This window comes from Onychomys torridus, chromosome 20 (genome assembly GCF_903995425.1).
Source record: "Onychomys torridus chromosome 20, mOncTor1.1, whole genome shotgun sequence".
Lineage (NCBI taxonomy): Eukaryota > Metazoa > Chordata > Mammalia > Rodentia > Cricetidae > Onychomys > Onychomys torridus.
In genome coordinates, this window is record NC_050462.1 from 48,365,124 (window position 1) to 48,437,212 (window position 72,089).

Consider the following 72,089-nt stretch of genomic DNA (forward strand, 5'->3'; position numbering starts at 1 on the left):
GGAAACAACCTGAGTCCATATTTCCAGCTGGTGGGCTCTAAAAGAAGCAAAGGAATGTGGAATGTGCCCTATTTGAAATTTTCAATCTTATTCACCAGAAAAAATTTCATAAGCTTCTCTGCCCTGAGAATGGAACTCCTAAGATATAATGGAACTGTTTTTTTTTTTTTGTTTTTTTTTTTTTATTATGAATTCTGAAGCTAGAGTTTTCTCCAGTCCCACATGGGCCTGTAGCTGCTGAGACCAAAATAAACACACAGAGGCTTATATTAATTAAAACTCCTAGGCCACTAGCTCAGGCCTACCACTGACTACCTCTTATACTTAAATTAACCCATAATTCTTATTTATGTTTACCCATGTGGCTTGATACCATTTTCCAGTTCTTCCTTCACATCTTTCTTCCTCTGTGTCTGGCTGTTGACCCCTGACTTAGCCTTCCTATTCCCAGAATTCTCCTCTCTGCTTGTCCTTCTATACTATACTTCCTGCCTGGGTACTGGCCAATCAGTGTTTTATTTTTCAACCAGATCAGAGCAACACATTCACAGCATACAGAGCGATATCCACAGCAGAATTGTTCCTAGCTAGCAAGTGTCCTTTTTATTTTTCTATAAAGGCATATTGGAAAGACAGAGTCTTTTAGAGCCTGAAGGTTGTTCATACTCTTACTCCAACTGAAGTAAATGATTCCTTCTTGTGGATTGGAAAACTGTTGAGACAAAGGAAGAAAAGTTGTTTACCACAAGAGCACAGAGGCCACACTGCTACAGAAGATCAGAGCAGATTCACTGAGAAGCATGGGAAACTGAAGTATGTAAATTTGAGACAGCTAAGGTAAGGCATACACTGCTAAGTGTGCTGTTCTTTTCCTATGAAAGTCCAGAAAGGTGAGACCAATGAATAATCACCAAAGACCCCAGATGGAGATGGGTAGCGTCACAGCGTGACTAGAGGGAAACAATTCATTGTGGTGCCCTCTAGGTGCTCATGGGTGCACACTAGACCAGTACTAGTGTTTAAAATTATTTTATATTACTGTATTAAAATACATAATTAAATTTGTGTAAATTGACATAACCTAAATTGATAATGACATTTATCTCCTTATTTTAGTTTAATACATAGAAATATCTTCAAACTAAGGTATGGATGAAGAAGACATAGAATGACTTTTTTGGGTTACCATCACCCTCAACATCTACAAGTCATAAACCAAGAAAATAATTAGTACAAAACTCAAAGTTTAATTATTTTAAGCAAAATATCATCAAATTAAGCTAAGAAAATAACACACTCTTAACATACTTTTTCAGGGAAGTTTTTGCAACAGATTTCTAAATCTTTGAGATATATTATGGCATTGATAATAGGCTGTATATTTTCCTTTTTTTTAAAGAGTTTGCAGGAGGTGATGTTTTCTCCTTTAGTTTATCTTTCAATTACTAAATTTTCTTTCTCTCTCTGTCTCTCTCTGTCTCTCTCTCTCTCTTTTAACACAGGGTTTGTGTGTGTAGCTTTGTGCCTTTCCTGGAACTCACTCTATACTCCAGGCTGGCCTAGAACTCACAGAGATCTGTCTGGCTCTACCTCCCAAGTGCTGAGATTAAAGGCATGTGCCACCATGACCTGGGTTAAATTATTAAATTTTCTATCTGCTAGGACAATCCCAAATATGTCACGTCATAACCATCATTCTATCTGTGTCTCTTACAATGTAAATGCATGCAAAAAAGCTTAACTTGTAAAATCTAGCAAGTTTCAGCTGAATCAACACTTAGTATATGTCCATGAAAGTTCATGAGAATTCCCCTATAAACATATAATTTAATATTCTGATTTTGAGAGAGCACTTTCATCCCTCTCAGTTAGCAAGCTATGCTAAAAAAAAAAATGCAGAAGCACTCAGAGAGGCTTAGGAAACAAATGACTAAAACACTCAACAGTGAATTGGCTTAGGTCACAACTAAAACATTTGCGAGTAGTTCATGTTTCAACAAGGTATTATTTATGTCTAAATCTTGTCTAATGGTTTTTAAAAGAACAAAATCTAAGAAAAACATGTTTGAAAGCTTCCTTCACCTGCTGGTTCCTTAGAGTGTAAATGAAAGGATTTAGCAAAGGGGCCACAGAAGTGTTGAGCACAGCTATACCTTTACTTAGAGTCACCCTTTCCTTGGCTGATGTTTTCATGTACATGAAGATACAACTCCCATAAGTAATGGAGACAACAACCATGTGTGAGGAGCAGGTGGAAAAGGCCTTTTTCCGCTGTTGAGCTGAAGGGAACTTGAGGATGGTTTTGATGATGAGTGTGTAGGAGAGGATCACTAAGATCAAGGTGATGACCAGTGTCATCAGAGCCAAGGCAAAAGACATCAACTCTATTAAACTTGTGTCTGTGCAAGACAGCTGGAGGACAGCACTGTCACATACAAAGTGATCAACAGTTTTGGAAGCACAGAAATCCAGCTTGAGTCCCAAGAGCAAAGGGGGGAAAATGACTAATAACCCAGTCACCCAGGAGCTGATGACCAGCAGATGACACACTTTGTTGTTTATGATGATGGGGTAATGCAGTGGTCTGCAGATGGCAACATAGCGGTCATAGGACATGGCAGCCAGGAGGTAGAACTCTGTGGTCCCTAGCAGAAAAAAGAAGAATAATTGAGCTGCACAAGCATTGTACAAAATCATTTTCTCTCCTGAGAGAATGCTCATCAGGAACCTGGGGATGCACACTGTGGTGAATGCAATTTCTAGGAAGGAGAAATTCCGGAGGAAGAAATACATTGGAGTCTTGAGGTGGGGATCCAGCAGGGTGAGGAGGATGATCACTAAGTTCCCCATCAGGCTCAAGATGTAATTGAAAAACAAAAACAGGAAAATCAGAATTTGTAGCTGAGGGTCATCCGTCAGTCCAAGCAAAATGAACACTATCTCCACAGTTTGGTTCTTCATTTTTCTTGTTTCTTAGCAAATCTATAGAAAATACAAAACTGTTATCACACCAGGAAAAATACTTTTTTCTTTTCATCCATTAAAAATTATGTATCCATATAGTTAATAAATGCACAGATACTTTCAGAAATCAACATTCAAGTCACTCTGAAATGTGCTCTAACACATTCCTGTGATTGTCAGAGCTCTAAGATTTTTGTGGAGGAGTCATGCACAGCCTACTTGCCCATTATTGGGTCATTTCAAATGCTTGTACACTTCAATTATATTCACCTGTTGCTCTCTGTTCAAATTTTCATTCTAAATCCATATTCAAAATTTAACTTTGTTAATATCTCACATTAATTGTCAACTCACAATTAATTGATTTAATATTCTACAGAAATTATTTGATTTGCATTGGCCACAGTCACTACCATTTTAGAAAGACCTGTACTAGAATAGGAAATTTCTAAGGAGGCATGATTATAAAAGAGATATTTCACATATTAATGTAAAACAAGCAAGCACCTTCTATGCTAAGTGTGAGGGTGATTAGGCTGAAGCATTGGCTAGCACAAGTCTCAAAGCTGTGTCATCAGCTAAACCCACAAGAAGCACTGTCTCTCCTGAATGGTTTCCCATTACAGTCTTCTGGCTTACATCAAGTTTGAATGGGAAAAAGAAGTCTATCTGAATAATAAGAGTGATAATTAGTGTGTGTTTGAGTTAGAAAAGTGATGTTTCAGATAAGTATTGCAGCCACCTCCTGTCTTACAGTTGCATGTATTTGGACAACACCTGATTTTATCTTTGGATGAATATAGATTTATTTTAAGCATTCTAAAAAGACTTATTTTTGAGCTGAGGATCGAACGCAGGGCCTTGCACTTGAATAGGCAAGCGCTCTACCACTGAGCTAAATCCACAACGCAAAAAGACTTTTTATCTCAGAAGAATAGTTCTAGTTCTTTAATTTTTTGACTAATTAGAAAACCCACAAAACTTGGCCTTTTAAAATTATGAAATAGAGATAAATCAGTCAGTAGGTGCGATCTAAATTTCATATTTAGAAGTACAAATAAAAAAACCACCTAGACTAAATCAATAATCAGAATGCTCAATATACCAGTTAATTGCTTTTTGTCTTGTGGTTCTAAATCCAGGGCCTTGCACATGCTGAACAATTCTAAGCAATTATTGGGTTAGAGTGCTCTTGTCCAAACTCATAATTTCCTTTGTGGTTTATGATGTAGTGTTTCAGATAGTTAATAGAAACACACAGAGAATTATTTTTAATATTATATCTTAAAAAATATTGTATCTTTGTGAATATTTCTTACCCTTTTCTTTGATGGTTTATGTCCCTTGGGTGCCACTTACTTCACAGTACATTTCATTAGTAATTACTTTAATGATGATACATGCACTAGAGATAGTTGATCTCCTTATTAATAAAACTTAAAAACCTGTACGATTTAACAAAGAGCCAAAATAAATATAGTGGAAGCAGAGAAATATAAAACTGCCTTTGTGTTATGATCAATGAAATGTAAAGAAAGATAAAAATAAAATAAAAAAGTTCAAAACTACATCTGTAAATGTGTAGATAATACTAAAATGAGGAAACATTATATAATATATTTTAAATGTTTCTATTACAAATGCCTACCTCTTTGCAAATTTTTTAAGTTATAAGAATGTAAATTTATTTTTTAGTCAGGAAAGAGAATCTCAAGAAAAAAGAGATTACATTAGAGATTTCATGCTGACAGTTGTTGGAGGTACTGCTAATGAGATGAATTCTGGATAAATGTATGTCCTTATCAAAAAAATAATATTGAAATATCAGGTCAACAACCAATTATCAACCACTAATAATCATGTGTGTAAAAATCAGTATTTTAATATTCTATAGAGGTGACAAAGGATTTAAATATAAAGACATATTTAAGTTTGTGTTTATTCTCATAGATCAAAATAAGAGTGACTATTTTCAGAAGTCATAGCTTTGAAAATTCAGTTACATGAAAGTTTTTGAATGAACTTTTAAATCATCTTACTAAAACCTAAGTTACAACTGTTTGTTCTAATAAGATCTCGTTTTCAGGGCTGATCCTTGTTTTAGGAACTCTTTCCCATCTGTCTTTATATAAAACGTTATTGCAGTGTAGTTACTTTCAAGCATAGTTGTTAAATGTTCATTAAATTTGTGCAAAAAGTCCCCCAGAGGTTTAGTAAAACATTCAAGGAAAACATCTTTCTTGGTTGCTTTTGCTATTACAATACAATAGTCAAATCAATTTAACACGGACACACTAAGATCATATCTTCAATCTTGAAGATATTAACAAAAATATTTCTAATCTTTCAACCTTTAATGAATAAATTAATTTTAAAAGCTGAACACATAAAAATACAAAGAACTAAATCAAATTGGAAAATGAGATACTTTCCCAAGGACAGTGGCAGAAATCTTTAGTCAATATCCTAGATAGATAGACCTGAGTAAATCAAAGAACAGTAATAGTTCCAACATGTTTTCTTTCAAAATAATACATGGATTTCCCTTCATGTGTTATATTTTTTTAAGTCATTAAACTGTTGGATGGAGAATAAAATGTTCCTGTTTACACAGGTCATGTCAATGACAACACTGAATCAAATGCACAATCTTGTAATGAATTCCATCACACCAAGCTACAGATTTGTCCTACCTCAACAGTCACATTACCACGTATACTTATGGTGAAAAAAAAAATAATGTATGAAACAAAATGACACAAGCTAAGGAATGCAATTATGTTCATTAGATGAAATGTCACAGAATATTTAAAAAAATAAAACTTTCATTTTAGATAGATTGTATTGATTACTAATATTTCACCACTATCTACAAGTCAAATGTGAATGGTAAAACCACTAACCCTTTGATTGTTCTGCAGCTTTGTTAGTAAGTTACATGTGCAGATTTGAGCAAGCTTTCTGCACATGACCCAAACCATCACCCTTGTGTTCAGAGAGCATTGATGATCCCTCCCTCTCCTTCCCTAGCACCTCATTCTACCTCAAAATGCACGACTGAGCAAATGCTCTTTTATATTTACTATTTTTAATCAATTTATCCAGTTTTGATATGGAAATAAAGCACATTGCCCTCTGTTCTACAGTTCAATGCAGTTCACCTGTGAGATGTTATAAACCTTACTTAATGTGACATACAGTACTATATAAAATTTTACTGTCTTAAGAGACCATGGTGGATTTACTTCCTAGTGTCCTACAGGAAAATCTCACAAGAATAAAGAGTCCTCAGGGTAACTGAGATCTAAGAACATCATTTCCTGAGGGATTTCAAATTGTATGATACAGTAGTACTTTTTATAAAAACAGACCTGTGTATGAGTGTGCATGTGTATATACTCCCCACTCTTCTTTTAATACTCTTAATATTGCTTCCAGAGTATTGCTAACAGATTGCAACAATACTTGAATGTTTATCATGAACCTATGTTTTAAAATCACTGTTACATAATTATGAGTTTATTTCAATATGATACAAAAGATGAAAATATAAGATGGAAAAAGATAAGCCTGTTTTAGACACATTGATCTTAAGAGAAATGTGTTATCCTACCAACATATGGTTTCCTCTTGGTTTATTTGCATTAACACTGTATCCTGTCAAACACACAACAGTTTAAGGAGTCATTTCAAATTTAGTTACAGCTGTGCCATGTAGTCCTTTGTTGCATGAAACTTAGAAGGTCTTATTAATAAAAACTAACCGGGAGCCAGGTATTGGGGTGAATGCTGGGGTTAAAGGCATGGTACAACATGCCTGGTTTTTATCCAGTGTAGCTTTGAACTCACAGAGATCCAGATGGATCTCTGGCTCTGGAATGTTAGGATTAAAGGCATGTGCTACCATTGCCTAACCTCTGTGTTTAATATTATGGCTGTTCTGTTCTCTGACCCCATATAAGTTTATTGAGGTGCACAATATATCAACCACAGTTCCTCTTTGTGAACATTTATTATAGTTCATTTAATCACTTCTATAAGACAATGGCTTTCCCTTAACTTAACAATTATGGCAATGTATAAAATTATTGGAACTTGCTTTTATAAATGTAATTTTCATAATATTGAATGTTATAAGTTTAGACTTTTAGAATAAGTTCCTTAAGCTGGGATTGCTCATTCAAAATAAACACTACATTTATTTGTTCATTACCTCAAATTTTTTTTCTACATGGATTATTCAGTTTCCAAGAACAATGCATTTTCATATTTCTCAACATCACAATAAGCAGAGTGGGCTTTTATCATTTAAAAATGTATGTATTGCAGTGATAATTGAGAGTCATTTTATCTTTTAAAGTTTAATTTTTTTTTTTGTTTTGTTTTTCAAGACAGGGTTTCTCTGTGTAGCTTTGTGCCTTCCCTGGATCTCACTCTGTAGACCAGGCTGGCCTCAAACTCACAAAGATCTGCCTGCCTCTGCCTCCCAAGTGCTAGGATTGAAGGCGTGCGCCACCACCGCCTGGCCTTTAAAGTTTAATTTTTGAGATTATAATATAGTTACATAGTTGCCCCATTTCCTTTCCTTTCATAAATTTATTCTTGATCTTTTCAAATTCATGGCCTCTTTCTTCATTGGTTGTTGTTACATGCATATTATGATGGGCATATATGTTATGTTTGTAAGTACAACCTGCTCTGTCTGTATGTTACTTGTATGCATGTTTTCATGGCTGACCATTTAGTAGTGTATAAATAATTGTGTGTTCCTCCTTGAGAAAGACTATTCCTCCTGCTTTCAGCATTCTTTAGTTGCTCATTGTTCTTTATCTAGGGTTGAGGCCTCTTGGGCATCCCCAGTCCACAATAGATTATCTATTATTGTTGTCCTTGCTCAGCTCATGTTTAGTCAGTCATGTTGGTGAGAGTGTCATCACAGAACTTTTCTCAGATGACTAATGGAAGCAGATGCAGAGATCCACAGCCAGTCACTAGACAGAGCTCCAGAAGTCCAGTTAAAGAGAGAGAACAGAGATTCTATGAGCAAGTGTATCAGGAACATGATGAGGAAACATGCAGGGACAACCAAACCAAACTAGAGGGAACTCATGAAAGTTGGATCAATGGCTGTGGAACCTGCATGGGATTGGACTAGGCCCTCTGCATGGTGAGACAGCTTTATAGCATGATCTGCTTGGGAGGCCCCCTGGTGGTAGGATCAGAATCCATCTGGTGCATGAGCCAGCTTTGTGGAACCTTGAGGTAGGGGGAAGGGCTTGGACTTGCCTCTACTGAATGTTCCCATGGAGGCCTTGTCTTTTTGTGGGTGGAGTGTAGGGTGAGTTGGGAGAGGAAGTTTGGGAGGAGAGGAGGAGTTAAGAGGAGGATCTGTGATTGGGGTGAAAAATGAATGAAAAAAATTTCTTAATAAAAACTATTCATTTTATATAGTCAAAACTATCATTGTCTTTCTGCTTGAATGTGAGTAGTTAGAAGTATTTTCCTTATATTTAACTATTGATGAAATTCGCTTGTATTGTTTCCTTTTTTTTTTTTTTTTAAGATGTAGTGTTATGTCTACACACAAGAGAATAGAGCATCAGAACTCACAGGACTATAGTTTTCCACCATGATGGTGCAGGAAATTGAACTCAAGACATCTGGAAGAGTAGCCAGCACTCTTAATTATAGAGCCATCATTTCTCCATTCCCACATTTTCTATTAATACTATTTAGTTCCTCCACACACTTGAGTTTCTCAACCTACAGTCAGTTCTAAAACAAGTAATTGAAGTACAATTTATTTCTTTTTAAAATTGCTGTTTCTCTTAATAGTTTTAGTTTAAAATCCATTTTTATTTCTCCAACTTTCAAACATGTCATTGTGTAGAATTCCATTTGTCCTAGACCCCACTTACAGAATTTCAGTTTTGTTTCCATTGGCTTGGCTATTCATGCTCTTTAGCCTGCTGTGCTCACTGTGGACATAATGCCATCCCTGACGATTACAGATCTTCTTTTCAGCTTTTCCCTATAATACTTATAAAATATCTTTCCAAAGGTGGTGAGATCTCAAAAAGGTCAATTACAGGAAAGAAGTATGACTTCAACCAAGATTTTAAAAAAGAAAATTGCCTTTGTATTGCAAATAATGGTTATTTGTCCCTTTATCATTTAGAGTACTTGAAATGTTTGTTCAAACATTTAAAGTTGCTTGCTTGACAAGAAGTTATAATGAACAAGAGCATATGTAATTTATCTAAAAGAGGAGAAATTTCAGATAAAAAATCAGATGTCAAAGATAAAAACTAATTTCAGAGTCCATATAACCAAAGGTTCAAAAGACTATACTAGGAAATTATATCTTTTAACGTCTTAACATTTGGAGTGAAAAATTTAATTACACACACATAAGCGACCAAGAGGGAATAAGTACTTTATTTTTCATTTTAATTTTAATACATTCTCTATGCATTTCATATATGTCTACAATGTATCTTGATCATATCCATCCCTCAATCCTCCATAACTTCCTGGATCCCCCATCACATCTCTATATGAGCTTCATGTCCTTCTATTTCTAATATTTATTTATTCATTTCTTGATTGTGTTTCATTTTTTCTTTTAATGAAAATAGATTTTTTTCTGACCTACTATATACTTATTATGTTTTCTTTCCCTTTATTCTTCCAAGTTATTACCAATCTCCCCTTCCATTCATAGGGATCCTACTCCATTATGCATCTCATTAGAAAACAAACAGCCTTCCAAATGATAATAATAAAATAAAATTATAAATAAGATAAAATTTAACACATAAGAAGAAAATAAATCCAACAGAAGGAAAAGACTCCAAGGGAAAAAGAAACCACAAGAAACATATGATGCAGTGACCCACTTGTTACCACGCTCAGGAACCTCATTTAAACATTAATTCAGAAGACAAAATATTCACACAAAGGACCTATCAGATAAAAAGAGAAAAGAAAAACAAACAAAAATAAAAAATAAATTTAAATTGAAAGAACATGCCCTGACAGGCCACTGTGAGACAAGGAAACTTCTAAGATGCCTTCAGTTCTTTTTCTGTTGGCCATGTACTACTGGGCATGCAACCTACTATTAAGAGTACTTTGTTTCCCCATTGAGACTCCCTTGGAGAAAATTAAGTAGTAATTTCCAAGTGATTACCAACCTGAGATTGCTTCTGGTTCACATCTTTTTTTTTCCAGCTCTAGGATGCCAACTGGTAGAGATCCCTACAGGTCCTGTACATACATGCTGTCTCAGTCTCTGTGAGTTCATCAGTTATGTTGACTGAGAGGTCACTGTTTTCTTGGTATCCCTTACACTCTTTCTGCATCAACTTCTTCAAGTTTTTCTGACCCCTGACTGGGGAGTTTTAATGGAGACATCCCATTTACATCTGAGTATTCCAAGATCTCTCACATTCTGCGTAATGTCCAGCTGTGACTCTCTGTATTTATTACGATCTACTGCAGTAGGAAGCTTCTCTGATGATAGCTGAATAAGGCACTCATTTTTGAGTATAGCAGAATATCATCAGGAGTCATTTTATTTCTATGTGCTTTTTGCCTGTTTTTGAAGAACAGTAGTATTTTGTTTCTCCTAAGTCTCTGGGATGCCTATTGTCAGGTTATTGGTAACACAAGAAGTCTCAGGCATGGGTTCCACTTCATGTACCGGATTCAGTCAGGTCAGACATCAATGGTTATCCCCACAAGTTGTTTGCCACCATTCCTCTAGCACTTCCTGCAGGCAGGACACCATTGTAGATAAAAGGGTTTGTGGCTGGGTGGTACATTCCTTCTTTGGCATCCTGCAGAGTACCTTCCTATACTAAAGACTCAAGCACATCATGGTGAAACTTTTATGTAGGCATGGGATGATTTCTCCACATTCAATGAGTTATGTAGGTGTTGTCTTCAGCAAAGGGCCTTGCAGTCAGTTTGTGGAGAGCCACCCATAGTCTTGTCAACAGTCTGGGTTTGTGGGTTTGTTATTTTCTTTCCCTTCTTTATTTTTCCTCTTTGGATTCCTATGGACTCATTTGGCCAACAACCCAAACAGATGTAATCCAGTTCCAGTACTGAAAGCTTCATTTGGAGGCAAGATATAGCCAATTGGGGCTCTCTGTCTTTCCCATTTTTGGATGATTTTGTTTAGATCACCTTCATATGGGTATATATTTTAAGAGGCTTCTGCTATATTAGGTGTACACAAGACTCCTCAAATAAGTTTTCATTTATACTATCTTCCAATATTGCCAACATTATCCCCCTCCTCCTTCTTTCTCCCCCTCTGCAGTTCACCCTTCCATTTCAGTGCTCTCTAACCCATACATAAATATCTATTCTATTTTTCCTTTTTGGGAATCTTTCTGTCCCTCCTAATTTTGTACTCTATATCTACCCTCTGTGTTTCTATGGATTGTAGCTTGGCAACATACAGCCACCATAATTTACCAACAAATAGAAAATACAACAGAAATCAAGGAAGCAAAACCCGTTCAACAAAGACAATACTAGATATAAGCAGCTAGAATTACAATCATCCCAAACCCAGATGCATAGACACTATTGTAAAAACACAATCAACAATGGCAGGACAGTAGGTCTTCACAAGAGCACAGCAACAGGAGGCCCTGAGATATGAAATAAAGTTGAAGCACAAGAAAAGGGTTAAAAAATAGCTATCAGGAATATGTTCATGGTCCTTAAAAAGAATTTCAATAATCCCTCAATGAAGACTGTGAAAACAAAAACAAAGAGTGGATTGAAATTATGAAAACAGCTCAGACATGAAAATGAAAATATCATCAATAGAGAAGACACAAACTTAGCAAATTCTAGAAATGAAAAATTTAGAAAATCCAACAGGAGCATCAGAGACAAGTCTACCAACAAGCTAAAAGATATAGAAGACAGAATCTCAGCCACTGAAGACAAACTAGAAGAAGTGGATAATTTCATGAAAGAAAATGTTAAATCTAAAAAAAATATATTCAGGCACAAATTAATCAGAAAATCTGGGACTCCTTAAGAGGTCTAAATCTATGAATAATAAGAATAGAGGAAAGAGAAAAAACTCAAGTCTAAGGCATAGGAAATATTTTCAACAAAATCATGAAAGAAAATTTCCCCAAACAGAGTTGTCTATCAAAATATAGGAAACATATATACAAGAAATAGACTGTACCAGAAAAGGAATTCTCCATGACACATGATCAAAACACTAATTGCACAGAAGAAAGAACGAACATTTAAGAGTACCCAGGGAAAATAACCAATAATATATAAGCAGACCTAATAGAGTAACACCTGACCTCTCAATGGAAACTGTAAAAGCAAGAAGGGCATGGAGAGATGATCTACAAACTCTAAGAAACCACAGATTCAAGCCCAGATTACTTATTATACCCAGTAAAACATTCAGTCACAATAGACGGAGAAAGACAATTCACAATAAAGCCAAATTTAAGCAATATTTATCAACAAATACAGACAGCACTGGAAGGAAATAATCAATCTTAAGAGGCATAAGTGAGACAGTTGTGTAGCTTGATCTGCTTAAGGCGCCCCCTGGCAGCAAGATCAGGATACATCCCTAGTATATGAGAAGGCTTTTTTTTGTAGCCAGCTACCCATGGTGGGATACCTTGTACAGCCTTGAGGCAGGAGGAGGGGCTTGGACTTGCCTCTACTGAATGTACATTGTTCTGCTGACTCCCCATGGGAGGCCTTACCTTCTTATAGGGGGGAATGGAGGGTAGTTTGCAGGGGGGAAGGCTAGAGAGAAGGAAGGGAGAGAGAGGAGGATCTGTGATTGGTATGTAAAATGAATGAAAAATTTCTTAATGAGAAAAAAGAGGTTAACCAAACCAAATAAAACACAAGGATAAATAATCTCAGGTAAGGAAATCAAAGTGATGGAAATAAAATACATACTTCAAAAAATAACAGGAACCAACAAATCTTCCTCATTGATATTTCTAAATACCAATGGTCTTAGTTTCCTGCTAAAAAGAAACAGATTTGAGATTGGATTTGAAAACAGGATCCATCCTGCTGTATCTAAGAGAGACATCTTAACCTCAAGAATAGACAACAGTTAAGGGTGAAAGGATTGAAAATGATATCCCCAAGCAAACAGACCCAAGAAACAAGTTGGCATAGCCATTTCAATATCTGACAAAAGAGACTTTCAACCAAAACTAATCCAAAGAGATAGGGAAGGATAGTACTGACGGATCCTGAACCAGCCATTTTCTGTAAACAGGAAAGACTTTCAGTAGAGGAATTAGAACCCCCAACCCAGTCACATAATCTTTGACCTACAATTTACTATGCCTGAAAAATATGTTGGGACAAAGGTGGCAAGGAATTATGGGAGTGGTCAATCAATCACTGGTCCAGTTTGAGAACCAAGCTATGAGAGGGTCAGGAAACTGCCTAGAAGGCCAGGACCCAGAGGCTGGACATCCCAGAGACCTAGCATAGAACCAAATATGACTGACAAAAGAAAGAATGTCAATAAAATGATTCCTCATGATATTCTGCTATACTCATAGAACATTGTCTAGCCTAATTGTCATCAGAGAGGGTTCATCCAGCAATTGATGGAAACAGATGCAGAGACCTGTAGGCAAACATTAGACAGACCATTGGGAATCCTGTGGAAGAGGGGGAGGAAGGATTGTGGGATCCAGAGGGGCCAAGGACACCACAAGAAAACCCACAGAATCAACTAACCTAGGCTCATAGGGGCTCATAGAGAACCAGAGAACTTGCATGGAACTGACCTGTCCTTTGCATACATGTTACAGTTGTGTAGCTTGTTCTTCTTGTGGGATTCCTAACAGAAGAAATATGGGTTGTCTCTGATTCTGTGACCTGCTTTTGGAACCCTTTCCTCCTACTGGGTTGACTCATCCAGCCTTTGTAGGAGAGAAGGTGCCTAGTCTTACTGCAACTTGATATGTCATAACATGGGAGTCCTGTACTTTTTTTGAAGAGTACATTGAAGGACTGGAGGTCAGGGGAAGTAGAGGTTGTGGGGAAGGACTCAAAGGAGAGAGGGGTAGGAGGGGAAACAGTGATCGGGCTGGGAAAAATAATTAATTAATTGATTAACAAAAAATCATCAAAGGAAAAATTCACCAAGAGGATATTCTAATTGTATTTTATGTATCAAGCAAGAGGGCACCCAAGTTTATAGAAAACATACTACATCTTAAATCACATATTGTCCTTCACACACCAAAAGTAAGAGATTTTAATTCCCCACTCTGGCCAAAGGTTATCCAGACAAAATCTAACAGAGAAATACTAGATCTAAATGATGTCATAAACAAAATGGACCTAGCAGATATTTCACTCAGACATAAAAGAATATAGCTTTTTCTCAGTAGCTCATGAAACTGTTCAAAATTATGTGCTTGGACACAAAGCAATCATCAAGACACAAGAAAAATTTAAAACACCCTGCATCCTATTGGCCAAGCATGAATTAAAAAACAGAATATCAATAACAACAAGAAGTGTACAAACTCATGGAGACTGAACAACTCATTACCGACTGAAAAAATGAGATTAGACAGAAATTAATAAATAAATTTAAAACTTTTAATAACTGAGGGAAAATGAAAAAGCAACATATCCAAACTTTAGGATACAATGAAGGTGATTCAAATAGGTTAGAGCACAGCATTAAGTGCCTACATAAAAATTTGGAGAGATTTCATGTTAGTAATTTAATGACATACCTGAAAGTTTTGAGAAAAAAGGAAAAAATGATGCCAAAAAGGAGTGATATCAAGAAATAATAAAACTCAGGCCTGAAATCAATAAAACACAAAAAGACAAAGAACAAATAAACACTAAAAGAATCAATGAACCAAAAAATTGGTTCTTAGAAAAAAATCATTAAGATTTTTTGACAAAACCTGTGTCAAATTACCCAAAAAGTATAGAGAGATGATCCAAATTAACAAAATTAGAGACAAGGAGGAAGTCCAGAGAATCATAAGGGCATACTTTAAACCTGACTTCATCAAAATGGAAAATCTAAAATAAAGGATAATTTTCTTTATATGTATCACCTACAAAATTTAAATCAAGATAAGGTGAGCAATTTAAGTAAGCCTATTACCCCTAGAGAAATAGAAATAGTTATCAAAAGTCTATTAACCCAAAAGACCCAGGACCAGAAGATTTAGTGCAAAATTTTACCAAATATTAATGATGAATGAATGCCAATACACCATAATTATTCCACAAAATAGTGGAAGATAAATTTCCCACTTCATTTTATGAGGTCACAGTTACCCTGATGCCAAATAAAGACTCAACAAAGAAGAGAATTACAGATGAATTTCCCTTTTGAACAAAGATAGAAAATATTCAATAAAGTACATGCAAACCTAATCCAAGAACATATCAAAAAGAGGCTCCATCCCAGAGATGCAAGAATATGTCAACATAAGCAAATTTATTCACATACTCCACCAAATAAACAAACTGAAAAACAAATATGACATTATCACTTCATTAGAAACAGAAAAGGTCTTTGACAAACTACAATACCTCTTCATGATAAAATTCCTAGAGAGACTAGGGATACAAAGGACATAACTCAATATAAAAAAGGCAGTTTATGACAATCCCATAGCCAATATCAACTTAAATGGAGAGAAAAATCAAAGAATTATTAATGAAATTGGGAAAAATAATAGGTTGCCCATCTTTCCATTCCTTTTCTTTATAATCCTTCAAGTCTTAGCTAGAACAATAAGACAACTGAAGAAGATCAAAGGGATAATACAGACACTAAGAACAAAACATTAATAAATGGGACTCCATGAAACTGAAAAGCTTCTGCATGGCAAAGGATGCCATCATTTGGATGAAACAACAGGCTACAGAATGCAAAATATTTTTATTAACTCCATGTCTTATAGCTAATATCTAAAATGGATAAGAACTAAAAAACTGGAAATCATTAAAACAAACAATCTAATTAAAAATGGGGTACAAAACAAAAAAGGTCTCAAGAGAGAGAACTCACATGACTGAGAAGCACCTAGAGAATTCTTCAACATCCTTAGTCATCTGGGAACTGCAAATCAAAGCTACTTTGATATTTCATCTTAGACCAGTCAAAATGGCTCAGTTCAATGAAGCAAATGATAGTTCATGCTGGTGAGCATGTTAAAAGGAGGAACACTCATCCATTGTTAGTGGGAGTGCAAACTTCTACAACCACTATGGAATATCAGCATGGCAGTTCCTAAGGAAGCTGGGAAAGGATCTACCTTAAGATTTAGCTATACTTCTTTTGGGCATAAAACCAAAGGAATCTTCATCCTACTGTAGAGACACCCACCTAACTGTTCATTGTCGCTTGATTTCTTTTTTGCCAGAAATTGAAAACAGCCCATATATTTTCAATGGATGAACAGATCAAAACAATGTGATACTTTTTATACAATGGTGTATAAATCACCCATCAAAAAATGAAATCATGAAATTTGCAGGTAAATTGATGGAGTTAGAAAAACAAATCCGCCTGGGTGTGGTAACTCAGACCCAGAAAGCCAAATATGGTATGTATTCACTGATATGTGGATGTTATCTGTTAAGTCTTCAATAATTAAGCCACAATCTGTGTAAACACCATGGTTAGGTATAGTGTGAGGGACTAAGAGAGAGGGACGGCTCTCCCTAGGAATGGGAAATATAATAGGTTGCTATGGATGGAACTGGGGGGTGTGGAACAGGAGAAAAAATGCCGAGAGGAGGAAGGGGGGATTGAACTAGGAAATGAGGGGAAGGATAGCTAATACTAAGGGCCATTCGAGAGGTTGTGTGGAGACCCCATACCGTATAAGCTTCCCAACATAGAGGAAGGCAACATAAAATAAATCATCAAATAATGGGGACAATGGAGTCTCACCTGTACATCTTTCATCACCATACGAAGCTTTCAGTCCTGGAATGGATTACATTTAATTGAGTTGTTGACCAAAGGGGCCCCGTGGGAACCCTGAAAAACCCATGCTCTTGCAAGGGTGTCTTAGGGTTTCTATTGCTGCAACCAAACCCCATGACCAAAGAGGAAGTTGGGGCGGAAAGGGTTTATTAGGTTTTTACTTCAACATTGCTGTTCATCACTGTAGGAAGTCAGGACAGGAACTCAAAATAGGGCAGGATCCTGGAAGCAGGATCTGATACAGAGGCCATGGAGGGGAGCTGCTAACTGTCTTGCTTACCCTGGCTTGCTCAGCCCTCCATTTTATAGAACCCAGGACCAGCAGCCCAGGGATGGCACCACACACCATGAGATGCTGCCCCTCATTGATCACTAAATGAGAAAATGTGTTACAGCTGGATCTCAAGGAGGCATTTCCTCAGCCGGAGCTCTTTCCTCTGATGACTCTAGCTTGTGTCAGGGTGACACCCCAAACCACCCAGTACAAATGCTACTGATTGTTTTTCACAACTGATTGTAAGGCCCTATTGCTGAAGAAAACATCTATACAAATCACTGAATATGGAGTGGAGCTAGTGCCTACTAGAGTCTATCCCTACTGATTAGTGTACGTGGTACCTGGAGCTATTTTGCAAAACCAAAGGAGACTCTTTGTTTTGTCCTATTCTGATTTGTTTGTTTGTTATTGCTTCATTTTGTTATTATTTTTATATGCCCATTTGTTTTCTAAAGAGAAACAGAAAGCAGGTGGCTTCAGATGAGTGTGAGGTGGGGAGGATCTGAGAGCAACAGAACGAGGAAAACCTATAATCAAATATATTGCAGAGAAAAAAATCTGTTTTCTATAAAAGAAAATAGAGACAAAACCAAAAATAATCACTGAAATGTGAAAAGAATATCGAAATATTAACATAGATTTTCAAAATGCTTTATGAAAGAAGGTACATAGATGAAAAAGTATTAGTGTCTATTATGGTTACTTTTTTAAATTCTGATAGCAAAACAAAAAATAACTTTGAGGTCCCTAGTGAGTTTTGATCCAACTAAAATTTCCCATTAAGAGAAGGACTTGATTATTAAACTATTTTTTGTTTCACTAGTGAATACACTCACACACACACACACACACACACACACACACACACACACACACACACACATCCTTCTTTGCTCACCTGTTTATGTTCACCACACACTTATTTCTGAAACAAACAGGTAAGCAAGTTTGAAAATAATAAATTCATGGATAACATTTTTATTTAGTAATCATTCCCAATCATCTTTCATCAGCTCAAACCAAAAAAGCTAATCACAAATTATCTCTCATTAGCTCAAATTCTACAAGCTAACCAAAGATTTTAAAGCATCAATTACCTATTGTGTTACTAATTTTCAAAATTAACTGTACTAACATTGTCAAGGGAATGACATATTGTGAGCAATGCCTTGTGGGAGTGTGAGGAGGCTCCAGAGGGAAAAAAAGGCAGAGGGTGTTTTACCTCAGGTGCATTTTGTTCCCTGGATTATTCTTGGATGTGATTTCATGCGTTCTGTGACAAATATTTACATTCAATTTACAGGATATTTTTATTCTTGTTGGATATCAGATCATAGCTATAGAATCCAATCTGGCCAATATACAATGAATAGGGCCTTCTGCCTTGCTTTCATAGTTTCCCAGATACATGTTTCAATTGCTTTGTCCTGAGCATATTTTGATAAATTGTAGCTCTGTTAATATTAATAAGTGCCTAGTGATATTTATTTACATGTTTCTCTGATCATTCTTTTTCACCCTGTGAACTCAAACAACCTTCCTCGGATCATTGCATTCTTTGTTTCATTCATGTATAAAAGTACTCTGAAACTAAAATAGGGTTGTCTGCAGCATTAGACTGTAGCCCGCCCCATTCTTGCAGATCTTCAGATCCAACAGACAAGATCTGCACAGGTTGGCTGAAAAGTTGACAATTAATCAGTAAGCCTAACACATTTTCTTTTAGATATGGCTAGAACTTGTAAATTATAACTGAAACTTTAGACTTATAAATAAATACTTTCCATAAAATATTTACAACTATGATTATGTATATATCATGTTCAATGATGGATATATGCATTCATAGATGAAAAACTACAAAAGTGGATAAACTCTGCTATAATTTTCTTTTAATTAAAAATACTACATTTTAAAGAATTTATTCTGTCCATGAGCTATGTGTGTATGAAAAATCACAGCAACATCTCTGATGGAGATCCAAGGAAAACTTCAGGAGTTGTTTTCTTCTTCTACCTTGTGAATCTGGGACCAAACCAAATGTAGTCAGGATCTAGTATGAAAAGTAATGATATATATGTATTAGGAAAACTTCTTATCTGGAATCTTCATCATCAGACATGAAGATTCTTACATTATAGGGTTGACATCCTATAACAATTCTTTTTGCCTTAAGGATATTACAGTAATTATTTTTTATTAAGAAAATTTTTATTCATTTTGCATACCAATCACAGACCCTCCTCCTCCCACCCCTTCAGCCTCCCCTCCCATTCCCTCCTACAAGATGGTAAGGCCTCCCATAGAGAGTCAGCAGACCCAGTAATTACTAACAACCTCTAATGTATATATCATTTCTAAGAGAGGTCACAAGTAATTAAAATGGGATATCCAAGTACAAAGTAAACTTACTTAAGATAATATCAAGAACTGTTTACAGGAAACATTTGGATTCTATAACAGGTGTTAGAATGAGAAACAGAAACGGGGCAAAATATTCCTCAAATAGTGAGGAGAACTGAGGCAAAGTGCTGGTAAACCCATAATCTACTCAGAAGCCACGAGGAGCATTCTGCTGTCAGAACTTTGTATATTGACACAGTCAACTATATGGGTAAAGAAGACCATCATTTATTGGACATTCTCTCACATTCAGAGAGTCATGAAGGCATCTCTTAAAAGCTTTCCTTATGTACACAGATTACCTCCATGGCAAAAATGTAGGAATTCATGTATCCAAACCACAGAAATAACAGTGTTATTACTTAATATCATTCATTTATTCTACTTCAATCATACATACCAATGATTCTGCAAAATGTTCTGGAAAATGTAGAATTCACATTAATGTTAAATCTGTGATTAAACTTTCAAAGTGCTATATCACTCATCATGAGTACCAGGTTAATTTTAAATGAAAGGAATTTAGTTCTAAATTATCAATACCGTAAAAATTTTTATCCTATTTTCTTTTTTTGTTTGTTTGTTTTTGTTTTTGGAGACAGAGTTTCTCGGTATAGCTTCGCGCCTTTCCTGGAACTCACTTTGTAGACCAGGCTGGCCTTGAACTCACAGAGATCCACCTGCCTCCCGAGTGCCACCACCTGGCCCTATTTTCTTTGAATGAAAATTTAAAAGTGATTAATACATCAGTGTTTTAATGGGAAAAATTATCAAAAATGCATACCTAGCTGGAAACAATTTTTAACTGTTTCTTTTTTTAATTAAGACATTTTTTATTCATTTTACATACCAACCACAGATCCCCCTCTCCTCCCTCCTCCCACCCTCCCAGCCTTTGCTCACAGCCCACCTCCCATCCCCATCTCCTCCAAGGCAAGACCTCCCATGGGGAGTCAGCAGAGCCTGGTACATTCAGCTGAGGCAGGTCCAAGGCCCTCCCCCTGCACCAAGGCTATGTAAGGTGTCCCACCATAGGCACTGGGCTTCTAAAAGCCTGCTCATGCACCAGGGATGCTCCTTAAGCAGGTCAAGCTACACAACTGTTTCACTTATGCAGAGGGCTTAGTCCAGTCTTGTGGAGGCTCCACAGCTGTTGGTCCACAGTTCATGAGTTCCCTCTAGTTTGGTTTGGTTGTCTCTGTAGGTTTCCCCATCATGATCTTCATGCCCCTTGCTCATAGAATCCCTCTTCTCTCTCTTCTACTGGACTCCTGGAGCTTGGCCTGGTGCTTGGCTGTGGATCCCTGCATCTGCTTCCATCAGTTACTGGATGGAGGCTCTATGATGACAGTTAGGGTACTCATCAATCTGATTTCCGGAGTAGGCCAGTTCAGGCACCCTCTCCACTACTGCTAGTAGTCTAAAGTGGGATCATCCTTATGGGTTCCTGGAAACTTCCCTAGCACCCTGTTTCTCTCTATCCCCATGATGTCTCCCTCTATCATGGTATCTTTTTCCTTGCTCTCCCATTCTGTGCATGTTCCAGCTCGACCATCCCATTCCCTTATGTTCTCATCCCCCACCCCTACCCTCTACTGCCCCTCCTCACCCCCAGCATGCTCATGGAGATCTCATCTATTTCCCCTTCCCAGGGCGTCCATGTGTCCCTCTTAGTCTTCTCCTTGTTAGCTGGCTTCTCTGGAGCTGTGGGTTGTGGTCTGGTTATCCTCTGCTTTACCTTTTAGAATCCCAATTATGTGTGTTAAAAAAAATCCAAAAATATAGACATTTATCTGAAATACCCATATTCAAATACCATAAAGATGCAGAGATATAGGCACAGTTGTACTTGGACCAGACTTTCCATATTTAACATATTGACCAAGCTACTGATATGAATACAGACACTGCACTCCTCTCTGAATGTATCTGAATGTATGATGTGCTTTTCTCACCTAGTAAGACAATCTTGTAGATGATTTCATTAGCAAATGTTTTGCAGGTATATTTGTATTTTTTGTGTTTAAATCTTCTCTTTACTCTATTGATGTGGTCCATGCATTGAATCATTTTCTATGTATTGCTCACACTGACATATAAAATGAATCAATCCTAATCTTAGGTAATTTTCTTTTTTTTCCATTTATTTATTATGTATACAGTGTTCTGTCTGAATGCATGCCTGCGGGCCAGAAGAGGGCACCAGATCTCACTACAGATGGTCCTGAGCTATCATGTGGTTGCTGGGAATTGAACTCAGGACCTCTGGAAGAACAGCCAGTGCTCTTAACCATTGAGATGTCTCTCCAGCCCAGTTTTCATGTACTCACTTCTTGAATCAAAACCTAAAGAGATGATGAAAATTCTCAGGAGAATTTGAGATTTATAACACATTTCCCAAAGAAATAACACTTTTTCATGTTATCCAAATGTACTCCCCAGACAATCTGTATTTTTAAAAACAAAATGTACTTTAAGAAACTATACTGTCTCTAGAGACTTGAATGTAGATTGCTCTAAGAAGTGTCTGCTATATCATTTAAGAAAGCAGTTATTAGGGAGACTTCTGAATTAATGTAATTATTCATGTGTCTATATTAGGCTTATGTAGTTTCTCACAGCTCTTATACTCACTATTAAATCTCGGGCTCCCAATTCAGTTATATGTTTTTAATAATATTGACAATACAGTTAATCTAATCTAATCTAATTTATTTAGACCATAGGTTATGTATCATATATAGTCTCGTTCTGTGAATAGAATAGGCTGGTGAAAGTCTTGGGAGGTGTTTTGCTTGAAAAATTCATGGAGGAATGTGTAAATGGGAAGGAATTGGAGTAGTCCATATCATCCCTGTTATCTTGACAAGGTCTTCTAGTGAAGGCTATCATATCCATCAGTCAGCTAAAGATAACTCTTGAAGCCATGTAGGCATGCACAGGAAGTATATTTCTTGTCTTAGTCAGTGTTGTTGCAAACACCATGACCAAAGCAACTTGGGGAAGAAAGAGTTTATTTGATTTTCATACCTTGAATCACAGTCTATTGAGAGAAGCCAAGGCAGGAACTCAAACCTGAAAGTAACATGGAGGCAGCAGCTGATGAAGAAGCCCTGGTGGAATGCAGCTTACTGGCTTGTTCATCATGGCTTGCTCAGTCTGCTTTCTTATAGATCCCAGGACCACCACACACAATCAGCTGGTCCCTCTCACATTAAACACTAATTATGAAAGTGCTCAATAGGCTTGCTTACAGCTGTCTTATTCTGTAGATATCACTCTGTATAAATAAAATGCTGTTTGGCCAGTGGCCAGGCAGGAAGTATAGGCAGGACAAGAGAGAAGAGAATTCTGGGAGGTGGAAGGCTGGAGGGGGAGAGAGACTGCTAGCCGTGGCCATGACAAGGAAGATGTAAGGTAATGGTAAGCCACAAGCCACATGGCAAAGTATAGATTAATAGAAATGGGTTAATTTAAGATAGAAGAAGTAGATAACAAGAAGCCTGCCACAGCCATACAGTTTATAAATAATATAAGTTTCTGTGTGTTTACTTGGTTGGTTCTGAGTGGCTTCCAGCCTGGCGGGTGAGAGAGATTGGTCGTGACTGTGGGCCAGGCAGGAAAACTCTAACTACAGTCTTATGAGGCCATTTTCTTAATTGAGGTTCCATCCTCTCCAATGATTGTAGCTTGTGGTAAGTTGACATACATTAGGCAGCATACTTCTCCAATTCTCCAGAGAGCCCTTAAAGACAAAAACATACAAATTTCTTTCCACACCTTTAATGCAAAGATATTCTTTACCTGTAATTTTACCTACTAATCAAGAGAGTCCTTGAAGCTACAGCTTCATTCCTTTCCTCCATCACTCTCACGACACAGGACTCTCACCTGGAATGTTTAGGCAAATGAGGGACAATTTTTTGTTTGTTTGTTTTTTAGCTTTTTTTTTTTTTGCAGAATTTAATTGAAGTTGGGTCCTTTAACTTCTTTTCTTTATCTGTTTTCTGTTTCTTTACCAGAATACTCAAGATTTTGTTGTTTGTTTAGTGGATATACTGACAACATGACTATATGATAAAAGGTATATGTGGTAAATTTCAAATTCAGAGTGTTTTTAAAGAGAATGGTTTTATTTTGGTTAATCTTTTGGAAGGCTCTAAGATCTAAGATCAGAAGGCTGTACCCTTTAACTCACTACAGAAAGCAGTAGAAAGGTGAGCCTATGTGGAAGAGAGAAAACATCCATGGTTACTAACCCATTCCTGTGAGCCAGGTATTGATTTGCTTGTGAAGCTCCACCTCTGTGATCCAAATACCATCTCTAGACCTCACCTTCCAGCAATACGCACTGAGGAACTAAGGGGGACAAGATCAAGTATGAGAGCTCTTATTTCCAGCTTGGATACTATGCCAGCCAGTGTGATATGGGTTTTCAGTTAGGAGAAAGAAGGCTGCATCATTACCTGAAAGGATCATGATGCAAACTAAATTTCAAAATATGTTCTCATAGTCATTTACTACTATTTCCTTGGCCACTTTCTAGGAAGATGGATTGAGAAATACCTTTCTACAGACAATTATTTCCATTGGCAAGAACCTGAGTACATAAGTCAGGAAGAAATGAGTAAGATGGATGTTACTACTTCCTTGTTGAACAGGTTGTGTGTTAAAAGTTCTCAAACTGAAGATATTCTACAGAATGAATGCATAACTCAGTTTAATTTCAAGGGTCACAATTATTAAAACCCTCTATCAAAATCCTGACAAACACTGATTTGTAAGTCTCATCTGTATGAAATTATGTCTCCTAAAATTTTATTTAACCACTTCCATTAATAAACTTTTGCCTAATCCTCCCTTTTTTATTCAGTCACTATGTATTTAAAATTCATCTTACCTTGTATTCCTGATATTTCTTTAATTGCTGGTGATTCCACTTTACTGATATGTCATCTATTCTTTGTCCTTTACCTCTTGAAGATGGTATTAATTAAATTTGTCCATTATGAATGAAGCTTCTTATCATTAGCATCGAGATGGTTTTAGGAATATGAATTATCAAAATATTATTAACTAATGGGGATATGGTTTGTGTTTTGTACAGAAAGACTCCATTTGCATCAATAAGAAAGTAATATGTTGTTATCAGGAGTGGTTACACCATTTTGCATTACAGAGCAGTTAGGGTTTGAAATGATTTCTATATACCCATGTGTTCAAGCCTTTGTACCAAGACTGTGGATCTATTTTGAGACAGTCCTGGAAACCTAAGGAGATAAGACCCCGCCCCCCCCCACACACACACATCACTTATAACGTATCTCTGGTACATCGCTGTATTTCTCTGCTTCCTGTCCATCATTGAAGAAACTCCTCTACCTTATGATCTTGCCACAATGACATTATAACCAAGTGCATGAAACAGGTGATCATGGACTGAAATAAACAATGGTTACTTTAGGCAATTTCTGTTTAATATTTATTCACAGCAACAAAAAACACAGTTGACAATTGGCACCAGAGATTTGGGGTTATTGCTATGAGTATAGCTCCCTGTTTGGTTCTTAGAACTTTGGAAATGAGGTGGGATATAAAGGTAGGAAAAATCTTGAGGACATGACAAGGGAGAAAGAAGCCTCATACTCTGGAAACTTATTGCAGCTTTTGACAACATTAGACCTGGAATTCTAGTACAATTAATAAGTGCTTAAGGATTTTGTCCCTTCTTATCCACGTGCCTACAGTTTGCTAGGAATTTCATGTAATTCTAAGGAAAGGACACGTGATAAATCCCATGTGCAACTCTAGTGGCTTCTGGTTTTACTTCATCATATTATAAAGTATTAAAGGTGTCTCCAGAGCTACTTCACACATCATCCTTAGCAGTCTTTTGAGATGGAACTTGAATGTCATCAATCAAGTAAGTGCCTAATGGTAAGATTTGCTGGCTAAGAGTAGGCTATACACACCTGTGAGTATCCTTTACTTTCCCCAACACTTCCTTTGATACTGCATACATCCCAGCATGAATTTTTTACTGTCTTCTGGCAGCTTCTTTCTCTTACCCCTCATACTTAAGCCTACATTTAAATACCTTTAATAACATTTCCAATTCTGCTTTATGGTACTAGCTAGTTCTAAAAAATTTTTGAGCATTGAAGCCACAAATCTGGATTTGGTCTGAAAATTTCCCTAAACATCTAATGAAAATGTTGAAGCTAAAGAAGATGGCTATATAGGATTGTGTCCCTGTATCCAAACTACTGATAGTTTGATTTGTAGGTAGATTTTGGAAGAATTTGGAGAGGATATATAAAGTAAAGCCTCAAAATCTATGAGCAGAAATTAATGAGTGATTCTGGTGGGATCTCAAAATAGTATAATATCGAGATGATTAAAATACCACAAAGTACTCAGAAGTTTAAGGTGGAAAAATCAGTACTATACTGAAATTTGTTAGAAAGATTGTAGATGTTATGTTGTTATCTTCTTGAAAATAATGTGCCTGCATTTTGTATGTGTCCTAAGTCTTTTATGGGAGGGTAAAATTAAAGATTACAGATTATTTCATTTAGTAGAGGAAGTTTAAGTTAGCCAAGTAGTCAATATGTGGAATGCTTATAGGTGGCTTTTAGACATATTTGTAGTGAAAGTCAGGAACAAAGAGACTTAGAAAACAAATGATCTTGTAAGAAAATGAATGAGTTGCATGCTGTGAATAAGAAAGATTGATAGCACTAAAAATAACCCAAGCACTTGGCTCTTGGGAAATGAGATATGTGCTGTTATGGCATTTTAGGAACTGGCTAGGTTGTGCAGATGGCAAGTTCTTTAAAGACTTTCATTTCTAGTTGGGGGCTCCACAGCCTTTGGTTCATAATTCATGTGTTTCTATTAGTTTGGCTATTTGTCCCTGTGCTTTTCCAGTCTTGGTCTCAACAATTCACACTCTTACAGTCCCTCCTCTTTCTCGACAATTGGACTCCTGGAGCTCCACCTGGGGCCTGGCCAATGATCTCTGCATCCACTTCCATCAGTTATTGGATGAGAGTTCCAGCTCAACCGTTAGGGTGTTTGGCCATCTGATCACCAGACTAGGTCAGATCAGGCTTTCTCTCAACCATTGCCAGTAGTCTACAGTGGATGTATCATTGTGGATTTCTGGGGACCTCTCTAACACTTTGCTTCTTCCTGTTCTCATGTGGTCTTCATTTATCATGGTCTGTTATTCCTTGTTCTCCTTTTCTGTTCTGGACCAGGCCCTCTGGATAAGTGAGACAATTGAATAGCTTGAACTGTTTGGGAGGCACCCAGGCACTGGGACCCGGACCTGTCCTTAGTGCATGAGCTGGCTGTTTGGAACCTTGGGCTTACACAGGGACACATGCTCAGCCTGGAAGGAGGGGCCTAGACCTGCCTGTACTGAATCCACCAGGTTGAATTGAATCCCCAGGGGAGTCTTGGCCCTGGAGGAGATGGGAATGGAGGGGAGGGGCTGGGGGGCTGGTGGGAGTGGGGGTGGGAGGGGGGAGGACAGGGGAACCCATGGCTAATGTGTAAAATTAAAACACAAATATAATAAATAAAAAAGGAGAAAAATAAAATAAAATTAGGTTGATTAAAAACAAAGACTTTCATTTCAAAAGAGTATTTCTGTGGCAGCAGGTTTACAGAAAGCTCTCTGGGAAGTTGTTTCACCAGTAACCCTTTCAGTGAGCTCAGTCATACAGGTCAGCTACACATAGGCCAGTGTAGCAATGGCCCAAGGCAACACGTTACAGCTCAGCCTTGAAGTAGACCTTGCCATCATCTACATATGATGGCAATATGCAAAATTCAAGAATTACAGTGTCTTGGAGACTTTCATCCAGATTTAAAAAAAAAAAAAAAGCCACACAGTGTGAGACAGGTCCAGATTGCCTGCAAGTAGCCCTGAGTAGATCATGCATGATGTTCTATGGGAGACACTTAAGGTCCATTGAAAACGTCATCACAATATGGGTATGACAGGAACAAGACTTCTGCTGATATCTAGTGTGTACCTTTCTACTGCGTTATAACATGGAATAGGGTATCGCATGTAAGCGTTTTTGAGAAAGAAATGGAGAGCGAGAGCTAGAGAGAGCCTGGGGGAAAGAGGTCAACCTTCTCAGTTACAATCCTTCCCCTCTGTGTCTTCAAACACATATTGGTTGAACAAGTTAATAGGCTTTATTATGAAATTTAATAATGAGTTGGTCAATATCATAACTCAATCATGTCCACACCACTCTTTTTTATTTTTCATATCTGTCCTCCTTTTCCCCTTGTGCTCTCACTTTATGTGTCCTTTTTCCTGCCTTTTAGTGAAACTAGCATTTTTCTCACATCATGGTTTCTTCTCCCTCCTCTTTGTCCAGGAACTCCACACCACCCCTCTCATCTGAATTCATCCTCCTTTCTGTCTATTATTAGAAAACAACCAGACTTATAAGGAATAATAATAAAATAAAATAAACAAAATCTAATGCATTGAGATAGGACAAGACAAATAAGCCAAAGGAGAATAACCCAAGAAAAAGCACATGAAACAAATACAGATGCAGAGAACCACTCATTAGCACACTCAGAAATCCCATAAAAATACTAAACTAGAAACCACAATATGTACACAAAGGACTTGTAAGGATCAAAGACAGAACAAAAAAAAGTATAAATAAAATTAAATTAATATTAAATATAAGATAAAATTAATGAAAAAAAGTCCTGATAGGACATTGTGGAACAAGAAACCTCCGAAGATATCATTGAATTCATTTTCTTTTGGCCATCTACAAGTGGATATGCATCCTATCCTTAAGAGGACTTTAATTCCCCAGTGAGAGTCCCTTGGTATAACTAAATTTTCATTTCCAAGTCGTTATCAATTGGAGATTGCTTCTGGTTTAGGAATGTGGGCATGTGTCCACTTCTCTTTCAACTCTAGGACTCCATGTGGTTCATATCCATGCAGACCCTGTGTATGCTGCCTCAATCCCTGTGAATTATTATGTACATTGATCCTGTTGATTTAGAGGGCCTTGTTTTCTTGGTATCATCCATGTCCTCTGGCTCTTACACTCTTTCTGTCTCTTCTTCCTCAGGCTTCCCTGAGACCTGAGGGGAGGACTTGATGGAGACATCCTGTTTGGGGCTGAGTGTCACAAGGTCTGCCATTCTCCGCATAGTCTTTATGAGAGTCTTTATTTGTTGTCCTCTGCAGGAGGATGTTCTTCTCATGATGACTAAGCAAGGCACTCATCTATGAGTATAGCAGAACGTCATTAGCAGTTATTTTATTGCTATGTTTTTGTTTATTTGTTTTAGAACATTTGGTTTTAGCCTAGGTCCTTGGGCTACCTAGTCTCAGGCTTGTGGTAACCAAAGCAAGTGTCATGTAAGTGTTCCATTTCATGGAATAAATCTTAAGTCAAATCAAATATTGGTTGGTTACTCACACAAGCCTTGTGCCACCACTACACTAACACTTCTTACAGGCAGGACACCATTGTAGATCAAAGGGTTTGGTGAGTTGGTACATATGTGTCTCCTTTGGTAGTGTGCATAGTACCTTACTATACCAAAGACATGAGCACTTAGGGGTGAAAGCTCTATGTAGGCACCAGACTAACTTCTCAATGTTCAATGAGTTGTGTAGATATTGTCTTCAGCAATAGGACATGACTGCCATTTGTAAAGAGCAACAAACAATCCTGGCTTGTTTGAGGGTTCTCATGGGACCCCATTGACCAAGAAATCAATTAGATATAACCCAATCCAAGAACTGGAAGCTTTATTTGGTAATGAGAGATGTCCATTTGGGGTTAAGTCTCTCTCATTAGTTGGCAATTTCATTTATGCCACCTTCATATATGCATATATTTTATAAAACCACCCGTCAAATAGCTTTAATTTAGCTGTCACTCCCCATATTCCTTCACTTGTTCCTCTCCCCCACACCGCTGCAGATGATCCTCCCATTCCAGTCCCCCTAACCTATCCATCCATAACTGTTTCCCTTTCTTAGTGAGATATATTTGTATCCCACCCCCACCCCCACCACCAGTTCATTATACTATAGCAAAACTCTGCAGCTCTGTGGATTCTATTATGCTTATCATTGATTTAACAGTTAATATCTACATATTACATGTACATACATTCCATACCCTATTGGTATTTCTGGGTCTTGGTTACCTCACTCAGATGATTTTATTACTAAAAAAAAAATCTCATGATTTCAATTATTTCAGAAAATAACAAGCTAGATGGTTTACCACAGATTTCAGAGTGGCAGCTGCCTCAACAAACTAACTCGCTTTTCTTTTCTTTTTTTTTTTTTTTTTTTTTTCTGAGTCAGGGTTTCTCTGTGTAGTTTTGCACCTTTCCTGGAACTCTCTTTGTAGACCAGGCTGGCCTTGAACTCACAGAGATCCACCTGGCTCTGCCTCCCAAGTGCTGGGACTAAAGGCTTGTGCCACCACCATCCAGCCTAACTTGCTTTTCTAATGGACCTAAAGAAGTCAGAGGTTTTTCATATAGTAAAAAAACTACTTTTCATACCAAGCAAGGAATCTGCTTGTAGATTAATCAGATAAAGCTCCTGTTTTTCCATATTTTCTTACACATAACAAATTTGAAAATTCTTCAGCTATTCCTTTTTCAACTCACAAGAATTGGTTACAATTAAAAGCATTGAATGTTTGATTAGTATTGTTTGTATCTTCCAGTCTACAATACCATTAACAGAACAGTGACGGTCTCTTCACTTAGTATTTAGGGACGATAATCTGTGTCTAGAGTTGTAGTAATTCTTCATATCCATAATCTTTTCCATAGTACACCCCTTTGATCCTCTTCCATAGAATCATATCCAGGTCAAGATTTCCTCTGCAAAAACTTTGAACAATGGGAAGGTATAGGTAAAGTCAGCCATAGTTTTTTGTTGTTGTTGTTTCGTTTTGTTTTACCTTTTGATTAACTGTATCAGGTTTCTAGATAAGGAAAAAGCTGTTATTATTCAGGACACAGAAGGTGGTGCGAAGTTCATACTTCCATGAGTTCTTCTTCACTAAGTCATATTAGGAGCAATGCAGGTGCAGCCTAATGCACACTGCACAAAAAATGTATTTGTGTTATACCTGAGGAGTGCCAAACTTAGGACTTCCTTTATAGTTTAAACAGACTGATAGAAAACATCTTACATATTGCCATTCTATGAGACGTTACCTTCATCCTGGTCAGCCTGTCTTTTTTTCAGAGAGAGAGACAGAGAAAGAGAGAGAGAGAGAGAGAGAGAGAGAGAGAGAGAGAGAGAGAGAGAGAGAGATCTTTGACCTCCATGGCTAAAGTATATTAAAACATTTGTTAAAATAATGCAAAGCAAGAACTATAAAATGTGTGGCAACACTATAGAGAATTGCAAATAGTCTTGGCTAGTGTATTTTCCCTCAAGTGATTACATAATGTAGAACTTTAAATGAGAGGGTTATATACTTCATCTTGAAGCATCTGATGATAGTGTTGTTGTAAGTACACTAAGTTGATCACTACCCAATATATACAGGAATCAAAACATAACAATGTCTTTCATAATTGTGTATAGATATTGTGATAGATTAAATAGATAAGAGTCACAAAAATTATAAGATTATATACTCAATTTTTTATTATTTTTATACTTTTATTAAAATTTTAGGATATTCTACACTCAAGTAAATATATTACTTATAATCAAATATATATATATATATATATATATATATATATCACATAATTTCTTTACTGGTAAAATATGTGACCAATACCTACTAAAGAAACAACATATGATTAAAACAAGACTACATTTAAACAATCCTGGTATTTGAAGACAGCATTTATTTTTCCAACAAACAGTTCTTCCTGAAGCTCCACATCAAAGGGCACACTTGAATATTATATCATTGATGAACATATTTACCTCAGTCATCACTAATCTCATTATTAACATCCGCACTCATTTATTATTATTATTTACTTAGATGCTGGACTAGATGATGCCACTATAGAAATTTATAAGTTTAAATGTGGACAAAATTCTAAACGGTCTTATTAAATAAGAAACACAGAGCAGAAAATTGTATGTTCATAGGTGTGCGGGTTAATGTCAGGGTGTTCAGTTCGATTCCATTGGTCCACATGTTGGTTTTTATGCCAGTACCGAGCTGTTTTTATTAAGTTCTATAGTAGAGCTTGAGGTCAGGGATTGTGATGCCTCCAGAGGTTGTATTATTGTACAGGATTCTTTTGGCTATCCTGGGTTTTTTGTTTTTCCATATGAAGTTGAGTATTATTCTTTCCAGGTCTGTGAAGAATTGTGTTGGTAATTTGATGGGCATTGTGTTGAATCTGTAGACTGCTTTTGGTAAAATCACCATTTTTACTATGTTAATCCTGCCTATCCGTTTTCTGACAACTTCTTCAATTTCTTTTTTCAGGGACTTAAAGTTCTTGTCATATAGGTCCTTCACATGCTTAGTTAGAGTAACCCCAAGGTATTTTATATCATTTGTGGCTATTGTAAAGGGTGATGTAATATCCTTTTCAGCCTATTTGTCTATTGTATATAGGAGGGCTACTAATTTTTTTGATCTTGTATCCTGCTATGTTGCTGAAGGTTTTTATTAGATGTGTCAGTTCCTTGGTTGAATTTTCGGGGTCACTCATGTATACTATCATGTCATCTGCAAATAGGGAAAGCTTGACTTCTTCCTTTACAATTGGTATCCCTTTAATTTCCTTATGTTGTCTTATAGCTCTGGCTAGAAATTCAAGTACTATATTGAATAAGTATAGGGAGAGGAGACAGCCTTGCCTTGTTCCTGATTTTAGTGGTATTGCTTTGAATTCTCTCCATTTAATTTGATGTTGGCTGTTGGCTTGTTGTATATTGCCTTTATTATGTTTAGGTATGTTCCCTGTATTTCTGATCACTCCAAAATGTACAATGGAAAAAAAGAAAGCATCTTCAATAAATGGTGCTGGCATAACTGGATATCAATGTGTAGAAGGCAAATAGATCCATCTCTGTCACCGTGCACAAAACATAAGTACAAGTGGATCAAGTACCTCAACATAAATCCAGTTACTCTGAAGCTGATAGAAGAGAAAGTAGAGAAAGTAGGAAGTACTCTTGAACGCATTGGCACCGGAGATCAATTTCTAAATATAATACCAGTAGCACAGACACTGAGAGAAACAATCAATCAATGGGACCTGTTGAAACTGAGAAGCTTTTGTAGGGCAAAGGACATGGTCAACAAGACAAAGTGACAGACTACAGAATGGGAAAAGGTCTTCATCAACCCCACATCTGACAGAGGGCTGATATCCAGAATATATAAAGAACTCCAGAAATTAGACATCAAAATGCCCAACAGTCCAATTAACAAATGGGCTATAGAACTCAACAGAGAATTCTCAACAGAGGAAGTTCAAGTGGATGAAAGACATTTAAGGAATTGCTCAACATCCCTAATTATCTGGGAAATGCAAATCAAAACGACTCTGAGATACCACCTTACACCTGTCAGAGTGGCTAAGATCAAAAACACAGAACACAACTTATGCTGGAGAGGATATGGAGCAAGGGGAACTCTCCTCCACTGCTGGTGGGAATTCAAGCTTGTACAGCCACTTTGGAAATCAATATGGTGCTTCCTTAGAAAATTGGGAATCCATCTCCCATAAGACCCAGCTGTAGTACTCTTGGGCATATACCCAAGGAATGCTCAATCATACCACAAGGGCATTTGCTCAGCTATGTTCATATCAGTATTGTTTGTAATAGCCATAACCTGGAAACAACCTAGATGCCCTTCAACTGAAGAATGGATAAAGAAAACATGGAACATATACACAACGGAGTACTACTCAGCAGAGAAAAACAATGACATCATGAGGTTTGCAGGCAAATGAATGGATATAGAAAAAATCATCCTGAGTGAGGTAACGCAGACTCAGAAGCACAAACATGGTATGTACTCACTCATAGTAGGATAGTAGATGTAAAACAAAGATGACTAGACTGCTACACAACTCCAGGGAGGCTACCTAGAAAACGGAACCCTAGGAAAGACACAGGAATTGACCAATGACAGAGAAATGGATGAGATCTACATGAACAACCTGGATGACAGTGGGAGTAATGAAGGGCAAGGTTTGAAGGAATCCAGCTGGATCAAGAACAGAATGGAGAACAAGGAATAACAGACTGTGATAAATGAAGACCATGTGAGGACAGGAATAGGCAGAGTGCTGGAGAGATCCCCAGAAATCCACAGTGATACATCCTCTGTAGACTGCTGGCAATGGTCGAGAGAAAGCCTGATCTGACCTAGTCTGGTGATCAGATGGCCAAATACCCTAACTGTTGTGCTGGAACTCTCATCCAATAACTGATGGAAGTGGATGCAGAGATCATTAGCCAGGCCCCAGGTGGAGCTCCAGGAGTCAAATTGTCGAGAAAGAGGAGGGAATGTAAGAGTGTGAATTGTTGAGACCAAGATTGGAAAAGCACAGGGACAAATAGACAAATGAATGGAAGCATATGAATTATGAACCAAAGGCTGTGGAGTGCCCAGCTGGATCAGGCCCTCTGGATAAGTGAGACAATTGAATAGCTTGAACTGTTTGGGAGGCACCCAGGCACTGGGATCCGGACCTGTCCTTAGTGCATGACCTGGCTGTTTGAAACCCTTGGGCTTACACAGGGACACTTTGCTCAGCCTGGAAGGAGGGGACTGGACCTGCCTGTACTGAATCCACCATGTTGAATTGAATCCCCAGGGGTATCTTGGTCCTGGAGGAGATGGGAATGGAGGGGAAGGGCTGGGGTGAAGGTGGGGGTGGGGGCGGAAGGGGGAAAGACAGGGGAACCCATGGCTGATGTGTAAAATTAAAACACAAATATAATAAATTAATAAAAAAGAAACACAGAGCCAAATACAGAGTTAAATCCTAAGAGATCAGAGCAAGAGCCATGACTTCCTTTAGCTTACTACTTGCTATCATACTTTCCCTGAGAGAGAGACCTTCTTCCTTTGTGTCTTGTGTTTTATTGCTTTCCTATTCTGCCTTATCATTGGCTCTAAACCCAGCCATATGAATTCCTCATCACTGCCTCTCTATACAGACCTCCTGGTCTCTATGGTTGGTACTGGGATTAAAGACTCAAGAGTCACCACGCTTGGCTGTGTCCTTGACCACACAGAGACTCTGCCAGCCATGTAATCGCATGAAGGGCATGGGCTGCAACCACCTGACTTCTATTCCTGGCTTGCTAATGACCTGTGATCTCCAGGCAAACTTTATTTATTAACATACAAATAAAATCACATTTCAACACAATTAAAATACACCACATTTAAAGTTAACTGCTAGAATTCAGTTATTTCTTGATAGTAGTAAAACCCATAGTTGACAACAAATACTATAAAAGGTTGAGGGTAGAGGGACTTGACAGATTCTTTTAAGAGGAAACTGGTGATAGACACTTTCAAAACTATCTAACATGATCTGAACAAGGTGGCTATATTCTATATTATGAGAATCATGGTTGATTTATATGTTAGAAATTTTTCCAACACAATGTGATGGACAAGTTAAAGATCAAAGGCAGAAAATCTGTTAAGAGTGCACTGATATAATTTGACCTCAGCTTGTCTTAGTTAACTGGCACATATTACTGGGAAACAGATGTTATATTCTTCCCTTTCAGTTCAAAAAAAGAAGAACTAACAGAGATGGGGAACACTGATGGCTATAGAGAGACATTTTGTAAAGTCTAGCACATAGGTTTAAAGACTAAAGCATCCTTCAGTGTTTACCCAAGTGAATTATTTATGAACTCAAAATTTTTTTCAAGTAAGTATAAAATTACTTCAACCAATCATTTCCCATTATGACTTAGTCCTAGAGTTTATTTAATTTTCTATTTTTAAATAACTAAAATATACTAGAAATTGAAAGGAAAATATAGGTTATGCATTATAAGTAGTTGAACAGAGTGACTATCTCTGACTTTCACCAAGTTGTTGATAATTGCTTTTGATATAAGGGAAAATAAGGTAACAAATTCTTTGCTGAAAGAGGTGTAGGGTTAATGTAAATAAGTTTATAATGTAAACAAGTTTAATAGATAAATTATATATTTATAAACATTAATAATTTCACATAGTTATATTTGACAACTTATGATACAGGTGAACAGGTTCACAGACTAACCTGAACTATTTTGGCATAATTTTCATCTGATGCCAAGAGCTTTTAATGAGCATTTTTAGGATAGTTATAACTTATAAAGTATAAATCTGCATACATGAAAAGTTAAGTTGTAATTCATAGCAAGTTCAATAGCAAAACTTAGATGGTACTTACTTAACATGTTGTTATGCATGGCCAAACAAAATCTTCATAAAGTACTGCAGTTTGATGGAGAAATCATGCACAAACATGGCACAAATAGCTAATATGAATATGCTTAATGCCCTTGTAATACTTTTCCATGTGTATAGATTTAAACCTTATCTCTTTAGGTTGTACAATTTATATCAATCTGTGTGGACAAAGCAAATTATATTTACTTTGAGATATATTGAAATAAAATCCATGAAATAATTCGATGTCAAAAAAAATCTACTAGTCCAAAATTTCCTATAACATCCCCAGCTACTTTTTCTATAAACCTAATCTTAGTTTATAGAGCAAATATTTATTAGAAAAAGTACCCATTGTTGTATTTTTTGAGATTATAATATAATTACACCTTTTTCCATTTCTTTTTACTTCCCTCCAAACCCTGCCATATAACCCTCTGGATTTCCTTTCAAATTCATGGTCTTTTTTTTTTTTCATTAATTATTATTACATGCATATGTGTATAAGCATATGCATATATATATATATATGTATATATATATATATATATATATATATATATATATATTCATAAATACAACCTGCTTAGTCTGTATCATATTATTTGTATAAATATTCTCATGGCTCACTATTTCACATTGGGTAGCTAATTTATGTGTTCTTACTGGGGAAGATCATTTCTTCTGCACTTAATGTTTCTGTAGTTCTATGTGCAGGGTTTAGACCTCCTGGTATTTTCTCCATCTATTTTAGGAAATCTATTACCATGAGATTGTGTCTCTTAATAATATCAGATATTATACCCATTAAGTCTCACCAATATGAGTACATTAGCTTTTGGGGGAAAATTTTTTTTCGTTGAGTCACACTGACCCAAACGTGGCACATTTGAAAAGAAGCATGGGCTACCAAATGAGATCCAGGAAAGGCACAAAGCTACACAAAGAAACCCTGTCTGGGAAAAAAAAAAAAAAAAAAAAATTCAAAAAAAAAAAACAAAAACGAAAGGAAGGCCAACACATTCTGCTTTTCACATGATAAGTCATTATGATTTAGAAAAACATATTTGACCACTTAAATCGAGAAGAATGAACTCTGGTAGACCCTACAACACTAAAAACATTATTCATGATAATCTTTAAATCTTTGGATGTTCTAAAGGATTGTACACTTGTTTATGTCCTAAGAGTCCCAGGTCCAGAGAGGAACTGTTCATAAATTTCAACAGTGTGTAATATGTTCATAAGAATTAAAAAGTCCATTATTCAGTTAGTTCTTTCATGTACACATTTATTTTCCATTTTTGTCATAATCAGATTATCTGTAATTTGTGACTTTTTATTCAGAAATGAGCATGCCAACACCCATTTTACAAAGCTGTGAGGATAACATTCAGATATTTCAAGAAGCCTAGCAAATCATGAGAATAAATGTTGTGATAAATTCTAACACTGTTTAAGAAAATTGGAATTTACATTCTGTAACAACATGTCATGAGCTCATAGCATCTATATAAAACATACAAGGAATTGAGCCTCTGAAACAATGCCAAAGATTATGGAAATTCTGATTACTTTGTTTCTAAGAGAATTCAGAAATACATAAAAATAAAAACCATATAAATATCTTTGTTTGTATAACTTAAATGATACTTTATTGTTTCTATGATCAAAACCACATAAATAAGATCTAACATGTTTAGTGTATACTTTCACCCATGTACAATTGGAAAAATAAATTTAATATTTTGAGACCAACATGGCTATTAATTTCTGAACAATGCCAACTCAACATGCTGAACTGGATACTTCATTCCAAACATGGTAAGAGTTAAAATTGGACATGAATGGGAATGCAGAAGCTCTTCCGTTAAGTAAAGGGTTGTATGGTTTTTAAATATACACATGGAAGCACTTGATACACTCCACTCTTTCTGTTGACATTACAGATTATCTTGGAATGTAATTAAGTTGTTACTTCATTGAGAAAAGCTCTATCTTTTTTGTCATATTCTTAAAAGCATCCTTTACTTGTTTGTTTCTAAGTGTATAAATGAAGGGGTTCAACATGGGTGCCACTGAAGTGCTGAGCAGAGCTATTCCTTTATTTAAAGCAACTCTTTCATTTCCAGATGATTTCACATACATGAAGATGCAGCTGCCATAAGAAATGGACACCACAACTATGTGTGAAGAACATGTAGAAAAGGCTTTCTTTCTCTGTTGAGAAGATGGGATTCTCAGAATAGTCCTGATGATGTTTGTGTAGGAAATGCTCACTAACACCAGAGTAACCAGGAGTGTCAAAATGGCAGAAAGAAGCGTCATTAATTCTATTATGTGCGTGTCTGTGCAGGAGAGCTGAAGTATAGGAAAAACATCACAGAAGAAGTGATCGACAGTGTTAGCTGCACAGAAATCAAGCTGGAGCCCCATGAGGAGAGGAGGAAAAATTATCAGGAAACCAGACAACCAGGAAGCAAAGACGAGCAAGTTGCAAATTCTGCTGCTCATGATGGTCATGTAGTGTAGGGGTTTGCAGATGGCCACATAGCGGTCATAGGACATGGCAGCCAGAAGAAAAAATTCAGTTGCTCCCAAGAGAATAGTGAAAAATAGTTGTGCTGCACAGTCATTATATGAAATGGTTTTATCCCCTGTGGCCATACTAACAAGGAATTTGGGGATACAGACAGTGGTGACTGAAATTTCTAAAAATGAGAAGTTTCGTAAGAAGAAATACATAGGTGTCTTGAGATGAGAATCCAGTAGCGTGAGCGTGATGATGGTTAGGTTCCCAGTAACACTCAGCATGTATGTGAGAAAAAGAAACACAAAAATGACCACCTGCAGTTGTAGATCATCTGTTAATCCAAGAAGAATGAATACCGTCACCACTGTGTGGTTCTTCATAGCTAAGTTCTGATTGCCCAAGATAGGAAAAGAAAATTAGAAATGAAGGGGAAAAAAATCTGAACAAGAAAGTGAAAGTCTTTATAAGAATACTAGTATTCCCACTTAAACAACTACTATTCTCTGGTAGTAACCAATACAATTTTTCTCATATATTTTTTTTACCTGACATCTGACTAAATATATCCAAGATTTTTGTTGTTGTAGTTATTCAGTTAAATCAAAGCTCATAAACTTAAGTATTACAAATGAATAATATGTTCAACAAAGACAGTTAAGTGCAAAATCAAATATACACAAAATTATCATAGTATTTAAATTTGTATTTCTGTATTATACTTGGATCCTTCTCAATATATTTATCTTCTATTACATTATTGGTGATAATGTGGTAACACATTCTTCATTGTTCAACAAAAAGCTGCATTAATACATTTTTTCCATGGACTTTGCTAATTTTTGTGTAAGATTTGATCAGTCAACTCTAAAGAGACACATGGTGGACTGTCTTCACATGTTTTAGCTGAGATACAGTAGGATTTTAATGCCTTCATGAAGCTTCTGAAAGCCCTGTGCTTTGCATTCTTGTGACCATTTTTACTTCTCCATTCTGGCTTGTCCTGAACTTGAGCTTGCTCATTTTTTTCTGTAAGCTCCTCATATTTTTATAAAATGAATGCTATATTTTACAAATGTCATATTAATATTGACTTTGATGACAAATCACAGCTGTAAGAAGCTACTTACCTTGATTGTTCTCTTTTTTCTGATATCCATCTTAGTAAGTAAAGATCATATTTTCATTTTTGATATTTGTGTTAATTACATAGCATGTTTTTCTGAATATTTGCAGTGACACAGAGAAAGGCTGTACAATACAAGATAAAATGTTGAGTATATCCAATAGTTTTGTTAGTGTCGTTCATTGTCTTGCCTGCTGCTCCCCACCCAGAGGATGCCTCTTTCCCTCTCTGTGTTAGTCACAATCCTTCTCAGTTGTCTTTCTCATTTAGACTACAAAAGTTAAAAAATTATAGTAACTTTCTGAGTTATTGTATTTCTTTTTTTCCAGAAATGCTTGGTTATTCATGTTTTTCACCTGAAAAAAACTTCCAAATTTTTAGATAATATAAAAAATCATATTAGAACTTTTTTATGTTTTGAAAAATCACGGTTCTAGTGTGAAAAAATTATAGATCTAGAAATTTTAAATCATTACTAGTAAGCAAGTTCTTCTAATCTCACTTTATTACTATTTGACTTTGTACCCTTTTATGTGTCTTCATTTGATCATTTTCTGAAAGTGCCTGAATATCTATGTAATGAACATATAAATACAATGCTTATTATATTTATATGCATGAGTGAGACATTCTGAACTTCAAAGTCACAATCTAATTTAAAGTTCAAAGACACAGAAAAACTTCATTCTGTGAAATATGAGTAATATGATGGTAAAGTTCAGAAATAGTCCCCACTCCAGTAGAAAACCACACATACAGTCACAGATTGGCTTTTATATAGAAAAGACACAAAGTTGGGTGAAAAAGGAAGAGGGGTGGTTCTGGGAAGAGCTGGGGGAGTGAAAGTGATTATGATCAAAAACTCGTGATATGAAATCCTCAAAGAATCATTAAAAAAAACATCAAAATGTGTTTAACTTCTTTTTAGGCCCAAGTAGTATATCCATCTGTTGATACATATGTGAGAATGAAGAGGGGTCAAAAGACTGAAGACAGCAAGATTTGACAAGATTGCAAAGTAACCTCTTCCCCTCTCTGTCCCTTCTCTCTTTCTCTTTGAGTCTCACTGGATATGACCACTTTGGTAACACTCTTGATGTCAGTCACAGATAAAGAGTAATACATATTTTGACTCAGCAATTGTATTCTTGTCTTATTGTCAATGGAGAGGAATACTTATGTCCACCAACATCTGTGGACAAGACAGTCATTAAACAAAAGTAACATTTCAGCAATAAAAGAATTGTGTTACAGTCCTTGAAAGCATTATGATACAAAAGGAAAAAATGAACATTTTACTGCTATCAACAACTATATCACCCTTTCATTATGATCTCTCTACTTCTGTGCGGCTTACAAAACCCCACACTAGTGTAGGCAATAGCAGGTAAAAGTTTAGGGAAACAAGAAAGAATTCAGGCAGAAGGAAGATCAGAAATAGTCCATGCCATACCAGACAAAAGGGATAGTAGTTAATGTACAATGTTAATATCTGTACTCATTTTAGCATGATCTTTTCACTTTTATTTTCTTAAAGAAAAAATGAGATAATTTTATTTATGTCTAGCATTTTGCTTAAATTTGAATTTAAGTAATAAAGAGCTACTATAACTATTTAGCATCATTAGTGTGCTTCTTATCCCCATAAAAAAGTATTTGCTAGTTGACAGTAAATAGTAATGACAATCAAATGGTCCTCTGTGTATTGGTGACTGATTAGAAAATTCATTGGTGAGATAAGAGATCCTTCCTTTTAGAAAATGAAAGTGTGTGGAAATTTAAACATGTCATTAATATAACTGTTTGATAAATACAAAAAAATCTCCTCAAGTTCAGAATGAACCTTTTTCTGTGTCATATTTTTAACATGTATAACCATCATGTACAATAGAAGTATATGAATTATAATTATCAGGAGAAAAACACTCATTTAATAACAGTTTTATTTACACTGTCAAGAGTATCTTTCAAAGAATGATTCATTAAAAATGAAGTATCAGCTCTCACACTGCAATTGATGCAATTGATCTACAGAGTAACTTTGAAAAGTACACATGTGTGCTATAAAAATCAATTCAAGTCTTATATACTATTTCAATGAATATAATAGTAATTTTCTTCTACTAGGCTTGCAACTACTTAACAAGACTAAAACAAAGCCATATTTTCCAAACCTTAGTTTTTTCTGCAATAATTTTATTTTCAATCATCTTTTTATGCAAGTCCCAGATAGAGGCATTTTCTGAATGTTTCATATCCAGTGTATTGTAGATTGCTTTATCACATATTCCTGTCTTGACTTTTTATCCAAAACTGCCACAGTATCAGATATACATATTCAGGATGTTCAGTACAAAGGTTTCAGCATGACAAAAAGTCTCATCAAGCCTCACTTCACATGATTTCTTATTTAAGAAGCAATGTTCTCCAATTTCTTTTAAAATAGGTTATAAACTACTTGATTATTCATAAGATCTATTGTGTTTAAGAGGGAAAAGAAGGCAAGAGAAATTATTTACTTGCTTTTTTCTATGAAAATACTTCCAGCCAATATGAATGGTAGTTTCTAAGATTGCAGGAGCTATAATCCTTTTCTATACTGAATCACTAGTCTCCAGAGGATTGAAAGGCTTAAAAATTAGCAAGAGAAGAAAGCAATTCCCTGGATACTATTGTGCTAGCATTAATATATTAAAATAGCTTTACTGAGTGAAGAATATTTAGAATCCATAATCATGTTTGATTAGCTTTATGGTATAAACCATAACTTAAGCCCAACTCCTCTTACATTTCCCCACAAAATATATTTCAAATAAGAAAAATGAAATATACTAATAAATAGTGTGGAAATATAAAAAGGTATTACTACAACTTTGAGTTAAGGTTCATTGAATAAACAGCTCATATTGTGCCTCCCTAGTTAAGCCTCTGAGTTAGGGAGTCAGATGCAGTTATCTAGAAAACCAAGGCCTGTCACCACTGACAATGAAAAAGGAGAGGTGGATACCCTAATTGTCACCAGAGAGCCTTTATCCACTAACTGATGGAAGCAGACCCACAGATCCACAGTCAAGCACTGGGACATTTGCCAGGAGTCCTTCTGAAGAAAGGGAGAAGGGATTGTAAGAGCTAGGGAGGTCAAGGTCAGGACAGGGGAACCCACAGAAACAGCTGTCCTGAGCTTTTTGGAGCACATGGACTCTGGACCAACAGTTAGGAAGCCTGCCTGGGACCAGCATAGGCCCTTTGCATGTGTGTGACAGTTGTGTAGCTTGTTCTGTTTGTAAGGTTCCTAGCAGTGAGATCAGGACCTGTCCCTGTCCCTGCTCCCTGTAGCTAGCTTTTGGGAACCTGTTCCTCATGCTGGATTACCTAGCCCAGCCTATATGCAGTGGGAGGAGCTCGGTCCTACCTCAACTTGAAGTGCCCTGCTTTGGTCAAGCACATGGGAGGCCTGCCCCTTTCTGAGTGGAAATGGAGGGGGAGTGGAGGGAGAAGAGGATAATTGGGAATGAGGGGTAGAGGGAACAGGAGAAGAGGAGCAAGGGGAAACTGTGGTCAGTACATAAAATAAATGGAAAAAGTGTTAATTAAATAATAATAAAAAAATTTAAGCAGCAGAACCATGACTGGTTGAGGAAAAATGAGGCCAATCCTGAATCCTTGAATACAGACAGCATGCTTGCATCTAACTGCGTATGTTACGATTCAAACAACAGAAAATTATGTTAAGTGAATGTAAAATTTTACATTTCCACTGTTAGATATTTCAACACTATTAGTGGTAACAGATAATTTTAAAGATCACTGTGGCAGCATATAAGACAAACTTACAAAAAAATTATTACTGCAAAGTATGAAACACAATCAGCCTATGCTATTACCTTGGTCACTTTTCTCAAGCTGAAAATGCCCATGTGAGCAGCTTCAAATGAAGGAAGAAAAAACCAATATCCAGAATCTTAGCTCCTGTGTGTTTTGGGTTTAGTGTGATATCTCCATCTATAGGCACAGTGCACACAGAAAATTATACTCTGAGGCCCGAGACCCCAGCCACTTCCTGAGACTCAGAGACCAGACCCCAGTTCCCATTCACCCTGGAACTCCCATCAGGACCAGAGGTGAGTGCCTGGGGTTATAGTCAGAGAGGCAACTGCCCCTGGCTCCCATCCATGGGCACCATCCTGGGAGGACCTGCCCAACTTGGCCCCAGTTTCCAGCCAATCAGCAGGCCCTGTGGGAAGGCTCCCCTTTTCCAAGACTGTAGGCAGACAGTGAAGTCTCCAAACCCTGCCCCCACACCCATTTGTCTGAGACCTAGCCACTTCCTGAGACTCAGAGACCAGCCCCCAGCTCCCATCTGCCCCGGAACTCCCATCTGGACCAGAGCCCACAGCTCGCATCCACCACGAAACTCCCTCTAGACCAGAGAGACTGTCCAGTGGACACTACAACCTCAACGCCTTCCCCCACACCCATATGCTGGAGACCACAGCCACTTTCAGAGACTTAGATACCAGTGTCCAGTATTCCATCCTGCCCTGGAACTCCCATCTGGACCAGAGCTTCCATCCTGTCCCAGAATTCCCATCTGGAAAAGAGGAGCTCCCATCTGGACAAGATAAGGAGACCCCAGGGACTTCCTGAGACTCAGAGTCCAGCCCCCCAGCTTCCATCAGGCCAGCACTCTATCTGGACTAGAGAAAGGCTCCCTAAATCTGTCAGCTCTGTCTGGACCAAGTACACTGATAAGACCAAGAAGGATCCCATGAGGAGTTGGGCAGATGCCAGGGCAGAAGTACATACAACAAAATAAAGAGCAATACAGCATCACCAGAACCTAGCCCTTCTCCAACAGCTTGACCTGAACATCAAGGAATGGAAGAAGAAGAAGAAGAAGAAGAAGGAGAAGAAGAAGAAGAAGAAGAAGAAGAAGAAGAAGAAAACAACCTTATAAGTAACATCATGAAGAGGCGAGAGCCTTATATAGAAGAAATCAATAATAAAGTGGAGGAACAGACAAACAAAAAATGGGAAGAACGTTATAAAAAACTAGAGGAAAGGACAATTAAAGCAGAAGAGAACAATAAGTCCTGGAAAGAAAATCATGAAAAAGCAAGGGAAACAGTCCCAAACCTGAAGAGGGAAATAGAAAAAATGAAGAAGACACTAGCAGAAGGAATGTTGGAAATAGAAAATCTGAGTAAATAAACAGGAACTTCACAAGCAAGTATAACCAACAGAATGAAAGAGATGGAAGAGAGGATCTATGGTGTTGAAGATACATTAGAAGAAATAGATTCATCAGTCAAAGAAAACACTAAAACCAACAAAGCCATGACCCAAAATGTCCAAGAAATATGGGACACCATGAAAAGACCAAACCTACAAATAATAGGGATAGAGGAAGAAGAAGAATACCAACTCAAAGGCACAGAAAATATATTTAACAAGATCATAGAAGAAAACTTCCCCACCTTAAAGAACGAAATGCCTATGAAGACACAAGAAGCCTATAGAACACCAAACAGACTAGACCCCCCACCCAGAAAGTACCCTCACTACATAATAATTAAACAACTAAATGTACAGAATAAAGAAAGAATATTAAGGGCAGCAAAGGAAAAAGGCCAAGCGACTTATAAAGGCAGACCCATCAGAAGAATACCCGATTTCTCAATGGAGACTTTGAAAGCCAGAAGAACCTGGACAGATACAATGCAGACACTAAGAGACCATGGATGCCAGCCTAGACTAATATACCCAGCAAAACAATCATCATAGATGGAGTGAACAAGACTTTCCAAGACAAAACCAGATTTAAACAATACTTATCCACAAACCCAGCCCTTCAGAAAGCACTAGAAGGAAAATTCCAATCTAAGGGAGGCAGATACACCCATGAAAACACAGGCAATAACACCACAGCAGTAAAAGGAGAGAAGTACACACACACTACCACCAAAAAAATAAAAATAACAACAGGAATGAACAATCACTGGTCATTAATATCCCTTAATATCAATGGACTTAATATACCTATAAAAAAGACACAGACTAACAGAATGGATATGAAAACAGGACCCATCTTTCTGCTGCAAACAAGAAACACACCTCAAATTCAAAGACAGACACCTTCTAAGAATAAAAGGCTGGTCTTAAGAAGCAAGCTGGTTTAGCCATCCTAATATCCAGCAAAATAGACTTCAAACTAAAATCAATCAAAAGAGATGATGAAGGACATTACATACTCATTGCAGGAAAGATCCACCAAGATGAAGTCTCAATTCTGAACATTTATGCCCCAAACACAAGGGCACCCACATATGTAAAAGAAACATTACTAAAGCTTAAATCACATATAAAACCGCACACATTAATAGTGGGAGACTTCAACACCCCACTTTCACCTCTGGACAGATCGGCCAAATTGAAACTTGACAGAGACATAATGGTCTTAACTGATGTTATGGCTCAAATGGACTTAATCAATATCTACAGAATATTCTACCCAAACAAAAAAGAATATACCTTCTTCTCAGCAGCCCATGGAACCTTCTCTAAAATCGACCACATACTTGGCCACAAAGCAAATCTGAACAGATTCAAAACAATTGGAAAAACCTCAAATGTTCTATCAAACCACCATGGTTTAAAGTTAGATTTCAACAACAACAACAAACAGAACCTACAGAAATACTACAATCTCATGGAAACTGAATAATGCTCAACTGAATCACCAATGGGTTAGGGAAGAAATAAAGAAAGAAATTAAAGACTTCCTAGAGATCAGTGAACATGAATACACCACATACCCAAACTTATGGGACACTATGAAAGCAGTGCTATGAGGGAAATTCAGAGAACTAAATGCCCACATAAAGAAGCTAGAGAAATCTCACCCTAGTGACTTGACAGCATACCTGAAAGCCCTTCAACAGGAAGAAGCAAAGTCTCCCAGGAGGAACAGATGCCAGGAAATTATCAAATTGAGAGCTGAAATCAATAAAATAGAAACAAAGAGAACAATACAAAGGATTAATGAAACAAAGACTTAGTTCTTTGAGAAGATCAACAAGATAGACAAGCCCTTATCCAAACTAACCAAAAGACAGAGAGAGAGCATCCAAATTACAAAATCAGAAATGAAAAGGGGGACATAGCAACAGACAATGAGGAAATCCAGAGAATCATCAGGTCATACTTCAAAAACCTCTACTCCACAAAACTGGAAAATCTAAAAGAAATGGATAGGTACCACATACCTAAGTTAAATCAAGACAATAAACCATTTAAATAGTCCAATAACCCCTAAGGAAATAGAATCAGTCATTAAAAGTCTCCCAACCAAAAAAAAAAAAAAAAAAAAAAAAAAAAAAAGCCTAGGACCAGATGGTTTCTCTGCAGAATTCTACCAGATCTTCAAAGAAGACTTAATACCAATACTTTTTAAATTGATCCACACAATAGAAACAGAAGGAATATTACCAAACTCCTTCTATGAGGCTACAATTACCCTGATTCCAAAACCAAACAAAGATGCAACAAAGAAAGAGAACTACAGACCAATCTCCCTCATGAACATTGATGCAAAAATTCTCAATAAAATACTGGCAAACCGACTCCAAGAACACATCAAAACAATTATCCACCATGATCAAGTAGGCTTCATCCCAGTGATGCAAGGGTGTTTCAACATACGAAAGTCCGTCAATGTAATTTGTCGCGCCCGCCTCGACCAGTAAGGAAGACGGGACACCGGGATCCTTCTCATCACAGTTTATTCAGACCTTTGATTAGTTGCATTGTGTCTCTCTCTCCCTCTCCGGGCAAGCCTCTCCCAGCACCTAAGTAGGGCTGGGCTGCCAACCCAAAGCAGCCAGGTGGGCACTGTCCATAGGTTCACGCATATGCCAGCAGCACACAAATCCAGCCATAGCCAAATAAGGAGCTGTTTACCATAAAGAGTGTTTGCCATCGGGAAGGCAGAGGGTAGAAGCCAGAGCCATCTTTAGGGTGCGGCTACACGCAGCTCTCTACAGTAATTCACCATATAAACAAACTCAAAGAAAAAAAACAACATGATCATTTCACTAGATACAGAAAAGGCATTTGACAAAATCCAACACCCCTTCATGATAAAGGTCTTGGAGTGATCAGGAACAAAGGAACATACCTAAACATAATAAAGGCAATCTACAGCAAGCAAACAGCCAACATCAAATTAAATGGAGAGAAAATCAAAGCAATACCACTAAAATCAGGAACAAGGCAAGGCTGTCCTCTCTCCCCATACTTATTCAATATAGTACTTGTAGTTCTAGCCAGGGCTATAAGACAACATAAGGAGATTAAGGGGGTACAAATTGGAAAGGAAGAAGTCAAGCTTTCCGTATTTGTAGATGACATGATAGTATACATGAGTGACCCCAAAAATTCAACCAAGGAACTGATATAGCTAATAAAAACCTTCAGCAACATAGCAGGATACAAGATCAACTCAAAAAAATCAGTAGCACTCCTATATACAATAGACAAACAGGATGAGAAGGATATCAGAGATACATCACCCATTACAATAGCCAGAAATGATATAAAATACCTTGGGGTTACTCTAACTAAGCATGTGAAGGACCTATATGACAAGAACTTTAAGCCCCTGAAAAAAGAAATTGAAGAAGATGTCAGAAAGTGGAAAGACCTCCCATGCTCATGGATAGGCAGGATTAACATAGTAAAAATGGCAATCTTACCAAAAGCAATCTACAGATTCAATGCAATCCCCATCAAATTACCAACACAATTCTTCACAGATCTGGAAAGAATAATACCCAACTTCACATGGAAAAACAAAAAACCCAGGATGCCAATGTACAATAAAACAACCTCTGGAGGCATCACAATCCCCAACCTCAAGCTCTACTATAGACCTACCTTAATAAAAACAGCTTGGTACTGGCATCAAAGCCGACATGTAGCCCAATGGAATCAAATTGAAGACCTTGACATTAACCCGCACACCTATGAACATATAATTTTTGACAAAGAAGCCAAACGTGTACAATGGAAAAAAGAAATCATCTTCAACAAATGGTGCTGGCATAACTGGATGCCAATGTGTAGAAGGCTGCAAATAGATCCATATCTGTCACCATGCACAAAACTTAAGTCCAAGTGGATCAAAGACCTCAACATAAATCCAGTTACTCTGAAGCTGATAGAAGAAAAACTAGAGAAAGTAGGAAGTAGTCTTGAGCGCATTGGCACCATAGATCATTTTCTAAATATAACACCAGTAGCACAGACACAGAAACAATCAATCAATGGGCCCTGTTGAAACTGAGAAACTTTTGTAGAGCAAAGGACATGGTTAACAAGACAAAGCAACAGCCTACAGAATGGGAAAAGGTCTTCACCAACCCCACATCTGACAGAGGGCTGATATCTAGAATATATAAAGAACTCAAGAAATTAGACATCAAAATGCCCAACAGTCCAATTAAGAAATGAGCTGTAGAACTAAACAGAGAATTCTCAACAGAGGAAGTTCAAATGGCTGAAAAACATTTAAGGAATGGCTCAACATCCCTAATTATCTGGGAAATGCAAATCAAAACGACTCTGAGATACCAACTTACACCTGTCATAATGGCTAAGATCAAAAACACAGAAGACAGCTTATGCTGGAGAGGATGTGGAGCAAGGGGAACTCTCCTCCACTGCTGGTGGGAATGCAAGCTTGTACAGCCACTTTGGAAATCAATATGGCGCTTCCTTAGAAAATTGGGAATCAATGTTCCCCAAGACCCAGCTGTAGCACTCTTAGGCATATACCCAAGGAAAGCTTAATCATACCACAAGGGCATTTGCTCAGCTATGTTCATATCAGCATTGTTTGTAATAGCCAGAACCTGGAAACAACCTAGATGCCCTTCAACTGAAGAATGGATAAAGAAAATATGGTACATACACACAATGGAGTACTACTCAGCATAGAAAAACAATGACATCATGAGGTTTGCAGGCAAATGGATGGATCTAGAAAAAATCATCCTGAGTGATGTAACCCAAACTCAGAAGGACAAGCATGGTATGTACTCACTCATAGGAGACCACTAGATGTAAAACAAAGATGACTAGACTGCTACACAACTCCCGGGAGGCTACCTAGAAAACGGGACCCTAGGAAAGACACAGGAATCTCCCAATGACAGAGAAATGGATGAGATCTACATGAACAACCTGGAAGACAGTGGGAGTAATGAAGGGCAAGAGTTGAGGGAAAGAAAGATTAGGGGAGCAGGAGATCCCAGCTGGATCAAGAACAGAAAGGGAGAACAAGGAATAACAGACCATGATAAATGAAGACCACATGAGAACAGGAATAGGCAGAGTGCTGGAGAGGTCCCCAGAAATCCACAATGATACATCCTCTGTAGACTGCTGGCAATGGTCGAGAGAAAACCTGATCTGACCTAGTCTGGTGATCAAATGTCCAACCACCCTAACAGTCGTCTTGGAACTCTCATCCAAAACTGATGGAAGTGGATGCAGAGATCCTTGGCCAGGCCCCAGGTGGAGGTCCAGTAGTCCAATTGTCGAGAAAGAGGAGGGACTGTAAGAGTGTGAATTGTTGAGACCAAGGTTGGAAAAGCACAGGGACAAATAGCCAAACGAATGGAAGCACACGAATTATGAACCAAAGCTGGAGCAGGCACTCTGGATAAGTGAGACAATCAAATAGCTTGAACTGTTTGGGAGGCACCCAGGCAGTGGGACCGGAACCTGTCCTTAGTGCAATGACCTGGCTGTTTGGAACCTTGGGTTTACACAGGGCCACTTTGCTCAGCCTGGAAGGAGGGGATTGGACCTGCCTGTACTGAATCCACCAGGTTTAAATGAATCCCCAGGGCAGTCGTGGCCCTGGAGGAGATGGGAATGGAGGGGAGGGGTTGGTCTTTTTTTTTTCATTAATTATTGTTACATGCATATGTATATAAGCATATGCATATATATTCATAAATACAACCTGCTTTGTCTGTATTCTATTAGTTGTATAAATGTTCTCATGGCTCACTATTTACATTGGGTAGCTAATTTATGTGTTCTTACTAGGGAAGATCATTTCTTCTGCACTTAATGTTTCTGTAGTTCTATGTGCAGGGTTTAGACCTCCTGGTATTTTCTCCATCTATTTTAGGAAATCTATTACTATGAGATTGTGTCTCTTAATAATGTCAGATATTATATCCATTAAGTCTCACCAATATGAGTACATTAGCTTTTGCGGGAAAATTTTTTTTCTTTGGGTCACACTGACCCAAACGTGGCACATTAGAAAAGAAGCCTGGGCTTCCAAGTCAGTTCCAGGAAAGGCACAAAGCTACACAAAGAAACTCTGTCTCAAAAAAAAAAAAAAAAAAGAAGGCCAACACATTCTGCTTTTCACATGATCAGTCATTATGATTTAGAAAAACATATTTGACCACTTAAATTGAGAAGAATGAACTCTGGTAGACCCTACAACACTAAAAACATTATTCATGATAATCTTTAAATCTTTGCATGTTCTAAAGGATTGTACACTTGTTTATGTCCTAAGAGTCCCAGGTCCAGAGAGGAACTGTTACATAAATTTTACCAGTGTGCATTATGTTCATAAGAATTAAAAAGTCCATTATTCAGTTAGTTCTTTCATGTACACATGTATTTTCCATTTTTGTCATAATCAGATTATCTATAATTTGTGTTTTTATTCAGAAATGAGCATGCCAACACCCATTTTACAAAGCTGTGAGGATAAAATTCAGATATTTCAAGAAGCCTAGCAAATCATGAGAATAAATGTTGTGATAAATTCTAACACTGCTTAAGAAAATTGGAATTTACATTCTATAACAACATGTCATGAGCTTATAGCATCTATATAAAACATACAAGGAACTGAGCCTCTGAAACAATGCCAAAGATTATGGAAATTCTGATTACTTTGTTTCTAAGAGAATTCAGAAATACATAAAAATAAAAACCATATAAATATCTTTGTTTGTATAACTTAAATGATACTTTATTGTTTCTATGATCAAAACCACATAAATAAGATCTAACATGTTTAGTGTATGTATACTGTCACCCATGTACAATTGGAAAAATAAATTTAATATTTTGAGACCAACATGGCTATTAATTTCTGAACAATGCCAACTCAACATGCTAAACTGGATACTTCATTCCAAACATGGTAAGAGTTAGAATTGGACATGAATGGGAATGCAGAAGCTCTTCAGTTAAGTAAAGGGTTGTATGGTTTTTAAATATACACATGGAAGCACTTGATACACTCCACTCTTTCTGTTGACATTACAGATTATCTTGGAATGTAATTAAGTTGTTACTTCATTGAGAAAAGCTCTATCTTTTTTGTCATATTCTTAAAAGCATCCTTTACTTGTTTGTTTCTAAGTGTATAAATGAAGGGGTTCAACATGGGTGCCACTGAAGTGCTGAGCAGAGCTATTCCTTTATTTAAAGCAACTCTTTCATTTCCAGATGATTTCACATACATGAAGATGCAGCTGCCATAAGAAATGGACACCACAACTATGTGTGAAGAACATGTAGAAAAGGCTTTCTTTCTCTGTTGAGAAGATGGGATTCTCAGAATAGTCCTGATGATGTTTGTGTAGGAAATGCTCACTAACACCAGAGTAACCAGGAGTGTCAAAATGGCAGAAAGAAGCGTCATTAATTCTATTATGTGCGTGTCTGTGCAGGAGAGCTGAAGTATAGGAAAAACATCACAGAAGAAGTGATCGACAGTGTTAGCTGCACAGAAATCAAGCTGGAGCCCCATGAGGAGAGGAGGAAAAATTATCAGGAAACCAGACAACCAGGAAGCAAAGACGAGCAAGTTGCAAATTCTGCTGCTCATGATGGTCATGTAGTGTAGGGGCTTGCAGATGGCCACATAGCGGTCATAGGACATGGCAGCCAGAAGAAAAAATTCAGTTGCTCCCAAGAGAATAGTGAAAAATAGTTGTGCTGCACAGTCATTATATGAAATGGTTTTATCCCCTGTGGCAATACTAACAAGGAATTTGGGGATACAGACAGTGGTGAATGAAATTTCTAAAAATGAGAAGTTTCGTAAGAAGAAATACATAGGTGTCTTGAGATGAGAATCCAGTAGCGTGAGCGTGATGATGGTTAGGTTCCCAGTAACACTCAGCATGTATGTGAGAAAGAGAAGCACAAAAATGACCACCTGCAGTTGTAGATCATCTGTTAATCCAAGAAGAATGAATACCGTCACCACTGTGTGGTTCTTCATAGCTAAGTTCTGATTGCCCAAGATAGGAAAAGAAAATTAGAAATGAAGGGGAAAAATCTGAACAAGAAAGTGAAAGTCTTTATAAGAATTCTAGTATTCCCACTTAAACAACTACTATTCTCTGGTAGTAACCAATACAATTTTTCTCATATATTTTTTTTTACCTGACATCTGACTAAATATATCCAAGATTTTTGTTGTTGTAGTTATTCAGTTAAATCAAAGCCCATAAACTTAAGTATTACAAATGAATAATATGTTTAACAAAGTCAGTTAAGTGCAAAATCAAATATACATGAAATTATCATAGTATTTAAATTTGTATTTCTGTAGTATACTTGGATCCTTCTCAATATATTTATCTTCTATTACATTATTGGTGATAATGTGGTAACACATTCTTCATTGTTCAACAAAAAGCTGCATTAATACATTCTTTCCATAGACTTTGCTAATTTTTGTGTAAGATTTGATCAGTCAACTCTAAAGAGACACATGGTGGACTGTCTTCACATGTTTTAGCTGAGATACAGTAGGATTTTAATGCCTTCATGAAGCTTCTGAAAGCCCTGTGCTTTGCATTCTTGTGACCATTTTTACTTCTCTATTCTGGCTTGTCCTGAACTTGAGCTTGCTCATTTTTTTCTGTAAGATCCTCATATTTTTATAAAATGAATGCTATATTTTACAAATGTCATATTAATATTGACTTTGATGACAAATCACAGCTGTAAGAAGCTACTTACCTTGATTGTTCTCTTTTTTCTGATATCCATCTTAGTAAGTAAAGATCATATTTTCATTTTTGATATATGTGTTAATCACATAGCATGTTTTTCTGAATATTTGCAGTGACACAGAGAAAGGCTGTACAAAACAAGATAAAATGTTGAGTATATCCAATAGTTTTGTTAGTGTCGTTCATTGTCTTGCCTGCTGCTCCCCACCCAGAGGATGCCTCTTTCCCTCTCTGTGTTAGTCACAATCCTTCTCAGTTGTCTTTCTCATTTAGACTACAAAAGTTAAAAAATTATAGTAACTTTCTGAGTTATTGTATTTCTTTTTTTCCAGAAATGCTTGGTTATTCATGTTTTTCACCTGAATAAAAACTTCCAAATTTTTAGATAATATAAAAAATCATATTAGAACATTTTTATGTTTTGAAAATACCAGTTCTCATGTGAAAAAATTATAGATCTAGATATTTTAAATTATTACTAGTAAGAAAGTTCTTCTAATCTCACTTTATTACTATTTGACTTTGTACCCTATTATGTGTCTTCATTTGATCATTTTCTGAAAGTGTCTGAATATCTATGTAATGAACATATAAATACAATGCTTATTATATTTATATGCATGAGTGAGACATTCTGAACTTCAAAGTCACAATCTAATTTAAAGGTCAAAGACATAGAAAAACTTCATTCTGTGAAATATGAGTTATATGATGGTAAAGTTCAGAATTAGTCCATATTCCAGTGGAGAACCACACATACAGTCACAAATTGGCTTTTATATAGAAAAGACACAAAGTTGGGTGAAAAAGGAAGAGGGGTGGATCTGGGAAGAGCTGGGGGAGTGAAAGTGATTATGATCAAAACTCGTGATATGAAATCCTCAAAGAATCATTAAAAATACATCAAAAAGTGTGTTTGACTTCTTTTTAGGCCCAATTAGTATATCCATCTGTTGATACATATGTGAGAATGAAGAGGGGTCAAAAGACTGAAGACAGCAAGATTAGACAAGATTGCAAAGTAACCTCTCCCCTCCCTGTCCCTTCTCTCTTTCTCTTTGAGTCTCACTGGATATGACCACTTTGGTAACACTCTTGATGTCTGTCACAGATAAAGAGTAATACATATTTTGACTCAGCAATTGTATTCTTGTCTTATTGTCAATGGAGAGGAATACTTATGTCCACCAACATCTGTGGACAAGACAGTCATTAAACAAAAGTAACATTTCAGCAATAAAAGAATTGTGTTACAGTCCTCAAAAGGATTATGATACAAAAGCAAAAATGAACATTTTACTGCTATCAACAACTATATCACCCTTTCATTATGATCTCTCTACTTCTGTGCGGCTTACAAAACCCCACACTAGTGTAGGCAATAGCAGATAAAGGTTTAGGGAAACAAGAAAGAATTCAGGCAGAAGGAAGATCAGAAATAGTCCATACCATACCAGACAAAAGGGATAGTAGTTAATGTACAATGTTAATATCTGTACTCATTTTAGCATGATCTTTTCACTTTTATTTTCTTAAAGAAAAAATGAGATAATTTTATTTATGTCTAGCATTTTGCTTAAATTTGAATTTAAGTAATAAAGAGCTACTACAACTATTTAGCATCATTAGTGTGCTTCGTAGCCCCATAAAAAAGTATTTGCTAGTTGACAGTAAATAGTAATAACTATCAAATGGTCCTCTGTGTGGACTTTCATTTAGAAAATGAAAGTGTGTGGAAATTTAAACATGTCATTAATATAACCGTTTGATAAATACAAAAAAAACTCCTCAAGTTCAGAATGAACTTCTTTCTGTGTCATATTTTTAACATGTATAAGCATCATGTACAATAGAAGTATATGAATTATAATTATCAGGAGAAAAACACTCATTTAATAACAGTTTTATTTACACTGTCAAGAGTATCTTTCAAAGAATGATTCATTAAAAATGAAGTATCAGCTCTCACACTGCAATTGATGTCTACAGTGTAACTTTGAAAAATATACATGTGTGCTATAAAAATAATTCCAGTCATATATACTATTTCAATGAATATAATAGTAATTTTCTTCTACTAGGCTTGCAACTACTTAACAAGATTAAAATAAAGCCATATTTTCCAAACCTTAGTTTTTTCTGCAATAATTTTATTTTCAATCATCTTTTTATGCAAGTCCCAGATAGAGGCATTTTCTGAATGTTTCATATCCGGTGTATTGTAGATTGCTTTATCACATATTCTTGTCTTGACTTATTATCCAAAACTGCTACAGTATCAGATATACATATTCAGGATGTTCAGTACAAAGGTTTCAGCATGACAAAAAGTCTCATCAAGCCTCACTTCACATGATTTCTAATTGAAGAAGCAATGTTCTCCAATTTCTTTTAAACTAGGATATAAACTACTTGATTATTCATAAGATCTATTTTATTTAAGATGGAAAAGAAGGCAGCAGAAAATATATACTTGCTTTTCTCTATGAAAATACTTCCAGCCAATATGAATGGTAGTTTCTAAGATTGCAGGAGCTATAATCCTTTTCTATACTGAATCACTAGTCTCCAGAGGATTGAAAGGCTTAAAAATTAGCAAGAGAAGAAAGCAATTCCCTGGATACTATTGTGCTAGCATTAATATATTAAAATAGCTTTACTGAGTGAAGAATATTTAGAATCCATAATCATGTTTGATTAGCTTTATGGTATAAACCATAACTTAAGCCCAACTCCTCTTACATTTCCCCACAAAATATATTTCAAATAAGAAAAATGAAATATACTAATAAATAGTGTGGAAATATAAAAAGGTATTACTACAACTTTGAGTTAAGGTTCATTGAATAAACAGCTCATATTGTGCCTCCCTAGTTAAGCCTCTGAGTTAGGGAGTCAGATGCAGTTATCTAGAAAACCAAGGCCTGTCACCACTGACAATGAAAAAGGAGAGGTGGATACCCTAATTGTCACCAGAGAGCCTTTATCCACTAACTGATGGAAGCAGACCCACAGATCCACAGTCAAGCACTGGGACAATTGCCAGGAGTCCTTCTGAAGAAAGGGAGAAGGGATTGTAAGAGCTAGGGAGGTCAAGGTCAGGACAGGGGAACCCACAGAAACAGCTGTCCTGAGCTTTTTGGAGCACATGGACTCTGGACCAACATTTAGGAAGCCTGCATGGGACCAGCCTAGGCTCTTTGCTTGTGTGTGACAGTTGTGTAGCTTATTCTGTTTGTAAGGGTTCTAGCAGTGAGATCAGGACCTGTCCCTGTCCCTGCTCCTTGTAGCTGGCTTTTGGGAACCTGTTCCTCATGCTGCATTCCCTAGCCCAGCCTATATGCAGTGGGAGGAGCTCGGTCCTACCTCAACTTGAAGTGCCCTGCTTTGGTCAAGCACATGGGAGGCCTGCCCCTTTCTGAGTGGAAATGGAGGGGGAGTGGAGGGAGAAGAGGATAATTGGGAATGAGGGGTAGAGGGAACAGGAGAAGAGGAGCAAGGGGAAACTGTGGTCAGTACATAAAATAAATGGAAAAAGTGTTAATTAAATAATAATAATAAAAATTTAAGCAGCAGAACCATGACTGGTTGAGGAAAAATGAGGCCAATCCTGAATCCTTGAATACAGACAGCATGCTTGCATCTAACTGCATATGTTACGATTCAAACAACAGAAAATTATGTTAAGTGAATGTAAAATTTTACATTTCCACTGTTAGATATTTCAACACTATTAGTGGTAACAGATAATTTTAAAGATCACTATGGCAGCATATAAGACAAATTTACAAAAAAATTATTACTGCAAAGTATGAAACACAATCAGCCTATGCTATTACCTTGGTCACTTTTCTCAAGCTGAAAATGCCCATGTGAGCAGCTTCAAATGAAGGAAGAGAAAACCAATATCCAGAATCTTAGCTCCTGTTCCTCCAGGTCACTGACCTTTCAAGGCCCACTGCTATCTTTAATCTTAACAGGTGGATTAGTTTTGTCAGCTTTAACAAAGTAGAAAGTTATATTCTTATTTGGATGGTTGGTGGTTTGCTTTACATGAGTTAACCTAACCATTAGTTGTTTCTCATTTTTAATATTCTCAGTGGGCAGATGAAGGAAGAGAGCTGATGGACTACCATGTGGGAGGCTTTTGTCGCTAACCCTAGAGGTCCTTTTATTTGCCTTCCATGATAAGAAGTCACATATCTGAACACATCTAATTCAAAGAAGTCATTTGGAAACGTTCTATAGATAGACTGCTACTTTCATCATGAACAGGTCTTGTTGCCCTTTTCTTGTTTGCTGAGCTGTCCACCTCAACATTGATTTCCTATTCCTCTAGCCCATTGTTATTGCTCTCCACCTCAAAATTCCAGGTCTTGTATTAAACATCTGCAAAACATTCGTGTAGAAAATGATACTGTATTTGATGAACTGAGTTTCTTCTTTATAGCTTTTTGCTCTTCTCCACACAGCACGCATTTTCACATGCCATCTATTCAGGTCTTTTTTTTTTTTTAAGTGCTTTTTGCTTCTCCTACAAAATTCTATACTGTCACATATATAGTGTGTCCTTTGTGTTATTCATCCCTAGATTCCCAAGATCTGGAATATCCTCTATTGAAAATGAATATATAGGAGTTAAGGGCAAAACTATTTCATTATTAGGATATGGACCAGTTGAAATTATCCTGAAACATTTAACATGAAGAAATATAAAAGTAAATAATTGTCCTGACTAGCAGAGGATAGTAAGGAGTGGGAGTGAACACTGGATTTAATGGGAAGATATAGAGAGTAATAATGAGCTAATGTTTTTAGTGTTGAAGTTAGGCAGAATTTAGTGTAGAAGACAGGACACTCTCAATGAATGTTAATGCAAAATATCCAAAGGGACCATTATTGTGGAGACCATTCTCAGTAGGTAGAGTGAACAGTGACCAAAGAAAGCATTGTTCATTGAGTAGCAATTCTAGAATATCATCAATGTGTGAAAAATCACAACTCTTCCTTAAAATTAACTCTTCAAATAAAATAACCAGTATCTAAATGGGTTAAGAGTGTAGTTCAGTTGTAGATCCCTTATACTGTGAAGCAGGCTGGATTTGATACCCAATACTAAAAAATATTTTAGAAAGCAACAAAAATTAACAAAATGAATTTATCTAACTTGAAGCATTTGACAAATCAGTGAAATGAAGTATATTTTTACTAATTAAATTTGTTCTTGATAATTTTGTTCATGCATATAATATATACTGATTATGTCTTCTCCATCCTGTATTATAAAACTCCAACCCCTGTATATTCTTCTTCTTCCCTACAAATCTCTTTCTCACATTCATGTTTGACTTGTTTTGTGACCAATATGACTATGGGCTTGGAACCTGGCAGGCTTAGAAGTGAGTATATAACTAAAGACAATGGCACCCCTTTGTCACAATCTATCAACAGATACTAGTTCAGATGTGTTGGGTAGGAATTCATGACTCCTTTCCTCACCTATAACTGAATATATAAATTTAAATATCTTAGATTAATAACACTACAAATTTCATATCAGGGCACAGTTATCATTTCATAGCCAAGTAAAATGTTTTTCAATTTCTTTTTGGTTGATGTTTCTAACTTATAAATAGTGAATTTGTACCACTTAAAAGATTACTCATCATAACTCTAAGTAATTATATAATTTGAAAAATGATTAAATATAGATTTTCAGAATAGTATTTATGTATATATGTTTTTACCCTTAAACATACACATATTCCAGTTTGAAAAGTCAAAATTTCATGAATTGCCAATGAAAATGAAAATTAGCAGCCTTTTGCTCCAGCACTCATCAACAATAAATTCTGCCATGGAAGAATCCACATTAGTGATTATCATTCCTTTATGCCCATTACAAATTCTTATATATTAGTTTACAAATCAGTTCTTGGCTTTGGGTAAGTGAGATGAGAATTGGATATTATCATCCTTTTGGCCTCCTATAGATTATGTTCTTCCCTGTTTGAACATATTGCCTTATTGATAGTTATCTACCTATTGATTTGTTATTACCTTTACAACAGAATTATTAATTCTTGAGATTTCATCAATGTATTTAATCATATTCACCCACAAACTCTCTTCTTGACTCCTCTTAGATCCAACCCACTCTTCTTCCTTTCCCCTAATTCATGTCTTCTTCTTTTTTGTTTTTTAAATAATCTTTCAAGTCTAATTTGTTTTGCCCATATTCTCTGGAGTGTGGGGCCAACCACTGCACTATGGTGGACCTACCAAGGCCATCCTTAATCAGGGTGGTGTGAGAGGCTTATGAGTCCCTCCCTACTCCCTGGCAGAATGTTAACTGACTTGATCTTGTAAATGTGTAAGAAAACACTGTGAGTTCATGAATGCAGCAGTACTGTCATGTCCAGAAGACACTGTTTTGTGCTATGCTGATCCTTCTCAATTTCTGGCTCTTGCAATCTTTCTATTTCTTCTTCTTCAATGGTCCTGAGACTCGTGTTGGGGGAGAGGTGACATAGATGATCCATTAGTGACTGAGCATGCCACTGACACTTATTCTCTATATTTCGCCAGTTAATTTACCTGTTCACTGTATGTTTGTTCACTGCACAAGGAATCTTGTCTGTTAGGTCTGAGAACTGTACTAATCAACAGGTAAAGGGATGCAGAGGGTTTGCTACTATATCTCTTTAACATAGCAATGACAGTAGGCTCCTCTCTGGGGCCCATGAGCACTGTGGTCTTAGGTTCTTGCACTGATTTACAGGAACAAGCAAATATTTCTTCTTGTGCATTGGCTTTAAATTCAATCAGCAAGTGATTGGTTATCTGAATAACATTTGTGCCCCTATTGTACCCACCAGCATATTCTGACATGCTAACCTTGATGTAATTCACAGTGTTCACAGCTGTATTAGACTGTTGGTATCCCCCCCCCCCCCCCCCCCCCCCCGCACTGACAGAAACCTGAAAGGCACCTTTTAGTACTATGAGAGGTAGCCATCAGGGAGGGAAGAAGCTTCCTAACCTCGAGTGACTGATTTCTCTGTTGTAGAAAGAATCTTAAAGAGTCTTGTTAACAAACACAAACCTGAGGCCAGTTATTGGGGTGAATGCTAGAAGATCAGAGACACAGAACAAGCCACAACTTCCTCACCTCAGCAGTTCCTCAGCTGGTCTTGTTTCCTCAGACTGAAAGCTTCTGAGTCCTCATCCAAATGGATCTCAGCTGAACTGCTGCTAGAAGCCTAAAAGCTTAACCAACCAAAATGCTTCTAGTTTCTGGTCCTCATGCCTTATACATCTTTCTGTTTTGCCATCACTTCCTGGGATTAAAGGCTCACTTCTTGGGATTAAAGGCATGTATCACCATGCCTGGCAGTTTCCATGTGGCCTTTAACTCACAGAGATTCAGAGGGATTTATGCCTCTGGAATCCTAGGATTAAAGGTGTGAGTGCCACCATTTTCTAGCCTCTGTACCTTGTGGCTGTTCTGTGCCCTGACCCCAGATAAGTTTATTAGGGTGCACAATATTTTGGGGAACACAACACTGTGGTGGGTATTGTGTTCCCTGAAATATTGTGTGTTCCCTGAAATAAACATATCTGGGGTCAGAGAACAGACAGCCACTAGAACAGAGCCAGAAATGGTGGCTAGAAAATAGGAAGAGTAAGCCATAACAGAAGTTGGGCGGTCGTGGTACACACCTTTAATCCCAGCACTTGGGAGGCAGAGCTAGTCAGATCTCTGAGTTCAAGGCCACTTTAGAAACAGCTAAGCATGGTGACCCACGCCTTTAATCCCAGGGAGTGGGGGCAGAAAGAAAAAGGTATATAAGGCATGAGGACCAGGAACTAAAGAGGAAAAAGCATGTAGTTAGTTTAAGCTTTGGAGCAACACAGTTCAGCTGAGATTCATGTGGAGGAGGACTCAGAAGCTTCCAGCCTGAGGAAACAAGATCACCTGAGGAACTAGCAAGGTGAGATAGCTGTGGCTTGTTCTGCTTCTCTGATCTTCCAGCATTCACCCCAATAATCTGCCTCAGGTTTGATTTCATTAATAAGAACTTTTAAGATTCCTACTACACAATACCACCATACTCTGTCCTGTGATCAGTGTGTGTGTGTGTGTGTGTGTGTGTGTGTGTGTGTGTGTATTATCTTCAGAAATAATATCTTACCTTCAAGTTCTGGTGGATAATCAAGACCAATTACAATCAGGCAAATACAAATACAAACTATTTTGAGATTTCATCTTACCTCTGTCAGAATGGCCAAGATCCAAAAACTGAAGGATAAATTCTAGGAAGCATGTAGGGAATAGGGAATCCTCTCACATATTATTGATGTGAATGCAAACTGATGCAACCACTATGGAAATCAGTGTTGCTGTTCTTCAGAAAACTAACAATAAATCTACTATATATCCAACTACACCACTTCTGGGCTTATACTCAAGGAATTCCAATTCCTAATATGGAGACAAATGCTCATCAATGTTTGTAATGCTTTATTCACAGTAGCTAACACAGAAACAGCCTAGATGTCCATGAACTGATAAGTGGACTATGAAATGTAGTACCTATATGCAATACAATTTTATTAATCTGTGAAGAAAAATGAAATTCCAGGTAAAAGCTGGAAAACAATATATTGAATAAAATGACCACAAAGTGACTGAGACCCGAAAGACAAATATCTCATGCCCTCACTCATATGTCAATCTTAGCCTCGAATATTTAAATTTGTGTGTTTAGTTTGGAGTTATTGTAGAATCCAGAAAAACTGAAAATATAACTGTTGTGAAAGAGGAAGAAAGATCTCAAAGTAGAGGGTATACTAGAACACAGGTAACATGATGCAGACGGAGGTTTATGTGGGGAGATGTTTGGAAAGATAAGGCAGAGAAAGATTTTTGTAATAGGGAGAGTTAACACTAAGGGTGTTTGAAAAAGCCAATGGAAACATACTTTTTATAAGTTTTCTGAATATATGTATTCATATAAAAGTGTAGAGTTGGAGTTAGCTTATGTAGGGGATTCTGTTCATTACAGAAGCTAGAGGTTGCCAAATAAAATAGCCTGTGTCAGGACTGGGATACTTCTCTTAGTTGTTGATCAACGGTGTCCCAGAGACTCCACCAAACAATGTGAGCTATTGCCATTGGTCCTATTTATCAATTTCTTTGTATGTCCTAGCAAACACTAGGCTTTTCAACATCATTTTGGAACACACTATCATTGCTCCATCCCACAGCTTTTGCTCCTTCATCAAAGAACTATCAAATTGTTTGCAGGAACCTACTTCTGGCTTTGCTCATATGTTCCGTTGATCTATGTGGAAAACCTCATGTTATCAATTGCTGAGACTTAAAAGTTTGGTTGTAGAGTATTGTGATTCTTCCAACTTCTTCCCATTTAGAATTTTTTGGGGTATTCTAGGTATTTTGTCTTTCCATATAAATGTTAGAATCAACTTGTAAATGTCCTGAAAATACCATGATAAAATTAGAGATCATTTTGAATTTATGTATTAACTTCGCAAGAACTGATGTCATAAAATAGTACATCTTTCTATAAACAAGCTTGCACTAGACCTTTATTTCTTTGTTTTTTATAGATGATCTAAACTTTTATAATATTTATATAAATTTGGTGATTTTTTCTCAACTACTGAATCATCTTCATTATTTCCAACACTGATTTTAAGGACTTCTTTACTGAACATCAAATATGTAGTAACATTCAGATATGTGATGGTCCCAGACTTTATGATCACATAGATCTCAGTGATACTAGTCAAATTGTGCTTTAAATATTACACAAGATTTGAAGCTTATGTCTAATGTAAGCACCCAAGGTAGTAAAATTCTACATCTACATTTCAAGCATATAGCTGGAGATCTACAGTCTGGTTGCAAAAATAATAAAATGGTTTGGGTGCATTTTCATTGTAATTCAGTGTACCATTAGCATTCTATTCTCTTGTCCTCATAGACCCAGAAATTCTGCCAGTACATTAGACATAGCTCCTCCTCTCCCAATTCTTTCTCATATAGATGTCTTCTTATTTCACTCAAATGTAACTGATACTACAAATGAGTTTTAATCAATTTAGTGTATCAGTTCATTGAAACTGTTGTTTCCACCTACATGTGTATTGTAATTCTTATTAATATATGACTCCAGGGCCAGTCTGTAATTTCTGTTTTATGAGAAAGTGTTGCTGTATTCAAGCTATATGATAAGGTCAAGTTGGGTCAGCTAATACCCAGTTCATTTGGGGCATCTAAATTCACCTGTTAAGGAATTCAAATGTTTATTCTCTACCCAGTCCCAGCAACAACCGCAAACCAATTTTCAGAACAGGGTAGATATCCACATATGATGGTATAGCTTTTCTGAAAATCCTAATATATGTCCTATTATTTACCTACAGGAAAGTCTATAAGCAGCATGCCTATGTGCCAGGAATATTACCTCCCTGAAACATCAAATGGGTCATAAGTTCCAGGCAACTGAACAACCTGTATATCAAGCAACCTTGATTTACTGCAGAGATTTCTTTGCAAAACTAGCATTTTAATGTATCAAATAACCATGCAAACACTACAAAGCACACTAAAAGATTCCATGTTTCTTAATAATAGTAAAGACCACATGTAATAACCTAGATTTAACTTTCAAAGTAATACTCCAACGTCTTTCTCTAGAAGGTCCCATAATTTTTATGAAAGTTTTTCTATGTTTCATAATTTTAAAGAAAGTTTATTACAAATGTTCCCAATTATTTTGCCACTTCCAGATCTTAGGTTACCTTATTTATACTGGCTATCATTACACAAATTTAACAGCACAGTGTTGCAATCGATTTACCTAAAAATAGATTATGAAGTAGGAGTGGAGTTGGTGTGCAACTGTAGTAGAGTAGGGCAATGTGTTGCTATGCTGACCTTTTTGCTGAAAGCTAGCTGCATTTGATGATGTTTAAAGACAAATATAATACCTTTCACATGCAAATGCCAGGGATTGTATTTATTTTTCCGCAACGACATCAAATCTAAAGTGATGCCTTCAGTTGAAACAATCTTTGAGTTTGTAAGAGCTCACTGCTTCCCTTCAGGATTTACTAGTTTTCTGAATAAGTCAAATTGGCACATTCAAGGAAGAAATAGTAGAAATAACATCAATAAGTAATGTAATCTTTTTCATTTGGGATACTAATATTTGCAGTTTTCCTGAGGCTTATATTGTTGAGAAAAGTAATTAAATATACTTACACTTGGCCTTTCCTTCCTTAATAGTCAGTACATCAGAGAAATGAGAAACTATTTTAAAAGGTAGAGTTTTCAAAATATTATCAAAAGGAATTTGAGGAAAACTCAGAATCATAGAGAAATATTAACTTTAAGTTAAAACTATCTTGATGTAACATATTGTTTACTTGATCTTGTGGATAATATTCATTTCATACACATTGCTGATCTTTATAAAGAATCAATGTCAAAATACTTAGCATTGAACAGGTACTTACTATTTTGTCTTTATTAAACTGAAACATAACATATATAGACTTTCAAACACTATTTACTTGTAGATTTCTGTTTGATAGAATGATGTGCTGATTCATCTTCTCTAAAAACATTATTGACTAGTAGTTCTCCTCAAGATAAAAGTTTGACCTCAATATATTTTACTTTAATTATTATTTTTGTGTGTTTTGGGTTTTAGTGTGATATCTCCATCTATAGGCACAGTGCACACAGAAAATGATTCTCTGAGGCCCGAGACCCCAGCCACTTCCTGAGACTCAGAGATCAGCCCCTAGTTCACATTCACCCTGGAACTCCCATCAGGACCAGAGGTGAGTGCCTGGGGTTATAGTCAGAGAGGCAACTGCCCCTGGCTCCCATCCATGGGCACCATCCTGGGAGGACCTGCCCAACTTGGCCCCAGTTTCCAGCCAATCAGCAGGCCCTGTGGGAAGGCTCCCCTTTTCCAAGACTGCAGGCAGACAGTGCAGTCTCCACACCCTGCCCCCACACCCATTTGTCTGAGACCCAGCCACTTCCTGAGACTCAGAGACCAGCCCCCAGCTCCCATCTGCCCCAGAACTCCCATCTGGACCAGAGCCCACAGCTCCCATCCACCACTGAACTCCTGTCTGGACCAGAGAGACCATCCAGTGGACACTACAACCTCAACGCCTTGCCCCCACACCCATATGCTGGAGACCACAGCCACTTTCAGAGACTTAGATACCAGTGTCCAGTATTCCATCCTGCCCTGGAACTCCCATCTGGACCAGAGCTTCCATCCTGTCCCAGAATTCCCATCTGGACAAGAGGAACTCCCATCTGGACAAGATAAGGAGACCCCAGGGACTTCCTGAGACTCAGAGTCCAGTCCCCCAGCTCCTATCCGGCCAGCACTCTATTTGGACCAGAGCTTCCATCAGGCCCAGAACTTCCATCTGGAGTAGAGAGAGGCTCCCTAAATCTGTCAGCTCTGTCTGGACCAAGTACACTAATAAGACCAAGAACGAACCCATGAGGAGATGGGCAGACGCCAAGGCAGAAGTACATACAACAAAATAAAGAGCATTACAGCATCAACAGAACCTAACCCTTCTCCAACAGCTAGACCTGAACATCAAGGAATGGAAGAAGAAGAAGAAGAAGAAGAAGAAGAAGAAGAAGAAGAAGAAGAAGAAGAAGAAGAAAACAACCTTAAAAGTAACACCATGAAGAGGCAAGAGCCTTATATAGAAGAAATCAAAAATAAAGTGGAGGAAAAGACAAACAAAAAATGGGAAGAACACTATAAAAACCTAGAGGAAAGGACAATTAAAGCAGAAGAGAACAATAAGTCCTGGAAAGAAAATCATGAAAAAGCAAGGGAAACAGTCCAAAACCAGAAGAGGGAAATAGAAAAAATGAAGAAGACACTAGCAGAAGGAATGTTGGAAATAGAAAATCTGAGTAAATAAACAGGAACTTCACATGCAAGTATAACCAACAGAATGAAAGAGATGGAAGAGAGGATCTATGGTGTTGAAGATACGTTAGAAGACATAGATTCATCAGTCAAAGAAAACACTAAAACCAACAAAGTCATGACCCAAAATGTCCAAGAAATATGGGACACCATGAAAAGACCAAACCTACAAATAATAGGGATAGAGGAAGGAGAAGAATACCAACTCAAAGGCACATAAAATATATTTAACAAGATCATAGAAGAAAACTTCCCCACCTTAAAGAACAAAATGCCTATGAAGACACAAGAAGCCTATAGAATACCAAACAGACTAGACACCCCCCCCAGAAAGTCCCCTCACTAGATAATAATTAAACAACTAAATGTACAGAATAAAGAAAGAATATTAAGGGCAGCAAAGGAAAAAGGCCAAGTGACTTATAAAGGCAGACCCATCAGAAGAACACCCGATTTCTCAACGGAGACTTTGAAAGCCAGAAGAACCTGGACAGATATAATGCAGACACTAAGAGACCATGGATGCCAGCCTAGACTAATATACCCAGCAAAACAATCATCATAGATGGAGTGAACAAGACCTTCCATGACAAAACCAGATTTAAACAATACTTATCCACAAACCCAGCCCTACAGAAAGCACTAGAAGGAAAATTCCAATCTAAGGGAGGCAGATACACCCATGAAAACACAGGCAATAACACCACAACAGTAAACCCCAAAGAAGAGAAGTACACACACACTACCACCAAAAAATAAAAATAACAACAGGAACGAACAATCACTGGTCATTAATATCCCTTAATATCAATGGACTTAATACACATATAAAAAGACACAGACTAACAGAATGGATATGAAAACAGGACCCGTCTTTCTGCTGCAAACAAAAACACACCTCAGATTCAAAGACAAACACCTCCTAAGACTAAAAGACTGGAAAAAGACTTTCCAATCTAATGGTCTTAAGAAGCAAGCTGGTGTAGCCATCCTAATATCCAGCAAAATAGACTTCAGACTAAAGTCAATCAAAAGAGATGATGAAGGACATTACATACTCATTGCAGGAAAGATCCACCAAGATGAAGTCTCAATTCTGAACATTTATGCCCCAAACACAAGGGCACCCCTGCATGTAAAAGAAACATTACTAAAGCTTAAATCACATATAAAACCCCACACATTAATAGTGGGAGACTTCAACACCCCACTTTCACCTCTGGACAGATCAGCCAAATTGAAACTTGACAGAGACATAATGGACTTAACTGATGTTATGGCTCAAATGGACTTAATCGATATCTACAGAATATTCTACCCAAACAAAAAAGAATATACCTTCTTCTCAGCACCCCATGGAACCTTCTCTAAAATCGACCACATACTTGGCCACAAAGCAAATCTGAACAGATTCAAAACAATTGGAATAACCTCCAGTGTTCTATCAAATCACCATGGTTTAAAGTTAGATTTCAACAACAACAACAAACAGAACCTACAGAAAAACTACAATCTCATGGAAACTGAAGAATGCTCAACTGAATCACCAATGGGTTAAGGAAGAAATAATGAAAGAAACTAAAGACTTCCTAGAGATCAATGAAAATGAATACACCACATGCCCATACTTATGGGACACTATGAAAGCAGTGCTACGAGGGAAATTCAGAGAACTAAATGCCCACATAAAGGAGCTGCAGAAATCTCACCCTAGTGATTTGACAGCACACCTGAAAGCCCTTCAACAGGAAGAAGCAAAGTCTCCCAGGAGGAACAGATGCCAGGAAATTATCAAATTGAGAGCTGAAATCAATAAAATAGAAACAAAGAGAACAATACAAAGGATTAATGAAACAAAGACTTAGTTCTTTGAGAAGATCAACAAGATAGACAAGCCCTTATCCAAACTAACCAAAAGACAGAGAGAGAGCATCCAAATTACAAAATCAGAAATGAAAAGGGGGACATAGCAACAGACAATGAGGAAATCCAGAGAATCATCAGGTCATACTTCAAAAACCTCTACTCCACAAAACTGGAAAATCTAAAAGAAATGGATAATTTTCTGGATAGGTACCACATACCTAAGTTAAGTCAAGACCAGATAAACCATTTAAATAGTCCAATAACCCCTAAGGAAATAGAATCAGTCATTAAAAGTCTGCCAACCAAAAAAAGCCCTGGACCTGATGGTTTCACTGCAGAATTCTACCAGATCTTTAAAGAGGACTTAATACCAATACTCTTTAAATTGTTCCACACAATAGAAGCAGAAGGGATATTACCAAACTCCTTCTATGAGGCTACAATTACCCTGATTCCTAAACCAAACAAAGATGCAAAAAAGAAAGAGAACTACAGACCGATCTCCCTCATGAACATTGATGCAAAAATACTCAATAAAATACTGGCAAACAGACTCCAAGAACACATCAAAACAATTATCCACCATGATCAAGTAGGCTTCATCCCAGTGATGCAAGGGTGGTTCAACATACGAAAGTCTGTCAATGTAATACACCATATAAACAAACTCAAAGAAAAAAACCACATGATCATCTCACTAGACACAGAAAAGGCATTTGACAAAATCCAACACCCCTTCATGATAAAGGTCTTGGAGTGATCAGCATACAGGGAACATACCTAAACATAATGAAGGCAATCTACAGCAAGCCAACAGCCAACATCAAATTAAATGGAGAGAAAATCAAAGCAATACCACTAAAATCAGGAACAAGGCAAGGCTGTCCCCTCTCTCCATACTTATTCAATATAGTACTTGTAGTTCTAGCCAGGGCTATAAGACAACATAAGGAGATTAAGGGCATACAAATTGGAAAGGAAGTAGTCAAGCTTTCCCTATTTGTAGATGACATGATAGTATACATGAGTGACCCCAAAAATTCAACCAAGGAACTGAAACAGCTAATAAAAACCTTCAGCAACATAGCAGGATACAAGATCAACTCAAAAAAATCAGTAGCCCTCCTATATACAATAGACAAACAGTATGAAAAGGATATCAGAGATACATCACCCTTTACAATAGCCAGAAATGATATAAAATACCTTGGGGTTACTCTAACTAAGCATGTGAAGGACCTATATGACAAGAACTTTAAATCCCTGAAAAAAGAAATTGAAGAAGATGTCAGAAAATGGAAAGACCTCCCATGCTCATGGATAGGCAAGATTAACATAGTAAAAATGGCAATCTTACCAAAAGCAATCTACAGATTCAACGCAATCCCTATCAAATTACCAACACAATTCTTCACAGATCTGGAAAGAATAATACTCACCTTCATATGGAAAAATAAAAACCCCAGGATATCCAAAAGAATCCTGTACAATAAAACAACCTCTGGAGGCATCAAGATCCCCAACCTCAAGCTCTAATATAGAGCTACTGTAATAAAAACAGCTTGGTATTGGCATAAAAACCAACATGTGGACTAATGGAATTGAATTGAAGACCCTGACATTAACCCGCAAACCTATGAACATATAATTTTTGACAAAGAAGCCAAAAATGTACAATGGAAAAAAGAAAGCATCTTCAACAAATGGTGCTGGCATAACTGGATGTCAATGTGTAGATGGCTGCAAATAGATGCATTTCTGTCACTGTGCACAAAACTTAAGTCCAAGTGGATCAAAGACCTCAATATAAATCCAGTTACTCTGAAGCTGATAGAAGAAAAAGTAGAGAAAGTAGAAGTAGTCTTGAATGCATTGGCACTGGAGAGCACTTTCTAAATACATCACCAGTAGCACAGACACTGAAAGAAACAATCAATCAATGGGACCTGTTGAAACTGAGACGCTTTTGTAGAGCAAAGGTCATGGTCAACAAGTGACAGACTACAGAATGGGGAAATGTCTTCACCAACCCACATCTGACAGAGGGCTGATATCCAGAATATATAAAAAACTCCAGAAATTAGATACCAAAATGCCCAACAGTTCAATTAAAAAATGGGCTATACAACTCAACAGAGAATTCTCAACAGAGGAAGTTCAAATAGCTGAAAGACATTTAAGGAATTGCTCAACATCCCTAATTATCCGGGAAATGCAAATCAAAACAACTCTGAGATACCACCTTACACCTGTCAGAATGGCTAAGATCAAAACTACAGATGACAGCTTATGCTGGAGAGGATGTGGAGCAAGGGGAACTCTCCTCCACTGCTGGTGGGAATGCAAGCTTGTGCAGCCACTTTGGAAATCAATATGGCGCTTCCTTAGAAAATTGGGAATCCATCTCCCCCAAGACCCAGCTGTAGCACTCTTGGGCATATACCCAAGGAATGCTCAATCATACCACAAGGGCATTTGCTCAGCTATGTTTATATCAGCATTGTTTGTAATAGCCAGAACCTGGAAACAACCTAGATGCCCTTCAACTGAAGAATGGATAAAGAAAACATGGTACATATGCACAATGGAGTACTACTCAGCAGAGAAAAACAATGACATTATGAGGTTTGCAGGAAAATGGATGGATCTAGAAAAAAATCACCCTGAGTGAGGTAACCCAGACTCAGAAGGACAAACATGGTATGTACTCACTCATAGTAGGATACTAGATGCAAAACAAAGATGATTAGACTGCTACACAACTCCAGGGAGGCTACCTAGAAAATGGGACCCTAGGAAAGACACAGGGATCGACCAATGAGAGAGAAATGGATGAGATCTACATGAACAACCTGGAAGACAGTGGGAGTAATGAAGGGCAAAGTTTGAGGGAAAGAAAGCTTAGGGGAGCAGGAGATCCCAGCTGGATCAAGAACAGAAAGGGAGAACAAGAAATAACAGACCATGATAAATGAAGACCACGTGAGATCAAGAATAGGCAGAGTGCTGGAGAGGTCCCCTGAAATCCACAATGATACATCCTCTGTAGACTGCTGGCAATGGTTGAGAGAAAGCCTGATCTGACCTAGTCTGGTGATCAGATGGCCAAACACCCTAATGGTCGTGCTGGAACTCTCATCCAATAACTGATGGAAGTGGATGCAGAGATTCTCAGCCAGGCCCCAGGTGGAGCTCCAGGTGTCCAATTGTCAAGAAAGAGGAGGGACTCTAAGAGTGTGAATAGTTGAGCCCAAGGTTGCAAAAAACACAGGGACAAATAGCCAAACAAATGGAAGCACATGAATTATGAACCAAAGGCTGTGGAGCCCCCAGCTGGATCAGGCCCTCTGGATAAGTGAGACAATTGAATAGCTTGAACTGTTTGGGAGGCACCCAG

The 72,089-nt window shown here is 37.1% G+C and overlaps 3 protein-coding genes across 3 annotated transcripts; all 3 read right to left on the minus strand.

Moving 5' to 3' along the window:
- Positions 1 to 2,025: 2,025 nt before the first annotated feature.
- LOC118571127 (olfactory receptor 6C6-like) lies at positions 2,026 to 2,961 on the minus strand. Its single transcript, XM_036170042.1, has one exon. The coding sequence runs from the start codon at positions 2,959 to 2,961 to the stop codon at positions 2,026 to 2,028; it is 936 nt and encodes a 311-aa protein (XP_036025935.1).
- Positions 2,962 to 38,065: 35,104 nt separating this feature from the next.
- LOC118571044 (olfactory receptor 6C74-like) lies at positions 38,066 to 39,004 on the minus strand. The gene has a single exon (XM_036169928.1). The coding sequence runs from the start codon at positions 39,002 to 39,004 to the stop codon at positions 38,066 to 38,068; it is 939 nt and encodes a 312-aa protein (XP_036025821.1).
- A 13,134-nt stretch (positions 39,005 to 52,138) lies between these two features.
- On the minus strand, positions 52,139 to 53,077 carry LOC118571047 (olfactory receptor 6C74). The gene has a single exon (XM_036169935.1). The coding sequence runs from the start codon at positions 53,075 to 53,077 to the stop codon at positions 52,139 to 52,141; it is 939 nt and encodes a 312-aa protein (XP_036025828.1).
- Positions 53,078 to 72,089: the final 19,012 nt, after the last annotated feature.

Bases quoted from the DNA above. Each gene is read 5' to 3' on its own strand.
- LOC118571127 (XM_036170042.1), bottom strand. From the start codon at position 2,961: ATGAAGAACCAAACTGTGGAGATAGTGTTCATTTTGCTTGGACTGACG.
- LOC118571044 (XM_036169928.1), bottom strand. From the start codon at position 39,004: ATGAAGAACCACACAGTGGTGACGGTATTCATTCTTCTTGGATTAACA.
- LOC118571047 (XM_036169935.1), bottom strand. From the start codon at position 53,077: ATGAAGAACCACACAGTGGTGACGGTATTCATTCTTCTTGGATTAACA.